The sequence below is a fragment of the Phascolarctos cinereus genome, unplaced genomic scaffold, assembly GCF_003287225.1.
Source record: "Phascolarctos cinereus isolate Bilbo 61053 unplaced genomic scaffold, phaCin_HiC Scaffold_3;HRSCAF=262, whole genome shotgun sequence".
Taxonomy (NCBI): domain Eukaryota; kingdom Metazoa; phylum Chordata; class Mammalia; order Diprotodontia; family Phascolarctidae; genus Phascolarctos; species Phascolarctos cinereus.
Window position 1 is genome coordinate 190,488,770 of NW_027555736.1, and position 72,089 is coordinate 190,560,858.

A 72,089-nucleotide genomic window follows, 5' to 3' on the forward strand; every position below is an offset into this window, starting at 1 on the left:
TGCTTGTCTGTTTTTAGTAACACTTTAAAATGTTTAGTATATAATTTCTCAATTTTGTTAACATTCCATGCTAATTAGAAAAAGTACCTATAAATGGAATAACATTCTGTTCAATTGTATTCCTACAAGGCCTAAATACTACAGTGCTCATCCTTTACACAAGCCAGGCACTGTGTTAAGCACTTCACAACTATGTATTTCTCCCAACAACCCTGGGAGATACATGCAAATACTTATTATCCCCTTGTACATACCAAGACTGATTAAATTCTCCTGATTTACTACAACAAAATTTTCAGCTCAATTACTGATGTAGAATTACTATTGGCAGTACTTCAATCTCATTTTTAAAAAAATAAAGGTCCATTGTTTTTAGTTAGTTCATGTTCCACTTGCTCAATTCTAATTTTTAAGGAATTATTTTCTTCAGTTAGCTTCTGTGCTTCCTTTTCCATTTGGCCAATTTTGCTTTTAAGGAGTGGTTTTCTTCGGCAGATTTTTGTATCTCTTTTTCCATTTGGGCAATTCCACATTTTAAGAAGTTATTATTTTTTTTAAGGAGTTATTTACTTCAGTGGATTTTTGTACCTCCTTTTCCATTTGGTCAATTCTACTTTTTAAGAAGATGTTTTCTTTTTTCAAGCTGGTGATTCTTTTTTCATGATTCTCTTGCATAATACTCACCTCTTTTCCTAATTTTTCTTCTATCTCTCTTATTTGATTTTTAAAATATTTTTTGAGCTCTTCAAGGGGGAGTTTTTGGGCCTGAGACCAATTCATATTTCTCTTTGAGGCTTTGCATGTAGGCATTCTGACACCGTTCTCCTCTTCTGAATTTGTGTTTCGAGCTTCTCTGTCTCCATAGTAGCTCTCTATGGTCACTGTTTTTTTTTTTTTCTCATTTTCCTGCTCATTTCATGACATTTAAAGTTGAGCTTTGCTCCTGCGGTACAGGGACCACTGTCCCAAAGTTGTATGAGCCAGGGGCAGGGGGCAGGTCACCAGCTGTCTGCCCCGGGCCTCTAGAACTGATGGTTTGTAGCTGAGCTGGGGTCAATCTAACCTAATCTAGTCTGCTGCCTCAGGGCTCCAGGCCTCACAGCAGGCCAGCTGTGCCCCTGGCCTGCTGAGCCTGGTTGGGGCCTTGGTTGCTGATCTGTGCTGGAGACAGGGGCCTCTCACTGGCTTACCCAGACATCGCCTGCACTGGGCTGTGCTGCCTTTTTACTCAAATGAGACAGACCTTTTTTGCTGTTAACCTTCTGTGTTATCTTGGGCTGGAAAATTCTTTCACCCTGTCCTTTTGTGAGTTCTGTCACTCCAGAATTCATTTTGAGGTGTGATGTAAGGCTGTTTTGAGGGGAGGAGAGCTCAGGCAACTACCTGTTTTTCCTCCACCTTGGCTCTGTCTTCCCTTCCTTCTTCTGATCATTTTCTTTTACATGCTTCAGGAAGCCATATCTGCTCTTACGGCACTTAATACGCTTAATTTGTTGTTGTGGAGTCATTTTTCAGTTGTATCCGACTCTTCATCACCCCATTTGAGGGTCTCTAGTTTATTTTACAGATAGGGAAACTGCGGGGGGATTTGAATGCATGAAGATGAATCTTCCTGATTCTAAGCCCAGTGCTTTATCCACTGTGCCACCTAGCTGCCTCTAATATGCTCAATAGGTACGTTAATTCTCTTGGCTGGAATCTTGCCTTTAACCTGTCCTTTTATAACAATGCCTATAGTATGTTGAGTAACGTGATAGACCTGTCCAGTCTTGCTATGGTAACATCTGCCGGACATTCCTTGCTGAACTGTGCCCATACCCTCCATATCTATATTTGCATATACGTAGCCAAGGGGCCAAGAGGCAGATAAATGACTCAGTGGATAAAGGGCTGGGCCGGGAGTCAGGAAGACGTGAGTTCAAATCTGGCCTCGACACTTACTAGTTATGTGACCTTGGGCAAATCACTCAACCTCTGTTTGCCTTAATCCAGTGGAGAAGCAAACAGCAAACCGCTCCAGTATCTTATGGCCACGGGGTCAAGAAGATTTAGACACGACTGAACAAGAACAAAGGAAAACACCGTATTTTTGAAAGGGCCTAGAAAACATGTATTGTGTCCCTTTCCTCTTTCCTTTTGTGTTCCGTTGTTTTGGCAGCTCACTGGAAGAGGGTGGAGCTGGCAGAAAGGCTGCCCCTCTTCTTAATGCAGCTTGGCAGAATGGAGGCACGCTGGTTATCGCCGTGGAATGTTGGAGTGAGGACTAGAAGAGATTACAGCAGCAGGGAAATTCCTGAGGAGGGCCCAAAGCACAAATCTGTGGGTCAGTTTGTGTGCTACGTTAGAGCACAGAGACTGGCGGGCTTGGGGTGCTGAGTGACTGTGAAAGGGCTTAAGATCCCCACTGTTAATTCTTAAGGCTGGTAAGCTTCTTGGTTTCTTGTCCTATGAAGATGGCTGTAATTGTTCTTCTGGGATTTTGTGAGAGCTAGAGGGGACTGGAGAAAATATCAGGTCCTCCATCTTGTGGGTTATATGACTTGGACTGTTCCTCCTCAGTTACTGTTGGGGGTACTTAGCAGGGGTTTGTTTGTTTTTTTGGGGGGGTTTTGCAAGGCAATTGGGGTTAAGTGACTTGCCCAGGGTCACACACCTAGTAAGTGTCAAGTGTCTGGTCTGAGGCCAGATTTGAACTTAGGTTCTTCTGACTCCAGGGCCGGTGCTCTATCCACTGGACCACCCAGCTGCCCCCTTAGTAGGGGTTATAACTGCCCTGAGGGACTGGTCCAAGGCTTTCAAGAGGGAGGTTTGTAGCTTTCACAACAGAAGGAGACAGTGAGGAAGTGTAAAAGAACCAAGGTAGGTGTGGCTGTGTTGGCAATAAACCCTACAAGTTGCCATCTTGGGAGAGGATGTGATAGAGACCTACCTTCCCAACCTAAGATTGGTTGGTTATATACCCCTTGGGTCAGGAGATGGTCATTTACTTCTGGGGGCCTTGACCCTCATTTTGGAGACTACTGTTATGGAGGATAAGTGTTTAAAATATAAGTCAATTTTCTTTAGGTAAGAAGCAGGAAATCTTTAATCTAAATATAGCTGATTTCTAAAGTAGGCCAAGAAGAGGCGGTGTAGCGCAGAGAGTGCTGGGTCTGACCTGGGTGCGGTCACATCCTGCCTCTGGTACATATTATCCACATGATCTCAAGCAATCATTTATTCTCTCTGAGTCTCAGGGGTCACAACTACAAAATGGATTATTCAGATTAGATGACCTCTGAGGTCCACAGAGTGGTTAGGTGGCACAGCTTGGGGTCAGGAATGCTTGAGTTCAAATTTGACCTCATATACTTACAAATCGCTTAACCTCTGACTCAGTTTCCTCGTTTTATGAAATGGGGGTGAATAATAGCAACTACCTTCCAGGGCGTGGTAAGGATAAAATGAGAAAATGTTTATAAAGTGCTTTGCAAACCTTAAAGTGTTATATAAATGCTAGTTGTTGTTATTAATTTTTTTACTTTTTTAAGGCAATCGGGGTTAAGTGACTCCCCCAGGGACACAGCTAGGAAGTGTTTGAGGCTACATTTGAACTCAGGTCTTCCTGACTCCAGGGCTAGTTCTCTATGCATTGTGCTGCCCCTAATTTATTTACTTTTACCCCCTATGGTTGCAGTAAGGCTCACATGCAATAATGTACCTAAAATGATTTACAAATCTTAAAGCCATTTTTACATAAGCATCAGTCATTATTATTGGCACAATATAAGCTCCTTGAATGTTGGGACCCTTTCTTCTTGTATTCCCAGGAAATAGCGCAATATCTTGCACACAGTAGGTGCTTAATTGATGTTCTTCCACCTGAAAAATAAAAATACCCCAAATTAAAAGGTCATATTCCCCAGGAGTTTTCTACACTCAAATGTCTCGGGTGTATTATATGGGTATAGATTGAGAACTGGAAGAGACATTAGAGGATGTCTACTCTAATCAACTCACTTTACAGAGTGGAGGCGGAGGCCCAGAGAGGTTTAGTGGTTTGCCTAAGGTCACACAGGTAGTAAGGAGCAGAGTCAGAATTTGAACTCTGGTCTTCTGACTCCAAATCCTGCTCCCTTTCTGTCACACCACGCTACCAATCATGATCTCATCACTGTTAAAATTCACCAAGACAAACTAAAGTGCAGTCTTATTTTCATGGTCTAAGAGAAACTTGTCAATTTCAGCATAAATTTCAGCTTTGTATAACACAGGACTTTTACAATAATGCTTCTCTCTCCTCTGGCTTCATGTACATCATCTGGACTCCTACTTGATTGGCATAAGGGCAAAGGGGTGTGCCTTTGTTAAGCTGGTGACAGGATACCTGCTATTTGGCTCTGAGTTCCTTGATCTTGTTCAGTCCTATCTGATTCTTCATGACCCCATTTGGGGTTCTCTTAGCAAAGATACTGGAGTGATTTCCCATTTCCTTCTCCAGCTCATTTTACAGATGAGGAAACTGAGGCAAACAGAGTTAAATGACTTGCCTGGGCTCACACATCTAGTCAGTGTCTGAGGTCAGATTTGAACTCAAAAAGATAAATCATCCTAACTCTAGGCCTGGTACTCCATCCCCTGTGCCACCTAGCTGACCGCCTTGAATCTAAAGTTGTATTAATTTCATCCAGCTCCATTAAAGTTTAATCTTGGCAGAACGAATAGCTAAGTAGTACCCTTGAGGCAAATACAGCACACAAGGAGACACTCCAAATACGATTAAGACCTCACTCATTCTAATTGGGCAGAAGTCCAGTCTGAATACAGGACATTGAAAGCGATGTATGTGGCTTTCTTACAAGGCTTTCATTTAAAGCTATAGGAAGTAGGTCAAAATATTCTTTAGGACCCCGTACTGCTAAATGATGCTTATATGAAACTAGATTATTTCCAAATACTTAAAAACAGTTTCTCTTCATAGGTGCATCTATGGGGTGTTTAAAAACAATAGTACTTAAAAATAGGAAGCTTTAGGGGTAGTGGGATTTTTGCCTCAGTGGATTTCTTACATCTGGGAAGCTGATGGACCATTTGTTAAGAACTGTGATGAGGCAGCTAGGTGGTGCAGTGGATACAGCACGGGCCCTGCAGTCAGGAGGACCTGAGTTCAAATGTGACCTCAGACTTTTTATTTTTTAGGCAATTGAGGTCAAGTGGCTTGCCCAGGGTCCAGCTAGTAAGTGTCAAGTGTTTGGTCTGAGGCCGGATTTGAGCTCAGGTCCTCCTGATTTCAGGGCTGGTGCTCTATCCACTGTACCACCTAGCTGCCCCCACCCTCAGATATATGACACTTATTAGCTGTGTGACCCTGGGCAAGTCACTTAACCCCAATTGCCTCACCCCCAAAATAAATAAATAAACAAATAAATGACTGAATAAATAAATAAATAAATAAATAAATAAATGATTGTGATAAAAGGGATTTCTCTTTAGTTAGGAGTTAGACTAGAATCACTAGTCAGGGGTGTGGAACCTGTGGCCTTGTGACTCTGTAGGTCCTCGAGTGCAGCCTTTCGACTGAGTCCAAGTTTTATAGAACAAATCCTTTTATTAAGGAGATTTGTTCTATGAAGTTTGGATTCAGTCAAAGTCACATGTGGTCTCAAGGCCACAGGTTCCCCACCCTTGCGTTAGATCATCTGTGAGGACAGGTCAAAGTATTTACTACACAAGGTACTATGCCAGATGCTAGTGATACCAAAAATGAAATAATCATTGCCTTTTATGGAGGCATGTGTAATACAGAGTAACAGAGTAATTTAAGGAAGAGGAAAACACTAATAGATTGAGGTGGGGAGGGGATTAGGGAAGACTTAAGGAAGGGGGTGACCACCGCACTGAACCTTAAGAGTCTGAAAAGCAACATGGCGGGCACTGGGGGCTGTGTGTGCAACTACCTGGAGGTAGGAAATGGAAGGCTGTAGCCTAAAGCACCTCAAGGAGAATGATATGAAATAAGTCCATAAGGATATGGCCAGAATGGGAGAGGTCTTAAATGCCAGGCTGAGTTTAGATTTTACCCTAGAGGAGCTAGAGACCCATGTGCTTATTGAGCAGGGGAGTAGTGACATGGTCAGATCTGTGCAAAATAAAGATCATTTTGGTAGTTGTATGAACTTATTTGGAGGCAGAGGCACTGGGAGCAGGGAGGACCACCAAGTGGCTATTGTAGTAGTCCAGGTGAGGAATGAGGACCTGATTAATGCAAGAGATGTCATGGAGGCAGAATTGACAAGAATTGGACACAGGGATGAGGGAGAGGGAAGAATTAAGGTCAAGCAAGGGTGACTGGGAGAATGGGCAGATTGGGTGAGGAAGAGAACGTTCCCTATTCGACATAATAAGTTGACTTAGAGGTGTCAACAGGGCAGTAGACAGTTGGAAAAGAGAGTGAAGTTTCAGAGAAGAGTTAGGGCTGGGCATATAGATTTGTGAGTCATTTACATTGGCTGTTGTTCAGTTTTTAGTTGTATTGGACTCTTTGGCAAAGGTACTGGAATGGTTTGTCGTTTCCTTCTCCAGCTCATTTTACAGATGAGGAAACTGAGGCAAGCAGGTTTAGGTGAATTGCCCAGGGTCACACAGCTGGTACGTGTCTGAGGCTGGATTTGAACTCTGGAAGATGCATCTTTCTGACTTCAGGCCTCGTTGCCCCGTCATTCACATAGAGATAACAATTGAACCTGTGGGAGCAGATAAGCTCAACAAGGGTGGGGAGAGAAGAGGACCCAGGGCGGAGACTCTGTGAATACAGTTATCCCTTCCACATTGTGGGGGTTAGGGGCATGGTGCCCTTGTGATCTGGAAAATCTGCATAAAATTTTTTGGCCCCTCCCCCCGTCATTACCAGAGAGTAAGTGAATTATAATGGTATTAAAAGATAAAATTTGTTGATATTATGTAATACTATATGTATATTTTATGCATTTCTGAGTTTCTAAACTTTTTCTCTATTGAATGCTAGCCTTTATGGGTCATCTGTGGCTCCCACAAAACTCCCAAAATATTCCCATTTAATTTCTTATGCACCCGTGATATATTGAAACCTCAATGGGGAAAGTTGTGACGTGAAAGGGATAACTGTACAACAAATTTATTATAAGGTAGGAGATAAATGATGATCCAGCAAAGTAGACTGAGAAGGTCTGATGAGAGAGGTGGGAAGAAAACAGGAGAGATCTAGAAGCCAAGGGTATCCAGGAAGAGAGGAGAGAAGTCAACAGTGTCAAAAGATTGTATTGGGATACGTGGTTCGTACTTAAAGAATCAATGATAACTTTTGAAGGAACAGCTTCAGCAGAGTGGTGATCTTGGAACCCAGATTCCAAGGATTCAAGTGACTTTTTAGAGGTTTACCAACAAAAGGAAAGAGGAAATCGAGAACAATAGCTCGAAGGGATGTCAGAATCAAGTAAAAAAAAATATTTTAAGGAAGGGAGAGATCCCAGCAAGTTTGTATTCCATTTTTGTTGCAATATAATAGGAAGGAATCAGTAGGCAAAGAAACAGAAGATGGGAAGTGTTTGATGCGGCAAGCTCCCAGAGAGATTGGGTGGGTACTGAAGACACAAGGAAAGGGCTTAGCTCTGGCAAGGAGACCTCTTCCTCAGAGACTGGAGCAAAGAAGGAGAGGACAGATGAAGACATGGAGGGATTATGAAATTGATGAGGAAGATAAGATAACACAACGGAGGGTTTATTATGTTCTCAGTAAAGTAGGAGGCGAGGTCATCTGCTGAGACATGTGATTGTCATTGGTGGGTTGAGAATGACAAGGGAGGTGGGGAGCATAATAATCAAACAGGGAAGAATAAAAGGATTGTTACATAGTAGTGAGTAAAGTGGAGATCACATGAATTTGTAGAAGACCTAGTCAGCATGGTTTTAATAATCTTCTACACTAACATTCAGCAACTGCGCAGCCAGAGCAGAAAAGGTGAAAGGTGAGAGTGACCCAAGGCTGAAGGCTGGCAGGGCAAGAATGTTAAGTAGAGGATGAAAGTGCGTAGTTTCATCGGTTAATTATAGAGTCAAGTCTAGGAAAAGAGGAAAGCCAGGTCAGATCAGGTGTGACAGATTGGGACAATAGGGAGAGAAGGAGGAACAGGAGGTTACTGGACAGATGCAGAAATAGTATCAAGAGGAGTGAGATAGAGGGAAAGATGAAATAAACAGACATTGTAATCGGTCATGAATCATAGTTTAAGGTCACAAAGATGGAAGTCATGGCGAGTTCTGTGTAACCATCTCTATGGGAGGTACAGTGGAGCTATGTCACAGGAGTAGAGGGAGACTGGGGTGTTTGAGGGACACCAACACTAATATTGAAGCCTCCATGGCAGGGGCTGGGACAGAGAAGACTGTAAAGAAGGTATTGAACTTCTTGAGAAAGGAGGCTGAGAGATCTGGACACTGGCAGATGCCAGCCCCAAGGATCTGCACAGGATGCAGCTGGGTGATGGCGGCAGGCCATTCTGGGAGTAGCATAGGGCAGTGGAAAGAATCCAGACTCTGGAATCAAAGGAACTGGGTTCAAATCCCAGTGCTATCTTTATGACCTTAGGCAAATCACAAACTTCTTAGGCCTCATTTGTCATTGCAAAATGAGAGAGTTACATGACCTTGAGCTTTCTTTCAACTCTAGATTTAAGATCCTAAAGTGTTAATGAGGAACAAGAAGGCAGACTCCTTATGCCCGTGGTGTGCAAAGAGGCAAGGAAAGAGAAGACATAAGAGAGCTTCAGAAAGGCTGACTGAAGCTAACATCTTGCTCAAAAATCTGGATTTTTCCCTTGAGCGAAAGAAGATGGAAAGATAAGAGGAAGATAGCTAGGAGAAAGGGGAACAGATTAATGATAACTCAGGGATTGAGGGAACAGTGGAAGAGGAAGGCAAGAAGATAGGGATGATAATGGGTGAGGGAATAGTTCAGGGAGAAAACTTGGAAAAGGGGGATCATTCACCCTTTTTGATGACTCTCAATCACAGAGATCTGGGCAGCAACAGATAGGAATTTGCTAGCCTTAGGGCAGAAGGACCAGCTAATTATAAACATAATAGTCAAGATGGTAACAGAATCAGGAGAACTGTGTTGTAAAGGACGCTTCTAGTCCTAGGTAAGATGTGGCTGTCACCCTCCATCACAGTTATCAGTGAAGGGGTGGTGACATTAGCAATTGGGCAGAGACATGGGCAACTGGGGCCATCTGTCACTATCCAAGGCTTCCTTGGGGCTTGGCCAGTGAAATATAGTTGGGAAGGTCTCTGCCAGCTGTGAGATGCTGTGATTCCCTGGGCAAGAGGTAGTACCTCAAACTGACCTCATGCCCCAATAATCTGATAGTTGTACAAGGTCCCTTTCCAGCTCTAATACTTAAGAATATTATTTACTGAAGTGATTCAGCCTTGATGTTATGGGACAATGCCTTTTTTCCCTAAAAAGGAATTAATTTAGCTGGAAAAGGACAATATAACAAGGAAGAAATCTGGTTAGCAAATGGACAAACTCTAGCGTGGGCAACCTTGTTGAAATGTCAAAATTATAAACGTAGAGACTAGACAACCTCATTATTTTGCCCAACTCCTCTATAGATAGGGGAGAGGTATAAAAGAATGGAAAAACTCAGGCCTCCCACTTCTATGTTTTAGTCTCTTGATATCATTGCAGCAGGCAATTAAAAGGTATAATAAACGGCTGTGTAATTCCAGTTATAGGACAGTGGAAAGAAAACTCTTGGAAACCACACAGGCCTATTAAACTCTAACTGAACTTTAGAAAAAAGCAGTAACACAAGAATAAAGCCCCAAATTGGAATCTGGTGTTAGTCTGAAAGTGCTTAAGCTGTAGAGACCCAGAATCAAAGGTACTGTCTTGGTTAATAATGTGTTAAGTACACACATGGTAAGAAGTCTTCACACAGAGATAGTATCAAAGGAAAGATGCTTATCTTAGGTATCCATGGAAATAACAAGTCACGTTACTCAAGATGAAAAACAGGCTCATGGCCTTAAAAAAGAAAACCAACATGATTCCGTTTATTAGAACTGAATCTGGTCCAAAAACAACTGTATAAAGGGTCACTTTACTGTGGTTTAGCCTATTTAAAGGACTCATCATTTCTTTTTATCATATTTAAAAAGGCAGAGAAGGAAAGCAACATTTACTAAAAAACAAAATAAGCATGTTTTCCTCCTCAGAAAGCCATACAATATAAACGTTATGCCTTTAGAAAAATGCATATATGGCTCACAATTATTTTAAAGTAATCAAGCTATTTGGTATGAATATTCAACATAATCCCTTAGTTAAAAGACCCTTGATATACAGTAGGGCAACATTGGTAAACAAAGCTTCAAATCATATTTCTATCTCACTCCAAGTGCAGGGAAAGGGACAGAGCTGTCCCTCAGACTTAGGGAGTCTCAATATTTAAATGTGTCCAAAATAGGCTCTTTTGGCACTTGCTTCATACATGTGCTTGAAATGGTTAGAGCCCACCTGCCAAGAAGGGAACATCCCACTTTACCCTCACTCTCTTATGCCCCTGGGTTTCTGGATGCATAGAGGAATAAACAATTCCTATGCTATAAAATCCATAATCAGGGATCTTTTGGAATTGGAGCTGAAGTGGGCCAGCCTTCTACCTCATACTTCCTAAATGCCTACAAAGGCACTGAAGTATATAGAGGTTACTAAAGATACGTTATTCTGTTAACAGATTAAAAAAAAAAAAAGAAAAAGAAAAAAGAATGTGCCTTAAGGTTGCCAATAAATGATCAAGTCTAAAGTGAATGAGAATGTGTAATGAATAAAGACAAGCGAATTTGAGTTTTATAAGAGATTGTAGGTTCTGTTTAATAAAGGAAAAACTGTTTTGCCATGTGTTTTATTTTAATAAATGTTTAGGAAATTACAGTTTAAAAACTTCAAATACAGTAAATATATACCATACTTTGATCTCCAATTACATGGACAAACCCGTTTCAAATAAATCCTTCGATAACTGATTATTGTGCAAAAATACTCAGTTTCTGAAAGGGTCTATGGAAAAGTATAAACACAGTTCCGTCAAACTGTGATATGGCTTATTTTAATGATATACTTTTAAACGAAGCCTAAGCTCCCCAAAGCCACTATACCTCTCTTGCCTGCAAAGGTCCTCACATGAACATTCTAATTTTGTGTTGGAATAAATTCAAAACATACTAAAACTATTCTAACTTAACACTATCACAGAAACTGAGAAATTCTCTTGAGTAATTACCAATCTTGTCAAAATTAGACAACTCAAATTTATTGGTCTTAAATTGTACATCTGCAACAGTATGTGGAAAACCTGGCTTGATAAAGCCATCTAATTCAGACTGGCTAGGTTGAGGGCCTGCATGTACCTGAGATGCAGGACCTCAAACAAAGAGATCCCCATAACTCTTTCTCTAGCTCCCATGTCAAGTTCTTGAAAAGAACAGCAAATATTTACAGAATGGAGTCTGTAAGAGATTAGAAGCAGTGGCCGACTGGAGTCACGAGGCAGACTTGCAATAGGAATGAGGTGTATTTTGTCTAGATACAGTGGGCTGAATATATAATTTGAAAACCACAGACTTCACTCCTTTCTTCAACTGCTCGAACAAATTAATCAAAAAAACAAGGCCCTGGGGCAGCTAGGTGGCACAGTGGATAGAGCTCCAGCCTTGGAGTCATGAGGACCTGAGTTCAAACCCAGCCTCAGACACATAACACTCACTAGCTGTGTGATCCTGGGCAAGTCACTTAATGCTACTGCCCCATTAAAAAAAAAAAAGATAAAAAAACCAGGCCCCACAATGAAGCCCACAGCTACCCATATTGCATCTGAGGAGATGCCTCTGTCCAGTTATGACTGACGCTCATTTGGCTCTCCTGGTGGTCAAGTGCAATTAAATAAATGGCATTCATCCCTTGGTCTGATTGTCCTGCATGTCAGAAATATGCTTGAGTTCAACATTTTAATTGTCTACAACACATCAAGGGTTCCAAACTTGTTAGGAAGGACTTGCTCCACAGCAATTTTTTGATAGATACCCACGATTTTTATCAGACTAGAGAGCTCCGCTCCTGTCATGGAAAATGCCTTCCATTTATGTAACTCAGCGGTAGTTTAGAGTTTTAGAAAGCTGCCTGGGGGCAGTGAAAGTTCAAGTGATTTGCCTATAGTCATGTCACTAGAACATGTCAGAATGAGGACTTTTCTAGGTAATTTAGAAGAACCAATAAATATATTGGGGTGATTGGGAATTTGGAAAATTATATATATATACACACACACATATATTCATAACTGAATTTAATAGTGAACCAGTTCTGTCTTCCAAATAAACACACATTGGTTATTTGTTTTCTAAAAATAACTCTTCACAATCCGTCAATCCAAGCACACCTGCACTACTGAGGAAGTCCACTACTCACAGGTAATGTGCACTGGAAATACTGGGCCAGAATTCCACCTAACCTGGAAACCCATTTCTAATACTGGCGTTAAGGCTGTGAAAGACACAATGGGGAGGAAATATCTTCTCTCAATCTCCGGTGTCTCAGAAAGTGCATAGACTGTGTCCAAGTCTATCCTGCGAAAAAAATCCACGAAAGACTTTTAGACTTGAGGGGCTTGAAGGGGCCAGGCAAGAGCCCTGCAGGAAAGGAGATGTTGAGAAGCAAAAAAGTGATACTAGAAAACTGTCCTTCTGAAGATGGCAGCCTTCAGAAGGTCCAAAGATCCAAAGAAAAGTGAGAAGAATGGAAAAGACAATTCAGCGATGGGGCAAAGAAACAATACAATACACAGTTCTTCAAAAACATGTAGTTTTACACGAAAATGATGACTATAGCATGACAGTCACAGGAACACTTACAGAAATTACAGCATGGGCAGCTAGGCGGCGCAGTGGATAGAGCACTGGCTCTAGATTCAGGAGAACCTGAGTTCAAATATGACCTCAGACACATAACACTTACTAGCTGTGTGACCTGGGCAAGTCACTTAACCCCATCGCCTAGCAAAAAAAAAAAAAAAAGAAAAAAGGAAATTACAGCAGCCCTGTCCTTCAAAGCCCTCAGAAACATGCCCCACTATACTTTAGACACACCTCCATCTTACATACTAATAAAAAGCATCATGAAACAAAAAATACCTTACTCAAAACATTAGGCCTGTTCTGAACTATAGAAATTATGTTCAAAGACAGTCCCAAACCCCAGGATATGCAATAAATTAGATCAAAATAAGACAATCTTCTCAACACTGTGTGGATCCAACTTAGCCACTGCACTGCAAGGCCAATCTGAACTGCACGTTATCTAGCTTAGGAGGGCATATCCAGACGTTGCCCCATTCAAATAAATTCCCCAATATTCTACCTGATGTGGGTTGTCGTTGCATACCTCACTTAAACTCGTTAATTTACCTTCTCAAAGCAAGCTTTTCTATGTGACAGAAAGTCACCATCCTATGATATGAATTAATAAAATGCACAGTCCTTGTATGCAAAAAAGGGTTACAGAAGAATTTTAAGTGTGCTCTGATTTAGGCAGTTATCAAGATTCAGATTTACAAAACAAAGTAGGTGATTTCCAATTTCACAAAAAATTCACAATAGGATTCTTTCATACAGCAAGACTCCTCAATGTATTTTGTAAGTCCTTATCCCCACCTCTTTCAAGAGCAAATCCACTATGAAAAGCCAGATACTCCTAAGGAGGTTAAAAGGAAGACTAAGATAAAGCAGTACGAGCAACATAGGTGGGACAGAGGATGGCACCACATTTTATCAAAAAAAGTCACTCGATGCAGGTGGAAACGCCATGCAGCATGGTACATATAGCTCCCACTGTACAACTGTTTGTTCAAATACTCTCTGGTTACCACTATCTGCCTTCCATATGCAGGAATACCCCCAATTTGTACAGTTTAATATAAATATATTAATATATAGTTAATTTCTATTGACAGGCCTCACATTCTGAAACCATCTGTCCCTAAACCATACTTTGGAATTTGGAGTTTGTTTAAAGTAATATTCTAGTTAAGATAAGAGTTTTCTAATCTTTGTTCCTAGAGGGAATCTCTATGGCTAGGATTTGAGATCTAACTTCACTAGGAGCTGATTACCTTAGAACCTGGTACTCTGAAAGTATAGTACTTCTCCCAAACGCAACTGGATTGCTAATATAGATTCTCATAAGGCCAGGTGCTTAGCCCAGTACCTGGAACATAGCCAGGTGCTGGATAAATGCTTATTTCCTTTCCTATTTACTTCCAGTAGCTAGAAGTTTGGTCATCTGTGATTGCCTCCCTGACCCAATTCTCAACATGTGTCACAGACAAGCAACACTCCTTGTGAATTCTGAACAAACAACAACCCTCACCTTCAATTTCTGATTAAACCCAAGCCATAATCAGACTTGCCTTCAGTTTCGTACTCTTCAATGTTTCCCTTTTTCCTGACTCAAAGCTATCACCTGAGTGCTTCCAAAAACATGCAACTTGGCTGTGATCTTCACAAAGTTACTTTTCCCACAGTGCTCATTTTGGCATTTTTGCTGTGGCAATACCAAAACACAACTTCGAGGCATCTGTCTACCACGGCGAATCCCTGATTTTTTAACATATTGGCCTATATTACAAAGACAGACCCAAATTCTGGGAGAATGTGGTTATTAATCTGTGTAGGTAGGGAGAGTGAGTGCGCAAAGCTGAGCCTCACAGAGTTTTATTTTGAAAGGGCCATTAGACAGGTTATATACTTACCCCATGTTAAAGCAGGTAGGAGCCAAACAAATGGGATATATAGAATTAAAAGGAGCAGCAAATTACTGGTTCAGTTTTTACCTTCAGCCAAATTTAACTCACTTATTAACAAAACAGTTTAGTTAGTATAGGTTCTGGAAACTTTCAGCACCATCCTCCTGTCCCTTATTTCAAATTAAATGATCACAGTTTGAAATGATAATTTCCCTAATGCAGAATAACACTGGAAATATTTCCTAAATGACTTTAATGACAACAACCAACAAATCATGTTAAAGTGTGTTTGGAAGAAGACAAATATTAAAACGTAGTATGCCTTCAGATTCAAAGCCCTGTTTCTAACATCTGGAAAAAATAAAGTTATACGGCAGAAACAGACCAATGACATCCTGAATTATTTATAAAGGAAAACATTTATGAAACACTTGGGAATATGCATTTGCTTCTATTTTTTGATATTTTCCAGAACTTCCTAAAACCTTGAGAATTTTTTTAAATGACCCCAGTTTATTCCACTGAGCCAACATAGTTTTAAAAATTTAGTGCTTTAACCTTTTTTTTTTGATGCTCAAAGTAATTTGGCTTTTAAATGTTTCCTTTTTAAAAAAAAGGCAAGTATGAATTCTGGGTTCTTCCTTGAAAGCTGATGTGTTACATTACGTGATACGATTAACAAAGGGAATCTTTAAGCTTTGTCTACGAGGTATCTGCAGAGTCGCATCCCATTCTGTAAACAATATTTTGGTAACATCCCTGTCTGAAAATCATAGCAAAACGATCATTTAATGTTGACCTCTCCCAGGCTACATGTTGTCGAGGCTCTTCTGAGGGCCTACAACAGAGTCCTCGTGGACCGTGTTCCTTCTTGACGCCAGGGACCCCGTCGCTCACTCGTATGGTCACTTATTGCCGCTCGCTGGTGTCTGCACAATAAATAAGGCTGTCGTTCCCCAAGCTCGGGATTAGGCACTGGCACCACGGCAAGCTCCGCAGGTTTTGCTGGCTTCTCGCCGGTAACTCTGAAGCTGGACGGAGCATTTGTAGACCCCAAAAGTGTTTATTAGCAGGTGCCTGGCCTCCGACTGCACTGCTTCCCATTCAGGTGAACTGCCAGGGGCTACAACAGCAAGAAGGGGAAACTCGGTTGGTGTCGCTCGCTAATGATGACTTGTCACACGTTAACGAATGAACACACAGGGGAGACAAAAGTCAAAGGCAGTACAACTTTGCTTTCTGGGAGGAAGAGTGCTTTGTAACAGGAAAATACTATACACAGCAGTAGGAGTGAAAATAGTGATAACATACATTTATTATATATTAATTAAATACATTAATACAAACATGCAGCATTTAACATTGAATACTACATATTTAGCGACAGCACACTATTTTTAGTGCGTGTGTGTATCATATGTATATGTACATATGTACAGAGCAGTACACACATAGCTATACACACACACACACACACACACACATACATACACACTGCTTTATACACATATATACACACCTTCCTATTGTTATTACTCCTACTCAGGGTCACGTCCATAAAGAGCTCTGATTTATCTGTTATTTATTTTCCACCCTCGTCATTGCGGCAGACTGCTTATGATTTAGAATCGTGTATGTGCAGCTAGGTGTCACAGCAGATAACAGGGGCTGTACTCGAAGTGAGAGAGACCCAAGTTTGAATGCTGCCTCAGACACTTACTAGCTGTGTAACTCTGGGCAGGTCACTCAATCTGTCTGCCTCAGTTTCCTCATTTGCAAAGTAGGGATAATGGTAGCACCTACCTTCCAGGGTTGTTGTGAGGGTCAGATGAGATGACATTTGGAAAGAGCTTTTCAAACCCTGAAGTGCTACATAAATGCTAACTGTCGTTGTTATCTCTCAAGTAAGACCAACCAAAACAACAGAAACAACCAGGCACAACTTCAACAACATAAACGGGAGAACAAAAGCAAACTTATGGCAATTAACTATTATAATGACTAGGCTTGTCCCCATCCCCCACCTCCATGGTGGAGAAAAAGCATCAGCTTTTATTGTAGAGATGGGGGGGGGAAATTACAGGGATGGAATGTCACACACACTCAGATAATGCCAATGTATTGTTTGGCTTTGCTAAACCTTTTCTTCCCTTCTTCTTTTCAAAATTGTTCTTGTAAGGGAAGGAGATGGGAATGTATTTGGAAATTAATTTTAAATAAAAACAAAAGGCAAAACAATTGAAAAAATAATGTCAGTTTACTGGGGCATCTAGATGGCAGAAGGGATAGAGCACTGGCCCTATAATCAAGAGGACTTGAGTTTAAATCCAGCCTCAGACACTTACTAGCTATGAGACCCTGGGCAAGTTACTTAACCCCAACTGCCTCCAAAAAAGGAAGGAAGAAAGGAAGGAAAGAAGAAAAGAAGGAAGGAAAGAAGTCAGTTTACGAAATTAGAATATTTAACCACTTTGACCCCTTCTATTAATATTCTTATTCTCTTATTCTACTAATACTCTTATTCTCCCCTTCTATTCCTTGGACTATGTTGAAAGGACTGGAGAACAGGAAGGAGCCTGACGGAGAACAGGAAGGAGCCTGAATCCAACCTTCCTAATTCCACGTCCAATATTTTCATCTACCAACCCACCCTACCGAATCCACATCCCTGAGACTGTTTAATGCTCTACCAATCAAACTAGCTGATCAGTTATATCACTGTAGATTATCTACATTTAAAAAAATATAGAATGCATCTGGTTTTTAAATCAATTTAGAAAGGAGAATGTATTTAAATAGTCAGAGATTTAGCATCACCTTATCATTACAACTTCACCTCATACTAAATTAGATTTCAGATCTCATCGGTAAGAGTATTCTTCCTGCCAGTGTATAATGTACTGAAATGGCAAAATTACACCAAAAGAAAAAATCTCAATTTGAGGATCTAAGTGGTTCCCCCCAATTAAACTTTTTAAAAAATATTTTGAATCTAATGCCAAGTAAGGTAAGCATTTCTGCATGCAAGGCAGGTCAGAAAAAGGATGGTATATGCTGTTGTGAACCTATACCACGTAAAGCAAGCTTCTCTCCCTCAAATATACAACAAATTCAATATGTTTTAACAATACTTTGAAAGCTATCCTGATTGTTTCTAAATGACATTCCTTCTGTTCTTCTTCTGTGCATTTAAATACATATTTCCCTGATGCTTTCTTTTTTTTTATCCCCCCCTTCCCCATTTTGGTAATCCCTATCACTACGCCATTCTGAGATTAAAAGAAAAACAAACCCTTCAATCAAATACGAATAAACAAAAAAAAAGGAAGAAATAAAGAAAAGGAAAGAAGGAAGAAAGGAAAGAAGGAAAGAGGGAAGAGCAAAAGAAAAAAAGAATGAATGAGAGAAAGAGAAACAATAGTTATAACTGAAAATGTCCCAGTCTTGATTTCATTACCTCACTGTCAGGAGAAGGGCAGCATGTTTCCTCACTGGTCTCCCCCTTCTTTTCTAATCTATATCTAGTCTCAATCTATAGCCATTATTTGAAAACCTAAAACCGAGAACATCAGCTTTGATGATACAGAAAATCAGGGCAAACATATCCAAAATGTGTTTTCATCTTCAGATTTAAAACAGTAACATTTCTTGGTACATTGGCCTGCACCAAAAGCGTTCTATTACAAACTAAACACTGATTCACCCTGAAGCCTCACTCCCCAACTCCACTTCCTCAAATGTGTCCGTCATTGTTTGAGCGTTGCCCCCTCCATTAGTCCGTGAGCTCCTTAAAAGTCGGGTCTGTCTTTTGCCTTTTTCTCCCCAGTGCTTAGCACAGGACACAGTACATAGTAGGCACTTAATAAATGCTGGTTGACAGACTCATCTGCTTTCCAATTATAGTGACATAAAGGATCACAAAAACCTCTCCTGTCATATCATGGGAGCAACTTACCTAGCTGTAAGTGGACGATGGCAGCTGTTTTTCCTGAAGTGAGAGACCAAAGATTTATATCTTCTACTGAGTGAACGTCTTCTATTTTCAGCAAAGCTTCTTTGATATAATCTACATTTAAATGACTTGGCACTCCTACAAGTTCAGAATGTTTTATAAGACGTTAGCTTATGAGGAAAAAAAAATGGCCCTAGCAACACTAGATCACACACACACAGACACACACACCACACACACACACTCACTCTAAAAAGTTACAAGAATGCTTAAATTTATTTTTCTAGCAGTAAAGCAAGGATGTAATAAATACAATGAAACTACAAAATCTGTCTTCAGATAAAAAGTTCCCAGCCCATAGAAAACTACTAAAAGACCAAGAAAGATTACTGGGAAGAAAATACAAAGACACTAAGTAAGGATTAAAATTGACAGTGACTGACTCTGATAAAACATGGGCAGCATTTGAAACTCCCCCGAAATAACAGAGGGAATAACTGACTACAGTTTGCTAGAAAATTAGTAGAGACAGGCTTGGTTTGAAAGAAATCTAAGAAGCAGCAATAGGACAAATCACAAAGAAGGCTCCAAGGCAAGCTAATGTTTTAAAAACTGTCCTAGGTTTTATACTGTAAGCTTACATTTAAGCACACAATTTACCATTAAACCTAACGCACCATAATTCAAACATAAAGTGCCTGTGTGCCTGACATTCTGCTAAGTGCTAGAAGCACACAAAGTTGAGATAAGACGCAGTTTGTGCTCTTGTGTTTGTCTTATGGGCTAGTAGGGAGAGATATGACATAAATAACTATCATACAAAACAATACATTAAGTGTGTGAGAAAGATGTAAATGAAGTGTTATGTGAGGATCAAGTAGAAAAAGGTCATTGCCAATTGGGGCTTGGGGCAGAGAAGAAATTAATGAAGGTGACATTTGAGTGAAAACCCTTGATGTGTGGGGACAGGGAGTAGCCCTAATTCATTGTGGCTATATGGAGCAGTATGAGATGAAGTTACATTAGTATCATTAGATCATGGAAGATTTTTGAATGTCACCAACACTCACTGCCTCTACTTCCTGTCCTCTTCGCTAAACCCTCTGTAACATGGCTTCAGACTCCATCACTCGGCTAAAACTGCTTTCTCCAAAATTACCAATGATCTCACCTACCAAAACCAAAGGCCTTTTCTCAATCCTCATCCTCTTGGACTTCTCCGCAGACGTGGCAGTACCGAATGTCCTCTTTTGAATATTCTCTCCCTACTCTGGGTTTTCATGACACTGTTCTCTTGGTTTTCCTTCTACCTGTCTGACTGTTCCTCCTGAAGTCTCCTTTGCAGGATCATTATCCACGTCATGCTCATTAACTGGGGATACCTGAAGGCTCTGTTCTGGGCCCTCTCACTTTCTTTCTCTGTCGCCTCGATCTTAGTGACCACATCAGCCCCCATGATGACCATCTCTATGTACGTGTCTTCCTTATCTATACTTCTAGCCCTAGAGTCTCCTTAGCTCTGGCCTCACATTACCAACTGCCCAAAGGAATGTCCTATTGGCATCTCATACTCAACATGTCCAAAACCTTTTTCCCCAAACCCCTCCTTCCCTTCTGAATTTCTCTACTGCTATCAAATGCTCCAAAATCCTTCCAGTCACTCAGGTTTGCAAGCCTGGTGTCATCTTTAACTCTTTACTAAACCCACAGATCCAATCACAGCTGCCGAATCTTGCCTATTTCTGTCTGCACAATGTTTCTTGGATCCTCCGTCTTTCCTCTTCTCACAGAGTAACTGCCCTACTTTAAGTACTCATCACTTCTTGCCCGTTCTACTGCAACAGCTTCCTAAACCAGTAGGTTGCCCTCCCAACTCCAATCTACCCTCCACACAGCTATCAAAATGATTTTTCTAAAGCGTAGGCCTGATCATGTCAACCTTCTTACCTAATAAGACCCAGCAGCAAACTATCACTTCTCAGCTTATTGAAAATAAACCCCTTTGTTGGGTATGTGAAGCTCTTCCATGCATTCTACGGCACAACCAATACTAGCTATCTGGCTGTTCTTCACATGACACTCAATCTCTCGTTGTTATGCCTTCGCGACTGGCTGTCCCAATGCCTTAGATGTTCTCCCTTCCTCCTCTCTTCTTGGAATCCCTGATTTTCTTAAAAACGAGAATCATGTACCCTTTCAGGAGGCCTTTGCTCATTCTTCTAGCTGCTAGAGCCTCCCAGAATGAATGAACAGCTTAAATACTTACTGACATTGAAAGCACCGTGCTAAGTGCTAGGAACACAAAGAGCAAGGTCAGTCCCTGTCCTCAAGAAGCTCACATTCTAAAGGGGGAGACAACCTGTACGGAAGGTTTCAGCTGCAAGTCAGACGGAAAAGCTCCATGATTCCTGGGGTATAGCGACAAAGGAGACAGAAACGCCTCTTCTTGAAGGTCACTATTCCAGGGCTCTTTGGTGCAGGGTTCTCGGGCTGTCTCTCATCATCAGGGTCTGAAGAGACATGGTGGTCAAGGTGGTGGAGGTTGTCAGACATGCCTAGCACATGCTGCCTCCTGTCCCCCCTCGAGGTCCCTCTTGTAAGGTCACCTTGTACCTACTTTCCATGTGTTCTGGATATGCCCCAAAATGTGTCTGCTGTCTCTATAATTAGAATGTAAACTCCTTGAAGGCAAGGATGTTTCACCAAAGCCTAGTACAGGTCTTGGCCCATACTGTGTACTTTCTAAGGGCTTGTTGTTTGATGCCACCCAGAGAAGTCTGACTTTCAATAGGCAATGGGGAATCTGTAGAATCTGGTGGCGTGCTAAAAGTACTGGACATGGAAGTCAGGAAGACCTGAGTTCAAATCCTGCCTCGGACACTTACTTAGCTGTGTGACCCTGGGAAAGTCACTTAACATTTCTTAGCTGCAGTCTCCTGAACTATAAAATGGGGATAATAGCATCTACCACCCAGGCTTCTTGTGAGGATGAAATAAGATATCAGAGCACTTCACAAATCTTACAGTGTTATATAAATGCTAGTTATCATTTACCATCATCTTCCATTTTCTTTGGGTTAGTACATCAGAGCTGATCTGCCACAACCAAGCTCTGGTCTGCATGTATTTCCTTCTTCTGTGGCAATTTCAGATTTTTGTCTTCTGCTTAAACTTTAAGAAATGTAGCTCTATAATCTTTCTCCCCCTTACTTGCCAGAGGAGGTTCCTAAATTATCTCTAAATAAAATGCCTTTCATTATTTCTTTTCAACCTTGAAGCGTTATGAGTGGGTTGGATATATCTTGGCACCTGCCATAGATGCTTAAAACTTGGGGAAGCAAATTAAATTTGCTAAGAGGTTCTTTGTCTATATTCCTCTGGCTTATGTTATATGTACAATTATTTCATTCAGAAATGATGTGAAGATCCTTCAGCAAAGTTTCCAGATTCAAAGATGCAATATTTACCCTGTACTTAAAACATGGATGTCGTCATATCTTTCATAATATTAATTAATCTACTGGAATTATTCAAAATGGCTAACTTGTTACCTTTTTAGGCCTCTTACAACGAAGTTACCATGACCAACAAAATAATAATCTAAGATTTCACTGGTATTTGTACTGCTTCCCTCACCCAGATGGCAACCCAGAAGGGTATGCTTATCTGATCTAGAGTTTGAAGTTATCCCTTGATTTACAGATGAGGAAACTTGAGAACTACAGAAGTTAACAGACTTGCCTGAGATCACACAGGTACCAGGAGTTTGTCAGATGATTTGTCTTTAAGACCTGTGGTCTCTGTTGTATCAGGGGCAGCTAGGTGACTCAGCGGAGAGAGTGCTGGGCCTGAAGTCAGAAAGACTCATCTTCTCCAGTCCTAATCTAGTCTCAGACACTTACTAGCTGCGTGACTCTGGGAAAAACATTTAGCCCTGTTTGCCTCAAGTTTCCTCTTCTGTAAAATAAGATGGAAAAGAAAATGGGAAACCACTCCAGTATCTCTGCCAAGAAAACCCCAAACGGGGGTCATAGAGAGTTGGGGATGATTGAAAAACAACTGAACATTGTTGTATCATATTGCCTGCCCTCTCTGGCTTTACAGCAGGTTTTGGAGAGCTGCAACAGCTGGTAAGTTCATCACCTACAGCCAAGCCTGGTGAAAAGCTGCTCCAAATTTAGCTATGATGGTACTCAGGTGACAGTCTGTTACTGGGCCTTTAACTGAAAGCTCTTCAGTTAGAAGGACCTGTTGGAGCTCTTGCCTGCTGTCACATGCTTTGAAAATTCAGGGAACACATCCATGCCAGGATGAGGCTTTAGAATGGGGCTTTAGTGGAGGACTTCATAAACAGGGTAGTATTAGAACACAGGCTCTCCGATATCGGCTTCTCTCGCACAGTGAGGGACAAAAGACAGAAAAGATCAATGAAAATGCTTACTAAAATACCGTTTTTGGGAACAACGTGAGGATTTTGCCAAGACTTTCCAACTATGGATACCATGTTACTATGGTTACTGTGGGTAACTTAAGATTTGGCCGTATTGGTATTGGTACAGTACCTTTCTCCCCAGATGTCCAAAAGGTCCTGAATCATCTCTTTTGAAATTATAATGCCCTAAGCATCCTCAAAGAAAGGATGTCAGGGTCCCTGTGCTTGTGAAGTGCCCCAGTAAGAATCAGATGACAACACATACAAATGGGAGTTTAACACTGACCTTACCTTCCAATATAATAACTACTGTGTCCCAAATGATTCGAAATGTTGTAAAAGCCACAAGTAATGAGAATATGTAAGTACAGATGGGATCAGCAATCTTGTATTCTGGCTGAAAGGGAACATCAAGGTTTATTAAAAAATGTAGAGATGCCTTTTTTAAGAAAAAAATACTTTTTTACTTTTCTCTGTAAATGAACATAATGCTAGGAGAAAATATAAAAATACAGAAAATGGAAAGGAATTCAAGGTCACTCAGTGCCAATACCTTAAGTAATGCAGCACTCAAACTACTCCAGGAAAAAAAAAATCAGATGTTCACATGGTGATAACAAAATTTACTCAAGACAGATCTCCAAATAAGGAGATCATCTGTTCTTCCCTTGGTAACGTGTTTCAGAATCTCACAATAATGATAAAATTAAAAGCTTCTCTGATGAAATTTAAGTTCGTTATCGTCGGCTTCCTATAATAGTATCAGAAAGCACATAAGCCACATACTGGGCAGTTAGGTGGCGCAGTGGATAGAACATCAGCCCTGGAGTCAGGAGGAGCTGAGTTCAAATGCAGCCTCAGATACTTAGTAGCTATGCGACCCTGGGCGAGGCACTTAACCCTGACTGCCACACACACATCCCCATTTATTTCACCTTTACCAACTTAAATATTGACAGACAGAGAGAAAGAGAGAGCACGTGAGCAGCCCTGAATTAAAGTGCTGTCTTTAATAGATACCATATGATCTTGAGCAACTCACTTTATCACTCCATGCTTGCAGCACTTCTCTAAGATTATAAATTAAAGAACAGTTGTCAGCACAGCTAGGTGGTACAGTGGATAGAGTTCCAACTTTGGAGTCAGGAGGACCTGACTCACTAGCTGTGTGACTCTGGGCAAGTCACTTAACCCCAACTGCCTCACCAAAGAAGCACAATAAAATAAAATAAATATAATAATAGTGGTCATTCTGTATCAGTAGAAGTAATTTTTCACTGGGAGCTCTCAATTCCAATGAAATCATTGCTCTAAACCCCCCTATGTTCCCTCCCCCAAATCAACTCAAATTCTGTAATATTTTCTTCATTGTCTTCTGAAGATCAGAGGAATTGACAGTAACCAAATCCAAGCCTTTGTCTTATGGGCAAAAACATGGAGGTATAAGAGGAAGTATCTATGGTGACTGGAAAATTGGCAAGTAGCTCAGGATGTCTGGGATGTAGAGTGTGTGAAGTGGAATATGGGTATAATCCACTTGCCAGTGTTAATTGGTTCCTAGAAAATGATGTTAGGCAAAACACTATTACAGGGTTAATTCCATTAAAAACAATATTTTAAGGGACAACTGGACAAACAACAGAACAAAAGGGTTTAGTGACTTTACATTGAGGGTTTGGTAATAATACACTGACAGCATTATTAGGGAATTGCACTGCTTGAGAAAACCTTATGTAGAATATGTCAACACTAAGAAAAAAAGGATCAAAAAGTAGCTGGAACGAATCGTAAAAATCTTAAATGCTGGGCTAAGGAATTTGTGTTTCAGATGGTAGCAATAGGGGAAACCACTGAAGGGCAAGGAGTGATACGATTAAACGTGAGCATCAGGTCTTATGTGTTCCATATCTCACTTGATAGACGTGACTGGTTTTGGTACCACAGTCACCCACACTGCTTTTCCTTCTCAAGTGAATTATCTTGTTCATATACATACTTGTTCTAAGCTCAAAAGTCCTTTAACAATTAAAATCTAATCTTCCAATCTCATCTGGCAGCACTGAAAGATGTGTACTCCTGTGGGGTGGGAAATGTTTATTCAGATTTGCGGAACTCCTAATGCTATACTCATACTCAATGGCAAAAGAGCATATATTTTAACACTGATGTGAAAACTCAAGCAATTTCTCAACGTAAAAATAATCCCCCAGGTTACCTTGAATCGAATGATGTAGGCAGCTACCAGCACCCCGACACTTTGCACCAAGTCTCCCAGGGCATGAACAAATGCCGCCCTCACTGCAAGGCTATCGCTTCCTTGGTTATGGCCATGCCCATGCCCATGCCCAGGACCTGTGGTAGGAGAGTTTGGCGGAGGGGAGTGGGAATGGGAGTGATGGTGACCAGACTGATTCAACAGAAATCCCATTCTGTTTTTTTAAAAAAAAGAAAATGTCATTATTTTTCCAAAGAGAAAAAAAAGGCAAACTTTTGTTACTAGTTACTAGTTAAGGGGACACAAAAAACAACGTTTAACATTAATGCCTATGGTACCTTTAGACAATGGACCCTCCCCCCCACCCCAAAGGTGAGTTTACATATTTCAATTAAGAATTCTTTTTCTTATAGCAGCCTTCTACACATCACCCACAAAGGAGAGCCTGAAACGGCCTCCTCGCGCCCCTGGGAAGTGGTGGTAGGAAGAGTAGGGTTCACATTCCCCACCAATAAAAGCCTGGGTGTGGGATCCAGCATTGCTATTTTCAATTTCTGCTTCCTCAGAGCCACTTCAGATGGAAACAGTGGCTCCGAGGACAGCCTAGGTTGAAAGAAGAGCCAGGAATCCTGTTGAACCCTCTCTTACTTCTGCCTCCTAGCTCTTCAGGAATTGAGGGTGGTTGTAGTCTGGAGCCAGGGTCAAAGCCAGCTCCCTCGTATTGCATTTAGGGATGGGAGAGAGAGGGGAGGAGGACATCTACTGTCACTCCTGCCCCTGTGTTATGGCCACCACCTTAAAAGGATGGTGATGAGACATTCCGCAACACATATGGATGGGCATGAGGCCACCACAGTACATCCAACAGGTGAGATATATACAGGAGTAAGAGGTAAAATAGGAAAACAGGTAGAGAGGTAGAGAACAAACGAAAACGGCGAGGTAGAAGGGGAAGGGTTAGCAAGAAGACAGATGTAGGAGAAATGTAAGGAGAAGAAAGAGTGGAAGGACACAGGGTGACAGCAAACAATTTGGCAAATTCACTACTCATCTAAGAACCTACCAATTATTAGGCACACTGGGATTTACAAATTTCCATAGGTTATTTCCAGCCAGAAAAAATACGTAGGTGTTCCATGTTAGGTTGAAAAAATACACAGTGATAGCAGCTGGTTAAAAACAGCTTTCAGAAGTTGGGATCTATCAAAATTAAGGTTTTGCACACATTGCCACTTTTGCTCTGATTCTGCTGTTTACTGTACTTACAGTGGGAAAACTTAGTTTCGCTATCATCTCCAGGGCCAGTTTCCTGATTATCTTGTTTTAGTCAAACATGTTTATGCCTGAATCAACACTAGAGAGGAACTGAGATTCTGTACTGGTTTTATGATCATTTTTTAAGAAAGATCAGCAGTCAATATGCAGTGAGCAATTTTGGAAAAATAAAAATTCAGATACTGTGCATTTCTAAATTTGAAGATACATGGTATTTAAAATACGGGACAGAGAGAAACAGTAAACAGAGCTTACATTATGTTAACTGCAACTCCAATGGCTGCGGTTATGAGCATTATATCTCCATTAATTTCATAGTTCATATGGATGGTTCTTTGCACGGCTTCATACAAAAGGAATCCCATAAGTATGTAAACCAACAGAACACTAATAACAGCTGACAAGACCTCTGTAAAGAAAAACAAAAGTTACACCAGAACATTTGCAGCTCAGTAAAACTGATAAGAATATCATACAATTCGTATTTACAGTCTCCTGCTTCAAAGAGATACTGCAACATGTTATGGTAGGGAGGGCATGAGTTCGGGAGTAAAAGGGCTGCTAGAATCTTGGCTTTTTTCTTCTTAAAAAAATAAATTTTTGTTGATATATTTTGTTTTTACATGACTTCATTTTCCAAAGTATCCTTCTCCCTACCCCCTCCCAGAAAGCCATCCCTTACAACAATGAATAAAACACCAGAACAGTTTAGCAAAAACACACACACACACACACACACACACACACACACAAAGTGCCATGTTCCATAATCCTAATCCCCACCTCTGCAACGAAACGGGCGAGAGGTACCCTTCACGTCTCTTCCTTGAGGCAAGCTTCATCATTCTAACCACCTTTGCCTCTGCTTACCTCTTTGGGTCTCAGATTCCTCATCTTTAAATGAAGGGGTTGGTCTATATTTAAGAAATGCCAAAAATGTGCCTAAATCAAATTAAAATGTAACTGGGAAATATTTAACAAAATAAATAAAAATATAATAAAACATAGACAGTAATTCATTTTAAAACTAAGTCAAGTGAATGACTTGGCTGAAGGACTTACCCTTAAAAATGCTATCCATCACCAAAGAAAGAACTGATGGTGTCTGAATATAGATTGAAGCATACTTTTTTTGCTTTCTTTATTTTTCTTTATGTTTTTATTTTGTTCTGTTTTCTTTTACAACATGACTAATATGGAAATATGTTTTGCATGATTATACATGTATAACCTATATCAAATTGCTTGCCTTCTCAATGGCGGGGAGGAACAGAGAAAATCTGGAACTTAATGTTTTAAAAGCAAATGTTAAAAATTGCTTTTTTACATGTAACTGGGGAAAAATAAAATAGTAAATAAAAATAAGTAATTTTTAAAAACCTAAGTCAATATGCAGCCCACAGGGATCCTTAGGCAGGGGTTAGTGTCCCCCATCTCTCCTTGAGTTTGACAACAGTGACCTAGACCACTTCTAAGGTTCTACTCTATGAAACTCTTCTCATTCCTAAAATGCCCTTCCCCAGCTTGACTTCTCTGGTCACTACTGTGTTTCTCATTGTAGTTAAACTTCAGCCTTTAGGAATAGTGGCTGGGAATGTCATTTGCTCAAAATTTCCATGAAGCTTTGGATGGAAGTCTATTCTTTAGTTATTGGGGGTTCAAGAAATGCTACTTTGGGGCAGCTAGGTGGTACAGTGGATAGAGCACCGGCTCTGAAGTCAGGAGGACCTGAGTTCAAATCCAGCCTTAGACACCTGACACTTACTAGCTGTGTGACCCTGGGCAAATCACTTAACCTGACTGCCTCACCAAAAAAAAAAGAAAGAAAGAAAGAAAGAAAGAAATGCTGCTTTGCCATCAAAGATACTCCCAGGGCACCATGATCAATCTTTTCTATTAAAACTATGTGCCAGGTACTGCACTAAGCATTAGACATAGAAAGTCAAAACCAAAATAAAACCACAACAAATCAGTTCCTGCCTACAAGGGGCTTACACTCAAGCAGCTAGTGTGGTGGTACAGCAGAAAGAACATTCAACCCGGAGTCAGGAATACACTGACTGGCTATGTGGCCCTCCATAAGTCACTTATGCTCTCTGCCTCGGCTTCCTCATCTGTAAAATTAGAAATAACAACACCACCCACCTCCCAGATTTGCTGCTAGGATCAAATGAGACAATCTTTGTAAAGAGTTATAAAAATGCAAGCTATTATCGCTATTATTGACATAGATCTGTAGTATAATTATATAAAGCGGTACAAAATGAATACACAGAATGACAAAGTCACGTCAGGGCTATCAGAGACTCAAACCTTTTTGGGGTTGTGGTATAGTCAAGATTGCAATGAACTGGAAAGTCCCAGAAATCCTAGTTTCCACTACGCTATCTTAATCAGTCTATACGGATCCTTCCTGCTCTAAAGTAGGAGGAAGTGCAACCATCACGGCGTCATGGAGGCAGCGGCGCCCTTCTAGAAACCATCTGGTTTCCAGAAAGCCCTGGCTGGGGCTGGGATGGATCACTGGTCTGACCCAGCCCAGTGTTTAGTCCAGAGGTCGTTTTCAATGTGTTCATTCTTTACTGGGATGGGTGCGTTTCCCCAAAACATATACACTCTCTAGTTACCATTTCTTTCTTATTGTTCTCAAGCTGACGGGCCTGACAAATGTTATTACTGCCTTTCCATACGAATAATCTCACCCTTGCACAGCTGATGATCCATAAAGGTTTTTCCAACTCCAAAATTCTATGATTCTAGTGGGGGCAGCCAGGAGGCACAGTGAATGGAGCACTGGGCCTGGCTGGAGTCAGGAAGACCTGCGTTCAAATCCAGCTTCACTTATACTTACTGGTCATGTGACCCTGGTCAACAGTCAACCTCTGATTGCTTCAGTTTCCCCATTTGTAAAATGGGGCTCATCACAGCACCCACTTTTCAGGGGTGTTGCAAGGATCAAATGAGGTCCTAATTATAAAGTATTAACGACAGTGCCTGGCACAGAGAGACAGACAGAGACAGAGAGAGAGAGAGAGAGAGAAGAGAGAGAGAGAGAGAGAGAGAGAGAGAGAGAGAGAGAGAGAGAGAGAGAGAGAGAGAGAGAGAGAGAGAGAGAGAGAGATTATCTTTTTTTGGTGAGGCAATCAGGGTTAAGTGACTCGCACAGGGCCACATAGCTAGTAAGTATCAAGTGTCTGAGGTCATATTTGAACTCAGGTCCTCCTGACACCAAGGCCAAAGCTCTATCCACTGCTCCATCCAGCTGCCCCAGTGATTATCATTATTCTAACATACCCATTTTACAGATAAGAAAACATAAGAGATGTTTTCATCCCATATGAAATGAAAAAATAGATGAGAAAGCAGAACTTTATACAATTTATCAAGTGTCAAAAATGGAATTTCATACCAGGTTTGCTACCAGGACAAAAGGTCAATGCTCTTTTCTGAAATGTGCTTAATGAAAATATTTGCTATGACAATTAACAAAAGTTAAGTGTATGGAGCTTCATTAACATAAATATTATTTCATACTTGTGGTAATCAAATTATGGAAATTTAAAGTCAGTTATACAAAATGCCTCATAATGGTTATTGTATTATGAATTTTTAGAAAACTAATTCAAATCCCCAAAAGGGGTTTCAATTGGACTGAACAACAACAATATCAAAATAAAGGAAAAGAAAATCAAATCAAGATAATAAAGTCGGGGCAGTTAGGTGTCGCAGTGGATAGAGCACCAACCTTGGAGTCAGGAGGACTCGAGTTCAAATCTGGCCTCAGACACTTACTGCTGTGTGACCCTGGGCAAGTCACTTAACCCCACTGACTAGCCAGAAACAAACAAACAAATAAATAATAAAATGAAAAAGCCCTCTAAACACACTCATAAATTGGGAAATCTTGGCTTCTGCTCCTAAATCAGCCTTGGCAAAGTCTTCAATAGTAGATGGACTCCATGTCAAGGGGAGAACTCTATCATTTTATCCTAGGAGAGCCCACTCACTACAAGTCCATTGCCTCAGGCTAAAAGCAGTCCTCCCTACCTTGGCTCTAAACATCATGATTAAGTAGCACAAGGGCTATTGCTGGTGAAAACTCACATTCATATAGAGCTTTTAGATTTACCAAGTGATTTCCTCACAATAACCCTTTGAAATAGGTACTGAAAGTATCATCCCCATTTTACAGATGAGGTAAAGTGACTTGATCACATAGTTCCATAGCAAATGCTGGAGGGTGGGTCTGGCAAACCCAGGTCTTGAGTCCTGGGCTCTTTCAACCACACCAGGCATGCTGCATTTCAGAGGTAAAGATTTAGGATGACTCTGATTGCTAAGGATTCCTAGTTTTACTACATGTAATTCAGGAGATGCTGCTATAGCAGCCATGTTCCTTTTTCATGAATTATTAAGGAAATCACATATACCCCACAGTCTCACTTTCTGGAATGAGAATGCAGAGATACTGTTGCTCTGGAGTTTTTATTCTAAAATAAATCATCTGCTGAAACCCCCAAACGTTGTACTGACGGATTCCAAAGAAATACTTTAAAAGATAACATGAATAATATATTCATATTCAAGATTAGATGCTTGCTACATAAATGAAGATTTTTTTAAAGGTGTAAAAAGAAATTCAGCTTTGCCAAAAGTGATGACTCTTTCTTTATATTTTAATACTAAGCTTAACATGAAAGTACCATAAACATAGTAAGGTGGCTGAGTTTATCTACGCAATGTAGATAAATCCCAATGAAAACGTATGGATTTTTTTTAAAGTTTAAGAAGAAAAATGTTTTCAATCAACAGTCAAATTATGACCTGCTCAGTACTTTCATTCCAGCTCTGGGTCGGCCCCAGGTCACATAATCCACAATTAGGATTACTAAGATAAAAGGAACACATAAAGCCAGACTGAAGAGTAACATTTTTCATTTTCTAGGAGACCCAAGTGAGTTTCATAATGTAAAACTCAGGAGAGAGCTGCTGAGTTTAATATTACCCCCATTAGTTCTTAAATAAGCCTGAAAGGTCATGTTTCAATCTGAAGGGAAATTTTACTACGTAATTAAAAAGTCTTGAAAGAGATGTTTTTAATGGAAATGTTGGCAAGCTTCTTATCATAGTAATCCTAAAAAGCTTTGATACTGCGCTCTATACATTATTTGGTAGTCATTAAATTACTTATCCATGGCAAAACTACAGAGCTGGGGGAGGGATTCAAGTGAATGAATCTAGGGTGTTTTCACACACAGATTAACTGGAATATAAACAGATCTTTATAATCAAAAGATGCAGCTAAGGTGCATTCTTCAGCACACAAACCAAACATTTAACAAACTCCCTACCCAGCACCCCTTCAAAACAACAATAAAACACTCAGCAAGAGATGTGGATCTGAAGAATTGTGGACACCCACAAAATTCAGGGCTGAAATGCCTTTTATGCACATTCAAAAAGATACACACACACACACATACCCCAGTTGCCATTTGACAAAGTCTGGTTCTCATAGACACACAAATAAGGACATATGGAATTAGGTGGTTTTGGTTTATGAGAATATGATTGGAAAACTAATGACAGTGACCCAAGGCTTCCTGACTTGGGGGGGGGGGTGGACGGGGTGGCTATACAATGACGTCACAATGCAAAGCCTCAACTCCACCTTCACAAACGCTCCTCCTGCTAGTAAGGCATGATTACACCTCGATTATACAGTACTTTTCTGTTAGCTGAAAGTACTTTCAGATGCTATTCAACTCACACAGTAACAGGTTCTAGACAACCCTGGGTACTAATACTATACACAATTATTGTACGTATAACATTACACATAACTGTGTAATAAAGTCAGAAGGGCTTGGTGAGGAGGGGTAGCAGATGTGTGGGTCCTCTCTCTTTGGTGCATTTAGGTGGTACACTGGGTAGAGTGTTGAGCCCAGAGTCAGGAAGAGCTGAGTTCAAACCTATCATTAAACACTAACTAGCGGTGTGACCCTGGGTAAGTCACTTAACCTCTGCCTGCCTCACCTGTAAAACGGGATCATAAAAGCACCCATCTCATGGGTCGCCGTGAGGATCGACCAGAATATCTGTACAGCGCTTAGCACAGTACCTGGCACCTAGTAGGTGCTTAATAAATGTTTATTCCCTCCCTCTCTCCTTCTGGGAAGAGAGCAGAGATCAGAACAAGAGACACCATGCTGAAATGGAAAGCCTGAGAACGCGGGCCCGCCAAACAGCCACTGACAATGTACTGTATACGTGGGGGCACGATTACTTCACCTGGCCTGCTGACTCTCAACCAGAAGTAGGAGAGAGTGACCTACCTGGGAGAGGCTCTGATTTTATCACTCCCCAGATCAAAAGGCTTCCTGGCTTCCCCACCTGCCTACCAAATAAAGTAATGGCCACATGATGAGAAACCGACATTTCTTGCCAAACTGAATTATGTAACTAATTACAATTGTTAACTGCTCTAACAATCCACAGCCACAACGCACACGAGTATTGGCAAATTGGTGGGTAGTTGGGTACTACTGACCCAGGCGTCTGTATGTGCTAGCTAATCAGGGTGTTTCTGCTAAAAAATCTCTGGGGCCATGTCTCACCTCAGGTTCAGGCGGGCAACGATTAGTCTATGCGCTGCACGCCGGAAGTCTGGGCCTTGGCAGGTGCTTTGAGGCATGCCACCACTGGCCCCAATCCACTGAGGCCTTCCTCTGCGGGTCCATACCCCTCAAGTACATTCACTCTTTCTGAAATGTATTACATTTCACAAGTCTTCTCTTTTCTACAGGACTGTAAGCTCCCTGAGGACAGGGATTCTGTCTTATTCAGCTTTGTCCCCCCCACAACAAGCACCAGGTGGATATTTGCCAAATGGAACTCTGTGAACAGACTCATTTGGGAACTGTTTTCCCATGCAAGCACTCCATTACAAATGGCTTTTTAATTGTGTGGTACGAAGAATTTTACCTGCACCATTGTCGGACTTCTTGGCTCCTACTCCCATGTGGCTCAGCAACACAGGATGAAGTCCCACGGGCACTAGAAATTCCTGGTGTCTAATCTCGACTGATGCCTGATCATCACACTCCACAGCCAATTCTCTAAATTCCTTTTTACCTCAAGTTCCTAATAGTTGTCTCTCAGATTTAAGACTTGAGGGAGGAAATCAAGGGCACCTCTACTGACTTCATCTCCCGTATTCCTGCTTTACGCTGGCTGAGGAAGAAGCGATGCTCCTTGACAAGGCCAACCCATCTTCCCGTGCCCTTGATTCTATTTCCTCTGGAATTTGCCCCATCCCTCCTCTCATGAGCTCCCCCTCCTCCATCTTGCTTTCACTTTCAATCTCTGACCATCTTATAGGCTCCTTTCCGGCTTCCTACAAACATGAATAATTCTCCCTCATCCTTAAGAAACATTCATGTGACCTCATGACACCCTTATCCTAAATGCTTCTCGCCCAGAGAGAAAGGTCCATACTCACTTCCTCCACTCAGTGCTTAGCTCCCTGAATTTAGCTTCTGATTCCCTCACTTGACTGAAATGGTTCATTCTTCGGGTAACTGCTAACCCTGATGACCTCTTCTTAGTCCCCATTATTCTACTGGAACACCCCACGGCTCCTGGCCACTGTTCCCTCCATCTCCACGCTCACCCATCTCCTCTGCTGAATCCATTTGTCAGCCCTTTGGCCTGAGGGTCCTAAGGTTAAGGCTATCTAAGGCTAAGCTGTTGTCTTTCTTCTCTTTCCTTTAGACTTGAACTCAGAAAGACCCGAGTTCAAATTTACCTCAGATGCTTACTAGTTGTGTGATCCGGGACAGATCACTTAACTTTTCTGTGCTTCAGTTTTCTCATCTGTAAAATGAAGATAAAACCACCTACCTCTTAGGGTTGTTGTGAGGATGGAAACAGTGTTTGTAAAAGCACTCTCCAAACCTTAAAGCATTACATAAACGTTAGCTATTATTCCCTTAGACTGTGAGCTAAGTGAAAAAAACATTCCCTCCATTTTTTTTCCCCTTTACATCCTTAGTGCTTGGCACAGTTCCAAGTACACAACAAGTCCTTAAAAAATGCTTGTTGGGGAAGCTAAGTGGCGCAGTGGATAGAGCACCCACCCTGAAATCAGGAGGACCTGAGTTCAAATCCGGCCTCAGACCAAACACTTGATACTTACTAGCTGCCTGACTCTGGGGAAATCACTTAACCCCAATTGCCTAAAAATAAAAATTTAAAAAAATGCTTGTTGACCAATATATAAAATAAGAGATAAACAGTGCCAGACTTCAAACTATACTGCAAAGCAGTAACTGTCAAAAACAACCTAGTACTGGCTAAGGAACAGAGTGGTGGATCAGTGGAATAGATTAGGTACACAATATATAGAAATAAATGACAACAGTAATCTAGTATTTGATAAACTCCCAAATCCAAGTTTTTAGGGCAAGAGCTCACACTGTTCAACAAAAACTTCTGGGAAAAACGGAAAGCAGTTTGGAAGAAATTAGGTATAGACCAACATCTTACATCATATACCAAGATAAGGTCAAAATGGATAAATGATTTAGATATAAAGGGTGATACCATAAGCAAATTAGGGGAGCATGGAATATTTCACCTGTCAGCTCTATGATAAGGTAAGAGTTTATGACCAAATAAAGGACAGAGAGGATCACAAGCAGTAAAATGGATTTTTGATTACATGAAATTTAAAAAGTTCTTGCACAAACAAAACTAATGCGGCCAAAATGAGATTTTTATGACAAGTTTCTCTGATAAAGGCCTTATTTCTCAAATATATAGGGAACTGAGCCAAATTTATAAAACTATGAACCATTCCTTAACTGACAGTCAAAGGATATGAAAGGCAGTTTTCAGAAGAAATCAAAGCTATCAATAGTCACATGAGAAAATGCTCTAAGTAACTGATTTAAATTAAAATTAAATTAAATTAAAATTAAAACAACTTTGAGTTACCATCTTATATCTATCCGACTGGTTAACATGACAGAAAATGTCATGTTCAGAAAATGCTAGAGGAGATATGGAAAAATAGGTATGCTAATGCATTGCTGGTGGAATTGTGAACTAGTCCACCCCTTCTAGAGAACAACTTGGAACTATGCCCAAAGGGCTATAAAACTGCACATCCTTTTAACCCAGCAATACCATTACTAGGTCTATATCCCAAAGAGATTAAATAAAAGGGAAAGGACCTATGTATACAAAGATATTTACAGTAGCTCTTTTTGTGGTGGCAAAGAACTGGAAATTGAGAGGATGCTCATCAACTGGGGGAATGCATGAACGAGTTGTGGTATGTGACTGTGATGGAAAACTATTAGGGCATGAGAAACGACGCGCAAGATGTTTTCAGAAAAACCTGGGAAGACTTCTATGAACTGATGCAAAGTGAAGTGAGTAGAACCAGGAGAACACTATATACTGCAATAATGATCAACTATGAAAGACTTAGCTACTCTTGTCAATACAGTGATCCAAGACAATTCCAAAAGACTCATGATGATAAATGCTATCCATCTCCAGAGAGAGAATTCATGAATTCTGAGTGCGGAATGAAGCATATTTTTCAAATTTATTTTATTTTTCGTGGTATGTGTATGTGTTTCTTTTGCAAATGTTTAGATATAGAAATGTTTTGCACGATTTCACATGTATGCCCCACATATATATCATACTGCTTGGCTTCTCAAGGGGTGAGGTAGCAGAGAGAAGAGAATTTGAAACTCAAAAAATTTTAAAATAAATGTTAAAAATTTTTACATGTAATTGGGAAACATTTAATGAAATAAAAATATATTAAAAAAATAAAATAGGAGATAGTACCTGCTGCCCCTGACTGCTGAGAAAACTCTTTTAAGGGACATAAAATGCCCACATTTGGGGGCAGCTAGGGGGCACAGTGAATAGAGAATCAGCCCTGGAGTCAGGAGGACCTGAGTTCAAATCTGGCCTCAGACACTTGACACTTACTAGCTGTGTGAGCCTGGGCAAGTCACTTAACCCCAATTGCCTTAAATTTTAAAAATGCCCATATTCTGAAAATCTATACCTTTGTAATCACTGCATTTTCATCGAAGAGTAGTTACTCTTCAATTTCTTTCATTTATTTCCACTATAACTGTACCAAATATCATTAGAAAAAGCACTTTAAAAAACCCCCACAAAACACCAAAAACAACTTACTTCTCAGTCACAGGCCAAGCTTAACACACAAAATTATTTAGGAATTTACAGAAGGGTTGAATACAGGGTATCCCAAAGGTTTAAGTGCAGTTTTAAGCTATCAATGCTCATCCTCATCCCCTATACTTGAAATATATACACACACACACACACATATATATACACACACATACATACACACACACACACACACACACACACACACATACACATACATATATACACACACACATATATATATTTCCTCATATGAGGAAATGCGAAAACCAGAGGAAGGACACAGTGGAGAGGATCTGAGTAAAGAGAGATAGAAGCAAATATAAGAAAATTATAAATAAAGAATCAAGATTTGAACGAAGAGACATGAGAAGACACTCCCAACCTATCTTCCTTGTGGAGGGGGGAGATCCACAGGTGTTACAAATTGCACATAATTTTAGATTTTTTCAATGTATGGAACAGTTGTGCTGGTTTTTTTTCCTTCTCTAAAAAAATACTATTTATCATATGGGATGGCTCTCTGGGAAGCTATCCAGGCAAGAATCCAACTGAGGTCCTCTGACTCCAAATTCAGCTTTCTTCCCACCACAACACACCATGATGCTTGTCATTGGGGCACACCGCCCAGACCAAATGAACAAAAAGAGGAAATAGGTGAGTGTGAGGAACAGATCACAAGAGTCGCAGGATTTAGTAACGATGAGGGACTAACTTCAATTACTATGTGCCAGGCATTGTGCTAAGTGCTAGATATACAAATTGGGCCCCTGATAAAGTGCTCTCTGCCAAAGGCAGATCAGCTAATAATTGTCTGATTTGCCTTCAACATGACTTCCTCATTCAAAAGAAAGGAGAAGCAATGAAAATAAATTTTTATTTCCAATTTGATTTTTAGCAACAAACAGGAACTGGTAGCTGGAGTGGATATGAGGAGAACCTTGGAGAAAAGTGACTCTTCTCTCTTAGAGCCTATAAGTGCTAAGAAGAGGAAAGCCAGGCATAGTCTGACACACCCTAGTTGTTCAGTGAAAGGATAGGTAGCATCACATAAACTGAAATTCTATAGAGGAAGTAGGCCCCAAAGAGTTGGAAACTCCTCAAAATTTTGAAGTAAAAAAGAGAACAATTTGGCCCTGGAGTCAGGAGGACCTGAGCTCAAAGCTGGTCTCAGACACTTGACACTTACTAGCTGCGTGACCCTGGGCAAGTCACTTAACCCCATTGCCTAGCAGAGAAAAAGAAAAAAAAGAGAAACAATTCCAGGAAAAGGGGGGAGGGTATCTAAAGCAGTAGTATCCATATGTTTTGGATCATGTAACTATAACGAAAAGCCTTTACACAGCACCCCCAAAACATATAATTATTTATAAATTATATATGTGTACAATTGTAGTAATTATGTATACTATAAAACTTTTACAAAATGGAAATTTTAAAAAAGGACTAGGTGAGATATTTTTTAAAAGATGATCTTGGTAGCTGTTGGGAGAAAGGATTAGAGAGGTTAGAGATCTGAGGCAGGGAGACCAGCGAGGAGGCTGTTGCAACAGGGCAGGAGGGAATTCAACTGGTGATGGCTAAGTGAGCTGAGAGAAGGGGCAGATGCTAGAGAGATGGTGTGCAGGCTGAACCGAGAAGACTTGGCCACTCACTGGACATGTGGGGTGACGCAGGAGAGAAGGTGAAGAGGACAATGAGATCATGAGAACCCAGGGGACTGGCAGGGTGGTGGTGCCCTTGACCCCAAAACAGGGAAACGTGGTAGAGGGGTAGATGGGTTGAAGACTGACAGAACAGTAAGATTTGTTAGGCATACTACTACCCATCCGTGCCAGCTCAGCCTGTTTGACTCACTTCTGCTTTACCCAAAATGAAAAGGTGAGAGGGTGGGTTCTTCCTCACTGGTCACTGCTCGACAGCCCTTCCTCCCAGGGGCATCTACTGCAGCCCGTAAGTCAAGAGTCGTGGAGGGAACTTTCCTGTTGGCCCCTGAATGGTTTCTGCTGAGTTCGCCTGGGCAGTGGCTAGGTTATAAGTGTCCTAGGGAAGAAGTGGAGAGGCTAAACCTTTGCACCATGCAGAGAAGGGGTGGAGAGGGGTAGTATCTGAAGATAAAGGCAGTTGAGGCTATGTCAGAGACAAATCCTGTGATTCTAACATCTTCTCATTCTCCGACAGATCTCACACCACTTGAGGTCAGACCATATCCCCCTTGGGATAAAGGTCACAGCTCCCACCATGGAGACCACTGGACTAATTAGACTAATGTAGACATCCAAGGAACTCACCAAACAATTTAGATATTAGAAAGGAAAGACATGCATTGAAGATGAAAGCAAGGATAGTTAATGGAGGCTGAACGCAAAATCTTGGCATATCCCTCCATGGAATGCTATCAAAAGTGTAAAAGCTCAGAATGAGGTGAGGCTAGCAAAGAAAGATACAGTCATGGCTAACTTCAGGGGTGAGGCCTGAGCCCCCGTCTTCTTGGCTCCAGGACCAGCTCTGAACCCATTATGACACGTTCCTTATAGGCATTTATGTATTATATAGTGTCTTAAGCATCGTCCCCAGGGAACAACCTAAGCTCCCTCCACTCACCAGACGACTCTAGATGTCATCTCCTGCTTCTCCCGATGGGCTATTCCTCATCTCCAAAGTCTTTTATACCATCTCATCTGACCCTCACACCAGTTCTTCGAGAGGTAGGTGCTATTAGCCCCACCTTACAGATGAAGAGACTAAGGGTCGGGAAGGCTGAACTGTCTTCTTGATTTTAGAACAATATCTACTTATCGCACCAGATTCCAATGTAAAGGAGTCCTAGTTTGATCTTAAGTAGCATTATGCTGTCCCTTCATCTACCTGTCCCCATTTCAAAAAACTCTGAATACTTTAATTTAAAGGGCTTAGCTTTTAGGACCTTTTTTTAAACATAATTTTGCATGACCTAAATGTTAGCTATCACAAAGCAGGCAACCAGTAATAGCACATTCTTCTCACCTCTCAAGGAAGGAATCCCTAGGGAAAGCTCACTGAACCCTGGTACTTCGTTAAAAGAAAAAAAAACTAAAATCTCTACTTTTGTTCCTAGTTTAATTTACCCATACTGCCAATCTATGTGGCTCTTTTACTTCAATCAATTTCCTTTCTTTTATATCATTTTCTCAAAAAAGACAACAAATCTACGGAAGTTACACCCTGAAACTTAGCCCTCAACATGTATTTGGAATGTTCTGTTTAAATAGCAATTTTTTTTTACTGTTCCTCAATCAATTTCCTTTCTTTTACATCATCTTCTCAAAAGAGATGACAAATCTAGGGAGGTTACACCCTGAAACTTACCCCTCATCATATATTTGGAACATTCTGTTTAACTGGCATTTTTTTTTTACTGTTCCTCTTTTGCCTTTATTTTCAGACTCTTCTTCGTTTGCTTCTATCTACTCTGCCCTCCAATCTTCTATGCATTTACCTTCTTAACTTTGCCCTTTCAAAGAAAAGGAAGCACCTGACACTACAGAGAAACTTGCAAACACACAATAGCAGGACTGGTCAGGTTTGTGATCTTTTACCTCCACATATAATACTGGCACTAAAAGCTATCTGGAAAGAGAAATCTACCATGCAGGAACAAACCAAGAATTTCTCTGGTACTTACAAATAGGATGTTCTAGGCTGGTGATTTATCACTGCCTCTGAATGAGAAGTTGGCATCTATAATCTTTTCAAATTTACTTAGAAGCCTAGAGAAACCATTTGAGATTGAGATCTTTCCTTATGGAGTCCACAGTGGGCTGTGGCTTGTAAGGCTTTCAAAGGAGCCAAGAATTTATTGGAGGAATCCCAGCCTATGAGGAACACCAGTTGAGGGAACGCCTGATGTGAAAATTCTCTCCCACTACTGCCGGACGATGAGCAACTCACGTAAGTCTTGGAGCGTTTCCCAGGTCACCGAAAGGTTAGGTGATTTGCCCGTGGACACAAAGCTAGTGTCTCTCAGGCAGGGCTTAAACCCAGGGCTTTCTCAAGGCCACATGAGATGATATGAACATACAGTCCCCATGTAGCAGTACCATAATTGTAGGGCTGAAAGGTGCTCTCTGCTGACCTAAGCCTTCCTTTTTCAAATGAGGTAACATTTAAAAAGTGATTTGCCAAGGCCATATAGCTAGCTTCGGGGAGAGCTGATATAGACTCAAGCCTGATGACTTCTAGTACAACTCCACATAGTTAGAAGGAGAGGATAAATCTAATAGTATTTGATGGAAGGGCAAGCTTGTTTTAGATGATCCAATTTCTTTCCCTCTTTCTTTTTCTGCCCCTGAAGAAAACGTCAAGTTATAACAAGCCAACAGAAAGAATATTTAGAAGTACCAGAGGACACATTCTCTAGATCTTCCTTCCCTGGCCTTCTGGATGTTAGCTTTGGGATGTTATGCACACTAGGGAAAGGATCCCTACCTCACCTCCTTCCCAGACCAATCTGAAGATAATCTGCTCTCATACAGAAGTGCCAAACTTTCCCCACTAATCCTCCCAAAAGAGCACAGGAAGTTCAAATACCATCCATCAGCCTTTCCTACCATGGAGGGCTCCAAGACTGCAGGGAAGATTGTGAAACTTTCATGTTACATCCTCTAATCCTCCTGGCCTACCTCCTCAGCAGGTGAGAGTTGCCCCCTGAGTCCCAAAGCCCTCTTGGACTTCACTTGCTCATTTTTTTAATCTTAAATTACATAAAAATCTAAATGACTACATTGCCTAGACCAATCCAGCTGATAAGAAGTATGACAGTATATGATTATACATCGCTATTGCATGCAATTTATCACCTTAACTTTCTCATGTTTTCTTTTTTCTAATACATTAAAAAAAATTAAAAAAAAACTTTTTTAGATGCACCCTGATTAAATAGGCATATATTGCAAGTTGGTGAAAGTTGGGGTTCCTGTCAGTAATGCCTATCTCCAACTTCCATTATGCAGTGGCTTAATAAGCCACATAAAAGGCTGAAATCTTCAGATCTCAACTGCAAAAGTGTGCTGAGTGAGCAAGGAAGGGGATAAGGAAGCCACTCTTCTACCTAACCTTAAATAGCTATCAGTCAGCCAGGTAAAATTTCAAGTCACAATCTGGTATACTACATGAGAAAAGCGACATGGTCAGAAGAGATTAGCACAAAGAAAAGAGGGGCTGTCATATTAGCTCCACGAAGCAGTATTTCTATCAAACTGAACTAAAATATGGTAACTACAGCTTTTAAGGCAGCTACTGAAGGTATTAATTTAATTTAATTTGCAACTCCTCCCTCCCTAGTTCTACACCCACACCATTTGTTCATGTAGTTTCTCCTGTGTAATTAGCATCTATTGATTTAATTTTATGTATTTTATAAACAATTATAAACTGTAACATACTAATTAAATAATAAAAGGAATAAGAAAGGATCACAAGTATGCTTCACTTTTACCATAAGCAAACTCCATCTTTTAAAGAGAATTAAATATAAAATACAAGTACCATTTTCATTTTCAGAAGAAGTTAGTAGTCAAAAGTGCTATACTTGCAGTATGTGTTTATAGAAGATACTTTTATACTGACATTATACATTTAAAGTTTACAAAGTCCTTCCTGTACAAAAATGGTTAGAGTTCTAAGGTTTTAATGACTCACCAGAAACCCACTGGTATCACACTATAGTTTAAGAAAGAAAAGTGTCTACCCAGAATGGTAGGGAACAGAGAGTTTTGATGCACTGAGGTTTTAACTGAAAATCTGTCTGAACCCATCCCAAAATTTTAAAATGCATGAGTATACCTTCCCCACTTAGTAAGCAGGGCATGCTGAACATAACCAAAACTTCCTCTGATAATCAAAGATTCCATCATGTTCATCAGGATCACTACAAAAAATAACAATCTCTGTAGATGGAGAAGACAGAAAAGGTTTAGTTGGATTTACAGACTTTATGACATACCCAGGAAGCTGCTTTTGTAAGGTATCAGGATACCTCTCATAAGAACATTTCTTTAAACTTTCATTGAAGAATCTGGATTATTTGGACTGCAGTTACTCAAATTATGCTGCAGACTCTGATAAACCGAGAGCAACCTTCATTCACCCACCTAAACGATGAAATCCAAAGGTGAACCTTTTGGTTGGCGACTTTGCCGAAAGCCACAGAGCTAACAAGGTAAGTATGATAGCGCTGAGGTCAGTTAGCATGTGAAGTGCGTCCGTCATGATTGCTAGGCTATTTGCGATATATCCGCCTTAAGACAAAGTAAGAAAAAAAAAAGATTGAAATCAGTCAATAACCAATAACAAAGACAAGCGAGCTAGAAAGATTAACCTGTTGTGAGTTCTAATAAGATTCTAATTAAAGCTCTGAATGTGGAGGATAGGCTCCTTTAAGGCAAAGACTGGCTTTTATTTTGTCTTCGTAGCCCCACTCCTAACATGGCGCCTTATCATACAGGAGGTATTTATAAATGCTTGTTCACCTGTATGGCCCTACTTCGAATAAATGTTCATTTTAGGTGGGATTCTGTCCATTCCTCTTTCTCATCTACAAAATGTAAATTCCTTAAACCACAAAGTGCAAGTGAACTGTTCTGCCTATATACATACGTCAACATCTTCTAATTGATAATGTTATGCCATACAGCAATACCTCTTAACATAGGGAAAAATGAATTTTACAAACTATTTATTGCTATATTATATTATCCTGACAACTGGTACATAGTATGTTTTGAAATTTACTCTTTAAAAAAAAAAAAGGACTAACTAGGAAGACTAATTCCATGTACACCACCCAGTGACTCACTTTACAAAATTTTGAGGCCCCTTCATTTCGGTTAAAGCTGGATTTTGGTCTTCAATATTTTAACTGATGCCTTGTTTTCATCACATTCATTTGAGAATGTATCCCTTTCTCCAAACTAGCAAGTCTTCCCTTGGAACAAAGATTAAAACAGTTCAGCAAACAACAGGGTCTAACAGTATAATATTTGATACCATATGCCTATTGTCTCTCACCTCTGTAACGAAGGCGCTGGGAATGAAGGGAGGGAAACTTGTACATATGCTTGACTGACTGATACTAGAGTGGTCTGCCATTTTCCTTTTTCAGCTCATTTTACAGATGAGGAAACTGAGGCAAACAGTCACATGACTTGCCCAGGGTCACACAGCTAGTGTCTTGAGGCCAGATTTAAACTCTAGTCTTCCTGACTTCAGCTCTAGGAGCTCTTATTCACTGCACCCTACCATAGGGTCTGACTCAAGGTGGGGAGAGGGAGGGGCCTCCTATGCAGTTGTTTTTATTTGCATTTGTCTTATTAGTGATTTGGAGCAGTCTTCTTATGAATGTTAAGTCTGTAACTCTGAGAACTGTTTCTTCTTATCCATTGGGGAACTGCTCTTGGCCTTATTTTTGTAGTAATTTTTTATTTGGCCCTATCATATAATGAAACAAAAATGAAGAATGCAGGACACTTTGATATCAGACCCTTACCAGAGATAACTAATGCAAAGATGCCCCCACCAACTGTGTCCCTTCTTCAGCACTGTATTTTGAATCACTGCCCATGCTGTAGATAATGTTCACCTGCTCCTCTAAATCCCCAACTTAGATGAACAGAGTAACTAAGCCTTTGTAAAGAGCTTCCCAAGTCTCAGTGCTAAGTGCACACACACATATAAACTGTGTTGCATCACTAACGTGAAAATGTTTAATGGGAATATACATGTATAGCCTATATCAGATTTTGAGCCATCTTGGGGAAGGCGCTGGGGTGGAAGGGAGAAATAAATTTAAAACTCAAAAGCTTATGGAAGCGATTGATAAATCAAAATAAATTTAAAAAAAGAGATATTAAAAGAAAAAAACAAACTGTTGCAAACTTTCAATTATCCATGATGATGAAGAAACTCAGAGAATACAAAAGATGGTGTAAAAAAATCCTATTTTATCTCATAATTTCAATATACACAGAAAACTGGTGAGAGAAGTATTCAAAGAGATACACCCTTCTGAGTTCAATCCCAAAGGCTCAGTTTAACTCCATGGCCAGGGCCTTGGGTGGTTATTTTTTGGGGGGTAGACTAACAGCTTTTTACATTCAAAACTGGAGTTTCAAAAACAGCTTGCCTTGTAAAGTCCTATTTCTACCCAAAGTATTTCTGAAAATTTTCTGTATTAGGAATTGCTGATAAAGGTCTGATAAAAAGTATAGGGAATGAACAAAAAATAGACCAAGAGCCATTTCCCAAAGGTCAAAGGATCTGAACAAATAATTCTCAAAAGAATTGAGAACTATCAACAACCATGAGAAAGACTGCTCTAAATCAATAATAAAGATAAATGCAAATTCAAATAAATCTGAGGTTTTAGCAAACTGGCAAATATTTTAACACATGGGAATAGTCAATGCTAGAGAGGTTGGAAAGAAAGGCATACTGATACATTGTTGGTAGAGCTATAAATCGATCTAACAATCCTGGAAAAGTAATTTGGGATTATGTTTTTAAAAAAACAATCAAAAGCACAACTGACTAAAATGTCTTTGACCCAGAGTTCCCACTGCTAAGCATAAATGTATTCCAAGGAGATTAAAGACATAATTTTCGTCCCGTGTTACAAGGTCCCATATGTTATAAGATAATCATGGCAGCACTTCTGTGGTAGTAAAGAACTAGAAATACAGTAGGTGTCCTTTGACTGATAAATGACTACGGGAATATAATGAGACAATACTGCACAATAAGAAACACAGATGGGATGAATTCAGAGAAATTATCCACCATGATGGAGAAAAAACTTAGAAAATACAAGACATACTATAAAATTCATTTCAATTTCTTCATCATGTGAACGTAGAAATTCGGTTGGAGAAGGATTCAAATGCCTTCTGAGTTCAGTCCCAACTACGGGAAGACATATGATTTGATACATAATTAAGATGGATAAGGAGAATTTAGAGAAAGATAGTTAGACTTATCAGAACTGGTGCAGGAGGAAGCTACCAGAACCAGGAACTATACACACAATGACTACAAAGTAAAAGAAAAGAACAATAAAAATGCAAACGAACACTGGAAGACCAAGCTAGGTCTCAGCGAAGCATGGAGAAAATGCACCTCCTTCAATTCACTGTAGGTGGGAGACTATGGGTGTGATATGTTGTGTAGGCTAATCCTTAGATAAAGACAATCAGGGAGCTATCAATATGTATGTGGGAACTTTCAATAGTAAATCATTACTCAACTCTCACGTTCAGAAACAGAGTAGGAGTATTAGACAGCCTCACTCATTGAAATTCATGTTTTTTCTCAGATCAGGAAGATGCTAAAACTGCCTCAGAAAGCCTTTCTCATATGTCAAAATAAAATATTTGAGAAAATTCTATGACCTCTTTTGGTAAAGTAGTGCCTTGTAAAAAAAAATTTAATTTAAAAATTAAAAAGTTGTAAAAGGGAGTCACTAGCCATTCCTCGAACTATGTGTAAAACTCGACTGCAACCTTCCAACTACCTGACCTAGAGTCAATTGTTCAGAAGTGGAGTCATGAGAATCAACTCTGCTGGAAACAAAATTTCAGCATTAGGCATTTATCATACACATCATGGTTCATGACATGTGAAAATGAAATCTCTTTCATTTGTGAAAATAAAGCATCTTTTCTCCACTTACACCACCTAGCAAAAACTATCTTTGAGGGACAGCACGAGGCACAATACCTGGTACAAAGGCATTTAATAAATGTTTACTGACTGGACAGGTAGCAGCTACACAGAATGCACAAAACACTGGGATGTCTACAGCTATCCTTTCCATAGTCTTCCTAAAAGAGGATAAGCTGTATGAAGTTTTTAAAACACAAAGTGCATCAAAATAGTGATTTTCCAAGAAATCCTTGGAGTCCCTTAATGTTTAAATTATTTCCCAGGAGGTGGGTAGGTAGTATAGTGGACCAGGAGCCAAGAAAACTTGAGTCCACAAATCCAGCCTCAGACACTAGATGTGTGACCCTAGGCAAGCCACCTCAGTTTCTTCATCAGTAAAATGGAGATGATAATAGTATGTACCTTCCCCAAGGTTCTTGTGAGGATAAACGGAGATAATAGCTGTAAAAACAGCTATGTAAATAATACACAGCTAGCTTTTATTGATATTAACTAATAATCATTAGCTATTAATTATATTAATAACTAATAACAATTATTAGCTATTGATATCCTAAGAGGATCAATCTGTTGGATGAATTAATCAGTTCATGCAATTTAGTATTACTTTAAGGAGTTCTGGTGTTCTCCTGAACTTAAAGGGTAGGAATTTGAAGATACTACCATAAATCAGGGTGTGGCAGAAATATGATTTCTAATCCTGGCTCTACTTCCTAGCTGTGGGACTGGATTAGATGATTTCTACGGTTCCTTCCAGCTCTGGTCTAGAATTCTGCCATGATTAAGTCAAACTGTGCAATTAAAAAGGAAAAGTCAAATGACTTCCTGCAACACTAATCCTTCTGCAGAGACTTTTTGTTTTCATCTGACAGGGGTCTTCCAATTCAGTCACAGAGATGAAGGCACAATCATTTATGATTCTAAGTCTTGGTCAGGATGTAGAAATTAACTTTTAACTTCATCTTTAAACAGAAAAAAATAAGTGAATAATACAATTCAGTTAAAAAAACTCAATCTCTTTCATCTGATTCTAGATGTGTTCTAAGAAAAATGTCCTCTTGAAATATATGTTCCTCATTCTTTAGGCACTTAAGTTGGTTTGCACATCAGAACACACTGACAGTATCTTTGATAAGTAGCAAACTATCTCTCTTGAAAACAATTATTAAACCTCAAGTCAGGAGTATCTTAACATTCTATGTTGCCTTTCCTGGCTAGGCACAAGGAGAAAAAGCCGATAACACAACTCACCCACGAGTTCACCAATCATGAAGAGGAGATAGAGAACACCAGCGATGGTGAGCCTGGTTTTCACTTTTCTCAGTTTCAATAACTCTCTCTGTTTCCGACAATTGTCACAAGGGTCTACTTTGAAACCCAGCTGGCTGTTGGGCAAAGGTGCGTCCTGATCAAGTAAGGAATCATCATCGGCCTGGAAAGCCAGGTGGGTCCCATTAATAGTTTCTGGGGTCTCCAGGCCATCGTCAGCGACTACAACTCGAAGTTTATTAAACCTGGGGAAATCCTCATCCCCTACTTCATCCGAGAAGTCAAAGGCGCTGGTATCATTTAGAAACGGAGGCGTATCATCTTTTTTCCACCACGATTTCAGACGGTTCCATACATTGGCTCGGGCCATGCTGAAGTGACGGCTGGGATCGGGAAATCCGTCGGCTCCAGACCACACACTGCCTTGGAGACTGCCAGTCACCAACTTATCTTCACTGGAAATGGAATTCTAGGTAGAGCATATCCGTCTGTTTTTTCTCATCCTAGGAAAAAGGGAGTAAAATAAAAACTAAATGTCTGCTACCTTCAGTTTAAATGCCCCGGCTAAGTTAACCTGAGCCTACGCCTGCCCCGCTCTCTGCTCCAAAGCGCTTGGGGTTCGGGAACCCCTACAAAGTTAGGGCGCCCGCAGGGGGCGGGGGAAAAACTGGTAGAGACCGGACGGGGCAGAGTCCGGACAGCAGGCGTAGGACACGGGCTGCCAGACGGGACAAAAGCCGAGGCAGCAGGAGCGGAGCCCGAGGGAGGTCTTTCCCCATCGGCGCACTAGGAAGCCAGAGCCATCCGATACTCACCGGCACCTCGGGCGCCCGCTCGCTCTCCGAGAGGGAGCCCAGAGCGCCCGGGCTGGAGAGCCTCCCTCACCCCAGCTCAAGGGGCCGAGCCCGGGGGCTACCCCACAGCTAGAGCCCCCGTCACCCTGGAGGATCCTCACTCCCCGGGGAGTCCCGCGTCCCATCACTAGCGAAGTCGGTGCCAGATACCTGGGGCTCTGACGCGGCGAGCTCTCCTGCCCGACGCCTGCTGGGGAGCCCCCGCGCAGGGGAGAAGTCATCTCCCCGGCCCGCCTCGGCCCGCTCCGCCGCCGCCGCGCTCCGCCCCTCTGCAGCAAGGTCAGCCTGCCGTTCCCCGGCTCCTTTATCCACCCCGGGACGCAGAAGCGCGGAGGGGACGGGAGAACAGAGCAGAGGAAGGGGCGGTGCGAGGAATGCACGTCGCTTAGCGTCGCGCCGCTCGGGGAGCCGGCTCCCCCGGAGTCGGGCAGCTTTTGCGCTAGCGCAGCCTCCCGGAGCGAGGGCGCCTCCCGTGCCCCTACGCTCCCGGGCGTCCCACCCCCTCAGCCTCCGCGACGGGCAGCGCGCGTGCGCTGGAGTCACCGAACGAGAGCCGCACGAGAAAGGGAGGGGTCTGCACGAGAACAGGCGGGGGACGGATGGGTGGAGGCGGAGGGAGAGCGAGTGAGCGAGCGAGAGGAGAGCCCTCTTCCTGCAGTCCCCCTAGCACACGCGCGCTCACGGCGGGGCCGAGCGCGCACCCCCGAGCGCCTTCCCGCCCCACCCACGCGCCCCAGGGGTCTCTAGCTCGCCCGGCTCCGGAGTCCAAAGCTGTGCGTCTCAGTGCCTTGCAGGTCTATCACTACGGCCGCGGAGCGATGCCTCCCCCAGGCTCCTGCGCCCACTGTAGGCGAGGCCGCTGCCGCCAACCCGTCAGACCTGCCGGGACGCCTGCTCCGGGGGAGAGGGAGGAGGGTCGGTGTCTGCTGGGTCCTCGCGGCCAGTTTCGTGGCAGCCAAAGCAAGCGGCTCTTGTGCATCGTCTCCTCGTGCTACGTCCAGACCCGCCCCTGAGCTGCGAGGCGCCGCAGGAGGGAGGGCGCATCTGGGCAATCAGGGTTCGGATTCCTGTGCAACGCCATACCCAGTCTGCCCGATAAGCAGACGTTTTCAACCACATTTCTCTAACTGGAGGCCTGTAACAGAACAGGCCTGGCGAGTTGGCAAAATTTGTGAGAGTGGCCGTGACTTTGGGGAGTCAGCAGTTCTTGTTTCTCGGTTTGGTTTTGTCATCCTTTGCACAGTGCACAGGAATACTCTTTAAGAAATGATTTTAAAAAATCAAAGGAGGCAGCTGCGGACTTCGACAGCAGCCTTTCTGTTCACCAAATGTATGACCCTGGGCAACTCGATCAACCTCCCCACACCCTGTTTCCTCCGAGTGCAAAATGATAGCACACTAATAACTTGCACCAACCACCTAGTGAAGAAAACATTTTGTAAACCTAGAAGTGCTACAGAAATTCCAGTAATTGCCTGTAAAATATTTACATCTTGGAGTTTAGACCAGACACTCAAAACATACCAGAAGTAGGTTTGGGCTTACATCCATTTTATTTTCCCAGGAGATAAGATTGTGTAATTTTCCAAAGACTCTGAGGTCACACAAGGAGGTTCAACAGATCTTTTCATTTTTCCTCTGGCTTCTTGCAGACAAAATCTCTAAATACCCAAATGTAGGAAGCAGGGACCCCATATTTCAGGTAAAGGCACATTCCCCATCTCTTTATGTGCCCACAATGTAGATACCTGGGTATTGCCCCATCTCCAACCCCCTAAAATGCTTGAGATACCAAGGGCTTACAGGAACCCATGAACGGATACAGAAACATGTAAAATATTCAAATAGCTTATTAGACTCCCTCAGAAAGATAAACACATTTTGGGAGCTAATGGACAATCACTCCCATTCACATAGGCCTATTCCTATGTGAGCAACTTATAGAAACAGGGAAGGATTGGCAAGGTCCAGATCTCTTTCCTACCCCACCGTGCGAACCGCTCTACCATGACTCAATTTTCACTCTCCAAATGCTGAGAATAATTTCCCTCTAAGTGCCGGAACTCTCGAACTTGGGAGCTCTTGAACTTGAAATTACCAGCTGATTAACCCTTCAAAAGCTGTGAAAGTTAAAGCTCAGGATCTCTCCTCTTTGGCAAGCACGAGTTGGTCACTGCCATGTGCTTCTCTAGGAACTTTATCAATGCTTTGGTTGCTGCCAATATCTTAAGCATGTAAAGCAGAGTCTCAGAACCTAGTGCCTGATCTATATTCATAAAGGCAGAGCCTGTAACTTCAGGTCAAGGAACCTCAGGCAGACACCTTCCTTCCTCTTAGAATGTAGATCTGTTCTACTCTATTAGGATCTGGAAGTCTAAGGGCCAAAAAGGAAAGTGAGAACAGGTTTGCTTTATAGATCAGGGTGAGGGGGTGTCTTTTGTAGTAAGAGGTCATTCCCTACCCCCATTCACAGTTACCAGACATCTTGGAGGTAGTACAAATCAATGGGAAACAATCGGAGGAGTATCCCCTGTCCTTTGAGCAAGGTTCAGGGGTTCATGTCTTCTACCTCCACTGGAGATGCCTTTCAGATGTTGATTGGGAAAACTAATCAAATTGCACCAGGACTCGCCTGTTCACTCTCACTCCCTTACGACAGAATAAAGGTAAGTGAGCTCCTAAGAAAATCAGTGCTCCTGTTAAGGAGTTGGGAACCTTTTCTGATTGTAGATGTAGCATCACACACACACTTGACTTTCCAGAAAACCACCTCAGATTAGAGGAACTTTGTGAGTCAACATCCTCTCAAAACCATAGCTCATCAGCCCAGAATGACGTATTTCCTTTACTAGACCAACCAGAGGGCACATTAGCTAAAGCAAAAGGTGTTTAATCAACCGGCACAGCAAAATAAATCACAAGAAAGAATCTCCATTTACAAATGTGTAGAGAGTCCCACAGGTTATATCATACCATCTATAAGCTATAGCACAGTGGCTGGCACATAGCACTTAATAAATGTTTATTTACTTGGCAAAGAAAAGGTTTAGAGTTTATCCCATTCTGGCACCCTGAAGAAGCCCTCAAAGTGAGATTAAATCTGCATTTTTGGTTTTTCTAAAGGTTGCTCAGGGCTTCTCAGCCTAAACTCTCATCTGAATTATGATCTGAAATTCATTTTAATTTCTATCTTATCCGTGTTTCCCCTTCATATCATCCTGAGGCCTTCACTTAGCAAAACTGCAAAAAGAGTTGGGAGTATGAGATTTTTTTCACTCCCCCAAAATGTTCCTGGTTGACAATTCAGGAGCAAGACTAAAAAGGGGTCAGTTGAAGCTGGTCAGCTGTGCCTTATTTTTCACTAGCAGCTCAAATTCCTTTACTCCCTACACAGTCCAAGCATTTAATCTCTAATTTTGCAGGGCAAACTCCTATTAATTTACAGTGTGGATGAATGGGGTGTTTAACTGAACGTTTTGAGTAACTGAACTTTACTGTATCTGACACACATGGTTTAACCGGTATTCAAACTGATTTAAATAATGACATTAAAGAAGAGATATAAACATCTACTTTGCTGCTGGACCCTACGTTAGACCATGGGACTTTTCCATTTGACTTACAGATTAAACCAGCAATATGTGTTGTCTCCTCCAATGAAGTGTGAGCTCCTTGACAGCAGGGACTATCTGATTTTTCTATTTCTATTGTCAGCTCTCAGCACTGTGCTTTGCACAAAGTAAGTGCTTAATAAATTCTTCTTTATTCATTCAAAACTAATTAAACTAATTTGTCTAGAAAACTGTGTGTGTGTGTGTGTGTGTGTGTGTGTGTGTGTGTGAAAGAGAGAGAGACAGACAGACAGACAGACAGACGACAGACAGAGACAGAGAAGGATGATGGTGGTGGTGGTGTTACAGAATGGATTTGTGATTGGACTCCAGGTGTGACAAATCCCTCCAGCAATGCATATCAGCAACTATGTAGTCTTAGAGAGTTGCTGAAATTGAAATGCTAAACAATATCACAATTAATGTATGTTGGAAGCAGGAATGAACACAGGTCTTTCTGAAGTTAGTTTGCTCTCTCTCTGATCATTTAGAATCAAAACTTCTTAAACTGTGGGTCATGATCCCATATGGCAGACCTGCACAACTTGTAAACTTCTTCAGGCTGAAGATAAGTTAGACTGGAGACAGACTGAGGAAAGTTGGTTGCCACGGGCTCAGGTGACAAACAAGAGTGCATAGTGGCCACCAGAAATCCTTTGGCTGGAGGCAAGTGGGCCGTAGGTTGTGCAGGGCTGCCATATGGGATGGAGTTGGGGGTCACAAAAAATTTGGCAACAGTAAAAAGTTTCTGAATGCACAACAACCAAAAATGAATTCAAAATCCAATGCATAACAAATCCAAGGTGTTTCTGGCAGCACTTGCCTGTGTTGCATCGTAGGACTTCACTGCAGCCTTGGTTCTGAGCATACAACATGCGCATTTTGTACTGCACATGCCATTACACCACACAACGCCAACAAATACTGCCAGAAACACCTCGGCTCAGATGTGAGACTCCTGTATGGTATAAATGGCAGTGTTTTTACTGTACACACAAAGTTTTCTGCTCTTACAGAAACATAACAGTTTAATTATGGAAAATAAAGACTTTTAACATTTTCCTACCATCATTCCTCATTATGTAAGTATCAAATTAGTATATCTTTGGATTGTATTGTGTTATAATGTTTGATTTTAAAAATTGCTGTTATTTCCTTCTTTTATAGAAACATAAGTGTTTAATTGCAGCAGGTAAAGACAAAAACCCTTTAATAATATTTCTCCACCGTCACCACTGTATGTGTATGTAAATGTGAACATCAGTTTTTAAAATTAAGCTCAAACAAAATGTAATTTCATAAACTAAAGCTAGTATTTATTTGAGAAATTATTAGCAATATTTATTTACATTTTAAGACAAAAGTATTTTTTGGTTATCGATAAGTGGCTACATTTAGATGGAAGAGGTAAAAATACTGATGACAACGCGTCAGAGTCTTCACTGCCAGGTTGTAGTACACGTGAATTGGCAAGAGAAAGAAAATATGTCAAATCATGTGGCTCTCAAGAGGGCAAAGTTTAAACATTATTGAAATTGAAAGATGAAATTGTTATATTTTTGACTGAGCAGAAATCTGATTTTGTTAATTTTTTTCATAATGACTTATGGCTTTCAAAACTTTGCTGTTGGATATTTTCAAAAAAACTCAATGATTTAAATGTGTCTCTTCAAGGAAAAAATTGTAACATGTTTATGTTAAAAGACGAAATTGAAAGTTTTACTAAAAAAGTTAACCTATGGAAGAAGAGGGTGGAAAATGGTTCTTTAGAAATGTTTACAGCTACAGATGATGTTATAATTGAAAATAACCTTCCCAAAGATTTAATTGTAAGAGTTATAATTGATCAATTGAGTTGAAGTACCTGAAGATACAGTTTCAGAAATACTTCCCTTCAAATTTAGATTCTAAAAAAACAAGTTGGATTCATAAACCATACTCAATTGAAATTAAAAAAATTCAGTCTTCTGCCATTAAAAGTTCAAGAAGAAATTGTCAAGTTATCAAGCAAAGATTTAAAACTTGAGTTTCCTAAAAAATTGTTAAATTGCTTGGGATTAGGACAGAATTTCCAACAATTTCTGAAATGGCCTTAAACATACTTATGCATTTTGTACTACGTATTCATGTGAAGCAGCATTCTCAGCATTGACAATTATAAAATCAAAATATAGTCAACTCTGAAAAACATGGAAGGTGCTCTATGTCCTGCAGTATCACATATTTCACCAACATTTAATTCTTTATGTGGAAATAAACAAAAACATCTATCTCATTAACATGCATTTTTGTCTTTAATAAATGGTAAAATTATATGTATACCAAAGAATCGTTTTTAAAATAAGTTTCTTTTTGATTTATTATCAGTAAATGTTTGATTTGTATACTTATTTTATATACCTATATACCCAGGGTTGCATAAAAATTTCTCTAGCAAAAAGGGGTCCCGAATGGAGAAAGTTTAAGAAGCACTGAATTTAAAAGGCAACTTGAGGTGTTGCAATGTCTTAGGAATATTTTAGTTTTCTAGCCCAGACAGTGGGCTAGTAAAAGACTTCCTAGTCTTTGTGACTAGTGAAAGAATTACTTTCCTAAACTAGTAAAAGAATTACTAGGTATGAGTACTGAGCCACTATGAGTGATCTTTGCAAGATTATGGGAAATAGTAGAAATACCAATAGATTAGAGAAGGTCAGATGTTCTGGTTTTCAAAAAGTGAATAGAATATAATCTTTATAACATAGACTACTGATCTTGACTTGGATAAATGGGAAAATTCTAGAGAGTCCTCAGGGTATATTGATAAAGAACCAGCTTTCTAGTTACACTTACTGGCCATGTGAATATGAGCAAGTCATTCAGTTTCTTATCACTCCCTGGAAACCCTCCAAAAGGCTATACAAGGGCTAGAGCAGGTGCTGATCTACATTGATTGTGGAAGATTCCTTACTGTAAATTCCCTATATTAATGCAACCAGAGATCCAGTCCTAAGAAAGTAAAAAAGAAAAAAGATACTGGAATGCATTATTATTTTTAAAAGTTTTAAAAAATTTTTTCCACAAACAAAAATCTATTTTCACTCTGTTTCATCTCTCCCACCCCCAAAAAGAAAAACAAAACCCTTAAAACCATTGCATAGTCAAGCAAAATGGATTCCCCTATGGTGCATGTCCAGTTCTTCACTGTTTTGAATCCATTACTTTTTGGTCAGGAGCTGAGTAGCATGCTCCATCATAGGTCCTCTGGAATCATTACAGTGATCAAAGTCTAAATCTTTTAAAATTGTTTGTATTTACAATGCTGTAGTATAAATTTTCCTCCTGGTTCTGCTTACTTCACTCTGCATCAGTTTATGTGTCTTCCCATTTTTTTTCCTGAAACAGTCTCTTTTTCCATTTCTTACTGACTAATAGCATTCAATTATGTTCATATACCCTGTTCAGCCATTCACCAATTAATGGGCACCTCCTCAATTTTCATTTCTTTGCCACTACAGAAAGAGCTGCTATAAATATTTTTTCTACATATGAAGCCTCTTTCTCTTTCTTTGTTTTCTTTAGAGCATAGGCCTAGTAGTATTTCAGGGTCAAAAAGTCTGCACAACTTAATAACTTTTGGGCTAGGGCATAGTTTCATGTTTCTAGAAGGTCTGAACCAATTCACCAATGGTGCATTAACATGCTGATTTTCCTGCAACCCCTCAAATGTTTGCCATTTTCATTTTTGGTCAACTTTGCCTAGAATGCATTATTAAAGTGATGGTTAGTAAACATCTAAGAAAAAGAAGCAGTGACCTAGAAGGTCTACAAACAGGTCGTGCCAGTTTAGCCTTATATCTTTTTTAGAAATTCAATCAATAAACATTCAATTAATAAGATTCAGTAGATCAGGAGAAATGCTTTAGATCTAATTTACCTAGATTTTACCAAACATTGGCTCTCATGTCTCTCATGTTATTCTTGTGGAAAACATGGAAAATTGTGGGCTAGACAATAGGGCAGTTTAAAGCTCTTCAATAGCTGGATCAAAAAAGTAGTCATTAAAGTCAGTTTGAAAGGATGACTTCAATGGAGCATGCCAGAAATCTCTGCTTGGTGTTGTGATGTTTAACGTATTTATCAGTGACTTGGTCAAAGGGATGGATGGCAGGCTTGTTGTATTTATACAAGCTTGGAGGGATAGTTAGCATACTTAACTTCAGTCGGGATGAAAAAAAATATCAGGACAGGCTAGAATATTGGGTTGAATCAAACAAGATGAAATTTAGTAAGGATAAATATAGTCTTGAGCAAGAGTTAAAAAAATCAGAGGCATAAGTACAAGGTGGGAGCGATATGGTTATGTAACAGCTCAAGAAAAATCTGGGGATTTTGGAAGACTGCAAGATCAACATGAATGAACAGTGGGATAGGACTGCCAAGAAAGTTAAAGCAGTATTAGGCTACATCGGGAGGCATAGTTTTGAGGACTAGTGAGGAGATGGAAAAAAATTGTACATACTGGCATATGGTGGGTGTGTGAAGACTGCAGCATATTAACTAACCAAGAATCATGCAGGAGAAGAAAGGATGAGCTAGTAACACAGAGACAGCAAGTATTAATTGATAGAAAGCCTTGAAGATCCATTGCTGGTCATCATGCCATTAAGAGGAAGGCTCCCAACATACTGGCTGGATGTCCCCTCATGGAGAATTTACAGGACATAGGATGGGTAGGCATGCATCAGTTTCCATTGGATCACTGGAAGGATCAGTAGCTGATGAGAGCACAAATCTGATGAAGTATTGATAAGCTGAGTAAGACTCATCTTCCTGACTTCAAATCTGGCCTCAGATATGACTGAAACACCTCAGCAATAAAAATTATTTGCTAGCTGTGTGTTCCTGGGCAAGTTACTTAACTCTGCCTCAGTTTCCTCATTTGTAAAATGAGCCAGAGAAGGAAGTGACAAACCACTCCAGTGTCTTTGCTAAGAAAACCCCAAAATGGGGTCATGAAGAGTTGGACACGACAAAATTGATAAGCTGGGGGATGTGTGGAGGAAGGCAGTGAAGATAGTGAAGGGCCTCAAGTTCATACTCTAGAAAGAATAGGTGAAGAAATTTGGGATGTTGGGGGCAGGTAGGTGGTGCAGTGGATAGAGCACCGGCCCTGAAGTCAGGAGGACCTGAGTTCAAATGTGGCCTCAGACCAAACACTTGACACTTACTAGCTGTGTGACCCTGGTCTAATCACTTAACCCCAATTGCCTAAAAAAAAATTGGGGGTGTTTATAGAGGAGAACAAAAGACAACTTAGGGGGAACATGACAACTGCCAGCAATTATTTGAAAAGCTATCACGAAGAGGGAATAAACTTGTTCTGCTTGTCCCTAAAAGGCAGAACTAGGAGTAAGGGGTCTACATTGAAATAAGACAAATGTAACAATTCAGTGCTACTTGGAAGTAGAATGTGTTGCTTTTGTTACTTTTGTTGGATATCTTCAAGCTGAGGCTGCGAGAATTATGTGATGGGCACCTAGAGAGGATTCTTGTTCAGTTTGGACCAGAGGTATCAGAAGTCCCATCTCATTCTGAGAGTCTATGATTATCATGATGAACGTAATTGACCACATGATGGAGGCAGTCCCTAATTTGAAATAATTTTTATTGTTGAGGTGTTTCAGTCATATCTGACTCCATTTGTAATTTTCTTGGCAAAGATATTGGAGAGGTTTGCCCTTTCTTTCTCTAGCTCATTTTACAGATGAGGAAACTGAGGCAGGATCACACAGATAGTAAGTGTCTGAAAGCTGGTTTTCAACTCATTGAAATGAGTCTTCCTGATACCAAGCCAGTACTCTATCCATCAAGTCACTTAGGTGCCCAATTCAAAATAATAACATTTATATAGAGGCTAGGTCTCTATAAGACTCATCATTTCATATAGGGACTATTACAATAACCTTCTGTTTGGTCTTCTTGCCTAAGGCCTCTCCCCACTACACTTTGTGCTTCACTTAGCTATCAAAGTGATCTTCCTAAAGCAAAGATCTGACCATGTCATTACCCCCCTGTTTGATAAACCCTGTGTTCAGGATCAGATATAAAATCCACTGTTCAATAACACCTTTCATAACCTAAAGCCCTTCCTACCATTCTAGGCTTCTTAAAACTTAACTTCCTAGGACAGCTAGGTGGCAGCTAGGTCAAGTAGAGAGCTCCAGCCTTGGAATCAGGAGGACCTGAGTTTAAATCCGGCTTCAGACACTTGACATTTACTAGCTGTGTGACCCTGGGCAAGTCACTTAAACCCAACTGCCTCACCAAAAAAAAAAAAAAAAGGGAAAAAACAAACCAAAAAAACCCCTTGACTTTCTACTACGTATGCTCTGATCTAGTGACACTGGCCTCCTTACTGTTCTTTGAACTTCATGGACTCTCTCTTAGGCATTTTCACTGGCTGAATGGTCCCCCCATTTCTGGAATGGTTTTCCTCCTTATCGTGGCTTCCTTCAAGTCTTCCCTCTTAAATTATCCACAACTTATCCTGTATATAACTTGCTTTTACATAGTTGTTTCCTTCCTTAGATTATGATTTCCTGTAGGACAGTGAACTGTTTTTGCCTTTCTTTTTCTCCCTAGCATTTAACACAGTGCCTGGCACATGGAAAATGCTTAATGAATGATTGTTGACTGAACAACTGGTTTTTCTACGAGGATAACGTAACTAAGGCTGGTCTAGTGGATGATTTTGAGAAGTTCAGTGCCCTACATTTTCTTGGGCCAGAAGATCGATCCACTCCCTGGTGAGTAAAGTCACAACTTCTGAAGAAACATCAGCTTCCTCATCTGCAAAACAAGTGGTTTGAATTAAAAAATCTCTCAGGTCCTTTCAAGTTCTATATCTCTCATCCTATGATTCTCTACAGTTTGACTCAATTAGGAAGCATAGTAACATGCAAATCATATACATGACATATCAGAAGGTCTCCATATATAATTGCTGCAACAAATGCCCTGTGATACTTAACTTTCATATGTGCAAAACATTCCAAGACAAGTTATCTGGAATACTTGGAATCTTCCTTTAGTTTCTCTATTGTACTAGGGGGAAAAAAACAACAAGACATACCCCCCAATGCTTCTACCACCTCCCAAGAGTATGCCCAAAGAGTACCTGTTCAAGTACCCCCACCTAGAGCATACCCATACCGGGATACATCCTCATCCTTGGGCCAAATATTAACTACTCTGTGAAACTAGTTGTAATTTAAAAAAAAACAAGAAGTAGAAAGGTTTATGTTATAAATTTAGATGGAATATGGAAGTAGGATGCTTTTCTTTTGACAGACACAGTTCTTTTAGGCAATTTCGCTAAAAGAGAGGGGGGTGGTTTTAGATACCTTATCTCCATCTTCCTCTTCACAAAAAGGGTACACCTTCCCCATTCTAATGAATCCTTCTCCACTGGAATTTACTTTCAAAAGATTCTATGGAAGAGTGATGCTCTTGGCCTTCTCAAGACAGATAAGCTGGATTACTAAATCTGGTTCTAATTCTAAGGTGATAAGACAATGTTTCATTCATTCATTTTTTAGTCATGTTTGACTCTTCATGGTCCCATTTGGGATTTTCTTGGCAGAGACTGGAATGGTTTGCCATTTCCTTCTCCAGCTCATTTTACAGATGAGAAAACTGAGCAAACAAGGTTAAGTGACTTGCCCAGGGTCACACAGCTAGTAAGTATCTGAGGACAAATTTGAACTCAGGTGCTCCTGACTCTAGGCCTGGTGCTCTACTCACTGTGCCACCTAGTTCCCCCAAGACAAAGTTATCCAAGTCTAATTATTTCTTTTGAACAGTTTTTGATACCAGTTAAACAGTTTAAAATAAGATTAAGTCAGCAAAAGAAACAGAGTGGTGGATCAGTGGAATAGGTTAAATATGCAAGACACAGTAGTCAATGACTATAGTAATCTATTATTTGATAAACCCAAAGACCCCAGCTTCTGGGATAAGAACCCACTCTTTGAAAAAAACTGCTGGGAAAACTGGAAAAGAGTATGGCAGAAACTAGGCATAGACCCAAATCTCACACCATATGCCAAAATAAAGTCAAAATGAGTTCATGATTTAAATATAAAGGCTGATACTATAAGCAAACTGGGAAAACAAGGAATAGTTTACTTATCAGATCTATGGAGAACAGAAGAATGCATGACCAAACAGGAGATAGAGAACATTACAAAAAGCAAAATGGATAATTTTGATTACATTAAATTGAAGTTTTTGTACAAACAAAGCCAATGTAAGATTAGAAGGAAGACAGAAAATTGGGAAAGAATTTTTACAACCAGTCTCTCTGATAAGGGCCTCATTTCTAAAATATAGAGAGAATTAAGACAAATTTATAAGAACACAAACATTCCCGAATTGATAAATGGTCAAAGGATATGAACAGACAGTTCTCGGATGAAGAGATTGGAGCCATCTATAGTCATATGAAAAAATGCTGTAAATCGTTATTGATTAGAGAAATGCAAATCAAAACAACTCTTGAGGTATCACATCACACCTATCAGATTGGCCAACATGACAAAACAGGAAAATGATAAATGTTGGAGAAGATGTGGGAAAATTGGAACACTAATGCATTGTTGGTGACTCCGAGTTGTGAAATGATTCAGCCATTTTGGAGAACAATTTGGAACTATGCCCAAAGGGCTACAAAAATGTGCATACCCTTTGACCCAGCAATAGCACTTCTAGGGCTACATCCCAAAGAGATCATAGAAATGGGGGAAAGGACCCACATGTACAAAAATATTCATAGCAGCTCTTTTTGTGGTGGCAAAGAATTGGAAATTGAGAGGATGCCCATCAATTGGGGAATGGCTGAGCAAGTTGTGGTATATGAATGTAATGGAATACTATTGTTCTATAAGAAATGATGAACAGGCTGACTTCAGAAAAACCTGGGAAGACTTATATGGTCTGATGCTGAGTGAAGTGAGCAGAACCCAGAGGACTTTGTATACAATAGCAGCCCATTATGCAATGACTAAGAATGTTGAACCCTTCTCAGCATTACGAGGATCTAAGACATCTCCAGAGGCCTCATGATGGAAAATGCTATCAATATCCAAAGAAATAACTATGGAAGTTGAATCGCTATCATTTTTTTTCTCTTTCTGTTGAGTTTTGTTTCCTCTTTCTGATGGTTCCTCCTATTGGTTTTAATTTTTACTTACAACATCACTAATGTGAAAATATATTTAATAGGAATGTAAATGTATAGCCTATACCAGATTGTGCGCCGTCTTGGGGAGAGTGGTGGGAAGGAAGGGGGAGAAAAATTTTCAACTCAAAAGCATATGGAAGTGATTGTTGATAAATCAAAATAAATTAATAAAATTTTTTAAAATTAGCATTTAAGTTCCTGAGGGGAGTTATCCAGTTGTTTCTTGAACTTTTCTATTAAATCTAATTAAGTATATCAAAAAAGATAGAAAGTAAGGATGAATTTACAAAAAAAAAATGTTAGGGCTAACCACATCAATGTTTATCTATGATTAGAGGAACAATCCTATATTTTTTTATATGGATTAAGATGTTAAAATAAGTATTAAATGATTTCCAAGTTCTGAATCAGTTGAATTTGTCATTGAAATATTCAAATGTATCCCTTAAATTTCTACTAAAAAAAAAAGATTAAGTCAGCAAGCATTTGTGTGCCAGGCACTATCCTAAGCCTCAGGGATACAAAGAAAGGCAAAAAACAGTCTCTGTCCTCAAGGAGCTCACAATCTAATGGAAGGGATAACATAGAGAAAATGTACAAACAAGATATATACAGGATAAATTGGAGATGATCTCAGAAGGAGCCCTAGCATTAGGAAGGATCAGGAAAGGCTTCTTACAGAAAGGGAAGTTTTTAGCTTTTAAAAATAGACTTGTGTTGTTATCTTTGGGCACCCAGGTGGTACAGTGGATAGAATGCTAAACTTAGAGTTGGGAAGACCTAAGTTCAAGTCCTTCCTAAGACACTCCTGAGCTACATGACCCTGGGCAAGTCACTTAACCTTTTTTTAAGCTGTTTTCTCATCTGTAAATTAGGGATAATAATAACTCCCATCTCCCAGGGTTGGGGTGAGGCTCAGATTGGCTAATACACATGAAATTGCTTTGCAAATCTTAAAAGTACCATATAAAACCTGGTTATTGTTATTTTATTTTTACATTGCCTACTTTCCCCCTATATTCTTCCCTCCTTTTTCTTAGAGAATCATTCCTTATAACAAAGAATTGAATATTTTAGTGCACTTTCAGCACTTTTTTAAACACTATTATTCTTCTTGTAGAGTATGTCAACAAATCTTGGAACACCATAATCCTACAGAAATTAAAATGACATGTATTCCAAAAGACAATGGAAAGATGCCTGGTAGGTGTAAGTGGACTGTGTATGTTACTAATAATAACTTGCTCAGAAAAGTGTCATAAGAGGTATGTATCATTAAGGACATGTATGACGAGAAAAGGAAGTGAGAATCAGATGAGAGATGGAAAGCTCAAACAGTGTGTTGGTACCATGGTGATATGAGAAGAACCAGAGGAATTCATATGGCAGATAAGGATAAGTATGGAACAGGATGGGAAATATAAGATGGGTTATATTCTATGAGGCGCACCTACTAGAATGAGATCACAGATTCATCAAAGGATGAGGCAGCTAGGTGGTGAAGCAGTGGGTAGAAGGCAGACCTTTAAGTTAGGAAGTTAGGAAGACCTGAATTTGAAACCTGCCTCTGACACTCCCAAGCTGTATGACCCTGGGTGAGTCACTTAACCTCTCTGTGCTTCAGTTTCCTCATCTGTAAAATGGGGATAATATTATCCCCTATCTCACAAGTGTTGTTGTGAGGATCAAATGAGTTAACATGTAAAGGGCTTTGTAAACATTAAAGCATTACATAAATGCTAGCTATGAATATAAAAATGTTAATGATTTTTAGATGTTCAACTGAACATCGACAAACATAAAATCAAGAAGGAAATCTCAAATAAATGTGTAGATCTCAACTAAGTGTTTCTTCCTGCAAGAGGCTTAAGGCGCCAGGCGATTAAACATCTGTTGTTCCAGTAAGCGTGACATCTCTGGTTTGGAATCTCAGTAGTCATCAAGAAGTTGTAGAAGAAACAAATTCATCCTTCCATTTTAGTGGGAGATTGAATTTTAAAATTACTTTTTTAAGAAACTAAAGGAAAAGGAAGAAAGCGATAGGAAGCAAAAGCAATGAAACTCAGAAAAGTCACTACAAATTCATGTTAAATTATATTATGTTCACAACTACTAAGATATCATTTTATTCTTCCTTGATTAACTTGTCATTCCAATTCCCTCAGAGTTCCAAACCTTCTCCTCCCTTCTTCTAAACGACATACTGGAACAGAAATATCTGCTATAATGTCCTTGAATGTTGACAAGTGGTTAATAGGTTGACAAGCCTATTTTACTTTTGGATAGCTCTAATTTTTAGGAAGGGTGGGGAGCATATTAAAATCTCCTTTTAAATTCATCTGAAAATATTAAGAAATAGTATTCTCTAGCCTAAAACCCTTCCCCGACCTTTCTTTTTAGGAAAAGTACTTTAAAGGCCAAGAGCAATGGAATAGGGATGGTAACCAAACTTAAAACCAAACAAAAATACTTCTTAGTGATTGGGGCCTCTAAGTGATTGGACCCTCCTCAGGGCTGTTGCCCCTTTCCTTCTTCTCCGTTCACAAAGGATTCATAAAGGCTATCTAGATAAAGGAAGCAGCCAGATGGCTGGGTTGATGGCATACCTGGCTGGAGTCAGGAAGATCTGAGTTCAAATCTAACCTCAGACATCTACTAGCTTGTGTGTCCCTGAGCAAGTCACTTAATCTCTGTTTACCTTGAGTCACTGGAGAAGGAAATGGCAAAACCACTGCAGTATTTTTGGCAAGAAAACCCCACGACAGCATTGGTGTGCTATGGTCCCCGGGGTCATGGCCATGACTCAACAACCACAAATATTAGATGAAACCCTTTCAGTCCTTGAGAGAAGAAGGGAAAAATCAAGTAGTGACTAATCTAGGATGTTGGCTCCATCTCAAACTTTATTTTAATCTATTGTGACCTTTTCCTTGTTCAAGATTCCTCTAAATAAATTGTCTTGGGGTAGAGAGATGTCCAAGGGCCTGAGGGAGAATGGGGGAGGGCAGAGAGACTATGTCAGTTCTGATGTTCCTTTAAGCTAGAACTGTTTAAATTTGAATGTTAAATTGTTTTCTCATTTTCAATTTTTTTGATGTTTTGTTTTTACATCATATACATTTGCAGATTATACCCACTTCTGGAGAAGTGTCTTGTAACAAGGTAGAGTTAGGTAAAACTAATTATATAGTAACCTCATCTGAAAGTCCATACTTTATTTCACATTAAAAAAAATTTTTTTTGATGAACAGAAATGTATATTCTCTCTCCTCTTGGTCTCTACCACATTGGAAAAAGAAAAGGAAAGAAAAGAGAAAAGAAAAGGAGAAAACAAATTTCTTGTAACAAATATGCAGTCAAGCTAAACCATACCCCTCAATATCTGTATACTGTAACCCTTGATTCAAAGGGCCAAATGTATGGGATTCTGTCCTTACTGGTGGAGACTGATTATGCAATATCCATGCTTGTGTGAGGGCCAAGCAGAGTTAGAGCTAGAGAGAAAAGAAATCCAGGCTTATCTGGCTTCTGGCTTCAAGAGAGAAGACCTGACATTTCAACCTCTCTCTTCATGTTGCTAAAAGGCAAGAAAGATTCTAGGAAGAAGGTAGCAGTCTCTCAACTCCCTATCCCAGCTTGTTACACTAGGGATTTTGGAAAATTACCCTTTGAGATCTGAGATTCTCTGGGTTGGTATAAATTATCTCATTCCTAGTATATCCCCAGTTAGTCCAGTCAATCTCTGATTAGAGTTAAATTTAGATCAGAAAATTCTAAAATATCCCCATTTCTGTGCTTTTATCGTTTTACTTTTGTTTTAAGTCTTTTCCCCTTAAAAACGCTACAATTTTTTTGAAAATGTAAAAGTAAATTAGTTCCCTCAGAGTGTCCTTGGGAATTCAGTGGTGATCAGTGCACCCTTAGCGGCCATATTTGGTGGTGTCCCTGTTCTGGGTCCCTGGTTAATCTGGCAGACAGAGGTGGAGAATCTTGGAATCAGCCTTGGTGGCTGTAGCCAAATCCTACATGAGTGTTATTTTGTTGTTGTTGAATTAAATGACTGAACTCTCTTTTGTTAACATCTTTTCTTCTTTCCTCTATCTCCAGTCATTTTGAAGGCAATTATGACAAGTTAACTAATATACTTAAAAGCCCATCAGTATAACCAGAGCCATACTAGAAATTTCTAGTCATAACTAAGTGGTAACATTTAAGGAATGTGTAAACATTTTTTTGTTGTTGCTTGTGTTTTAAAAATAAGAAATATTGAAAATTTAGAGTAGAAGAATTTCAGAACTGAAAAAGTTAGAGAACATTTAGTCCAACACTTCTCATTTTACAGATGAGGAAACTGAGGTCCCCTGAAAGTGAAGTAACTTGCCCAAGGTTATACAGCAGAGCCAGGAGTAGATAGAATTAAGCCCTTCTGACTTCAAATACAGTGCTCTTTCTACTACATAGTGCTACAGCACTAGAAAACATGCTGAATTTAGAGTCAGAAGAGCTGAATTCAATTTTTGGCACTGCTACTATCTATAACAGTGAGAGACAGCATGGTAGTGGATAGGACACTGGACTTGGAGTCAGGAAGACACAGGTTCAAATCCTACCTTAGATATTTTCTATCTGTGTGACCCTGGGCAAGTCACTTAATTTCTCTGTGCCTCAGTTTTGTCTCTATAAAGTCAAGGGATTGGACTAGATGACCTCCAATTTCCTTTTTTGTTCAAAATCTATGATCTTTGGTCTCTGTTAAAACTATTTTTTTTGGGGGGGAATCACAGCTAATTGATTTCTCTAAATACTGAAGTGCATCTTTAAAATTAATAGATGCCAATTAAGAAGGACATATAGTTAACCTTCTGGCCAGTACAAAGGCACTGACACAAATTACACAAATTACAGAATGTCAGAATTTTAAAGGAATTTAGAAGCCATATGGTTGCACCTCTACCTGAAATGGAATTTCCTCTATGGCATATCTAAAAACGGGTCATCTAACTTTCACTTGTATTCATCCATTAATGGAGAACCAACTATCTCCCCGAAGGGCCATCTCCAGTAGTCCTGATCTGTATCTGGCCACTGGACCCAGCTGGCTCCAGAGGAGAGAGTGAGGCTGGTGACCTTGCAGAGCCCTGCTTCACTTCAATCCAATTCACTTGCAAGTCATGGCATCACCTTCCTGATGCCGGGGTCCTCTTCCAGAACAAAGGACAAACAACTGTCTCCCAACGCAGCCCATTTCACCTTCAGACAACTCTAATTGTTAGTAAGGTTTTCCCCATATCAAATTTAAATCTGCCTCTCGCAACTTAGACCCATCTCGCCTAGTTCTGCCCCTTGGTCCAAGCAGAAAACATTTAATTCCTCTTCCAGCTTGTACTCTGAGCTTTTTTCTACCATGTCCCAAAAGCCTCGTGAGCCTGGATGCTCACGTCAGCCCTGGAATTTACATAGTTAGGAGTACCTCTGCACCTGCAGCCCCTCCCTCGGATTAGATGGTTCCTCCCAGAACCTCCATTTAAGGGGGGGTGTCCAGGCCAACTGTGTCTTCATTTCTCTCCAGGTTGTATTCTGGTCTTTCTCTATTATACCCCTGTATTGGGACCTCTCTCCCTCCTTTTCAGTTTCTTTTGACGTGCTGTCTTCCCCCATTATAATGTAAGCTCCTTAATGGCAGAGGCCATCTTTTTTTCCTGCTTGTATTTGTATACCTAGCACTTGGCACAGTGCCTGGAACTTTGTAAGCACTCCATAAATGCTTGTTGACCAAGTATCATCCCTTCGAATACTTGAAGAAAGCCTCATGTCATCTTTGGTCTGATCTGAGGAACAGAACATTGTTTTGGAACTCATTATTTTATAAAGACTGGCAGGATTTCTCTTTCAAATTTATCCAAAAGCTTCAGATTATAACAGTTTTTAAATGCGTAGTTTGCTTCCACGTTGGTCATCCATCTCTCTACTACCACACTCCCCAATTCCCATCAGGCATCTTGGGTCTTCTTACCGTTGTTGCCATGCTGTTCTCTACTAATGAAAGTTGATGCTAGTGACTGCAGGCTCAGCTTTTCTTGACAGTAGTCCTGTGGAATGATCATACTAATGCCTTCATTGACAGTGTTTTAGCTTTTTTACCCTCAAGAGGCGAGAATTCTTCCAGGCTATTTGAAAATCTCTGTTATTTACAAACACACATATCTTTAGGAGTCCCATAACTCTAGCTTACACACATACAAGAATTTTTTTAGATGGCATTGGGATATTTGTTCTACTTAACCAAGTTTTTGTTTTCTATTCTTGGATAACTTGGGGTGAATTTATTTAGTTTATTTTCTCCACCCCTCCAGGGCCGAGGTAATGTGACTGTCACTCAGCACCTCTCTAGAGTCTTTGGGGTTTGGAAAAGCCTTTACTCTCTTTTCATTTGCCTTTCTGACTTTAACCTTCAGAGTCAACTGGACCAAGTTATGAAAATTTCCCTGGCCGATTTGTCAATGACAAGAGGTAAAGGGGGAGGGGGGTGGTGGGATGGGAAGGGTGGGCAGGGAACTGGTAGCTTAATCAAAGCAGGGGAGGAAATCCTGCCCTCTGGGAAATATTCATGTCCCTGATACTTTATGTTCCACAAACTCCTAGGTATTTCATAGGTAAATTCAAGACTTGGAAGCTGATTTGGAAACGTGAATTGAGGAGAAAAAGGAGTCAAAGATGACTGACCCTGAGTCTTCTAAGCTAATTGATGGCCAAAACAGAAACAGTTACTATTTACATTCACAAGTTGTGCTTGTCCTTTGTTCTTAAAAAGGACCATGACATCAAGGAGATGATGATGTGACTTGCCATTGACTTTATTTGGAGTGAGGGAGGTTACCAGCCTCACTTTCTCCTCCAGAGCTATCTGGGTTCAGTGGTCAGATAATTATCAGGACCATTGGAGATGGTTCAGGATGCAATGGGAGCCCCTGGCCCTTTTAAGCTAAGGTCTTTTCAGGCTCCTCTCTTCTCCTTTCTTCGCCTTTCTTTTCCTCTCCCCTTACCTGAGGGTGTTGTGCCCAAAGGAAGGTAAATTTTGATGGCTGAAGAAAGCTGTCTACTTAACCCTGGGTTTATTGGCTAGATTTCTCTCTCTCTCTCTCTCTCTCTCTCTCTCTCTCTCTCTCTCTCTCTCTCTCTCTCTCTCTCTCTCACTCTCTCTCTCTCTCTCACTCTCTCTCTCTCTCTCACTCTCTCAAAAACCAATCCTTAAACCCTATTCATTTTGGAGCTCATGGATTGGACAACAATAGGTCCCTGCCTAAGGACCACTTACTGGTTATTTTTTGGGCCCTTGGGGCTCAGAGTGAATGTAAATAATAACTGTTTCTCTTTTGACCAGCAACCTTCAGGTCTTCCCTTCCCAATTTGATTTTTTTTTTATTTAAGGGGCCATCCCTTGACTCACTTCTTAAAGAGGCCTATTCACTGAATGGGTTTTGCCTCACTCCAAGTGAGAACCTGAAAAGACCTTAGCTTAAAAGGGCCAGGGTCTCCTATTGCATCCTGTGCTATCTCCAGTCCTCCTGATGAATATCTGGCCACTGGACCCAGATGGCTCTGGAGGAGAAAGTGAGGCTGGTGACCTTGCACAGCCCTCCCTCACTCCAATCAGAGTCAATTGCAAGTCACATTATCAACTCCCTGATGTCATGGTCCTCTTTGAGAATGAAGGACAAACACAACAACAACAAGCTAATTGATAGGAAGGTGGTGTTGTCAGGAATAGGAACAGCTCCAGAAGTCAGTAGGAAGAGTGGTCAGGAAGATGATGAATTCATTTTTGGACAATCTAAATTCAAGATGCTGGCAACACATTCAGGTAGAGGTATCCAGTAAGCTATTGGAGATATGAGACTGGCACAAGGGGATATAGATCTGGGGGTCTTTAGCATAGCATTGAAGCTATGAGAGAGCAAATGAGATTACCAAGAATGATGGTATAGAAAAAAAGAGAAAAGATCAAGAACAAAGCCTTGAGGATTTCCAACAAAAAAGGGCTGGGAGGGCAGCTAGGCGGCACAGTGGATACAGCACCGGCCCTTAAGTCAGGAGGACCTGACTTCAAATCTGGCCTCAGACCAAACACTTGACATTTACTAGCTGTGTGACCCTGGGCAAGTCACTTAACCCCAATTGCCTTAAAAAAAGGGGGGGGTTGGGAGAAGGAAAAAGTAATTGGAGATAAAAGTAGCCAAAGAGTGCGCACATACACGTTCTCTCTCTTTCTCTCTCTCTTTCTCTCTCTCTCTCTCTCTCTCTCTCTCTCACGTACACACAGAAAAACACATACAGACATCACATACTTGCACAAACACACCTACTGCAAATCTATATCAAACACACTTTCACATAGATACACACACCCATGCCTATACATAGACTCACGTACCCTCTACATCGCTCTCCAAGAACTAAAACAGCAACAATAAAAAAACACCCAGGCAGAGCCCTCTTCAGTGACCAGCGTACTATTCTGCTCTGTTCTGTTCAATGAGTGGGTAGTTACATGAGTGGGTAGCTAGTGGTGTGTGTATGGGGGGAGGGATGGGTATGGAATGCAGGTAAGCAAAATAATAACTTTGAGATGCTTCTATGCACTTCAATGGAAACCAGGGAATAAAGAGGTTTTAGGAAAGAAAAAGTAGTTGACAGCGTCAGAAGCCACCGAGAAGTCAAAGAAGGTAAGGAAAGAGCAAAAGCCCTATAGTTTTTCCTATCCAAAAATCTTGCTAACAGTTAGACCTATTCAAAAGTCCAATGGGCTTCCCCCTGAGGTAATAGGTTCCTCATTGGATAATCGTTTGCTGGAGATGATAGGGAGGAGATTCTTATTCAGGTGCAGGGTGGATTGTACAGCTTCTGAAGTCCCTTCCCACTCTGAGATCTTGTGACTGGACAATGAGGTCACCAGTGACCTTTAGAGATGAATTTTAGGAGTATAGTAAGGATGGAAGCCAGATTGCAAAGGTGAGGTATGAGAAAATGGAATCCCTAGAGACTCCTTTTTAAAGAAGCTTGGTAGTGAAGTGAAGGGAGAAATAGATAGTAGTGGAAAGACTAGCAAGATCTGTGGGAAGATTTTTTTAGGATAGGAAAGTATGTTTGTAGGCAGAGACAACTGGCTAGAAGAGAGGAATCCAAATTTGAAGATTCAAGAGAAAAGGATAATAATGAAGCTAGCTGGTAGAGGTTGGAGAGGATCAAATTGAGGACACAAGTGTAGCGACAGGGTTAGAATGAGCATAGACAGGGTGAAGGCTCAGTCCCAAAGCACTTACTGTATCAAGTATACAAGTATATTGTAATCAAGTATAGACATTAGTATTAGACACTGTGTTTGGGGAGTTGATACAAATTAAATTGAATTGAAAAATATTTATTGAGCACTCACTGTGTGCAAAACAATGTTAAGTACTGGGGATACAAACAGAAAGGTAAGATAGCTGCTCATTTTCCTTCTGGGAAGGAGTTAACATTCTAATAGAAGAAGACAACACAGGATATTTCAACTCATGTATCCTATTTGGAACTGATCATTGTTATATGGTGTTGAGGTCTGGGTCTAAACCTAATTTCTGCCAGACTGCTTTCCAGTTTTCACAGCAGTTTTTGTTGAATAGTGAGTCCTGTAGCTAGAGTCACTGGGCTTCTTGAATACTTGAATACTATGAGGTTAGTTTGACATATTTTATGAACTTTCTTGTTTCATCAATTAACCTCTCTTTTAAAATAAGTACCAAATCATTTTGATGATTCCTGCTTTGATGTGTAGTGGGTGAGTTTATTCCATTCACATTTAGTGATTGTAATTATGCCTATAATTTTCTTTTGTACTTTTTCTGTCTCTTTGCTCCTTACCCCCTCTTTGCAAAGAAGGAGGCACTGAGAAAGGACTGCATTTAGCATAGTGCTCTATGCTTAATGCAGTCACAGGTTCTTACCCTTTATTTTTCTTTAAACTGCTATTTACATCCTGCCCTCTAAGGTTAGAGTTTATCCTGCTTATGATAAACGCTTCCTTTAAACTATCCCCCTCTTATTTCATATTCCTTTCTTCATCTCTCCCCATTTCCTCCCATTTCTCCATTGAGTTGAATGCTTTTTCCCCCTATACCAGACTTTGTGTGTGTATTTGTCCTAGTGAAAAACAGCTTCAAATGATATGCATTCTTCCTCCCTTCTCCTTGTTTGTATAGTCTTCTACTTATATATCCAACTTTTGTGAGATAAGTTCATCATCCTTTCTCCCCCTTTCTTCCCTCGTTGATTCCCTTTCCCTTCCTTTTCTTCTTTTAAGCTTATCAAATCATTATAAAACCATCCCCAGACCCTCTGTCTCATTTAAGTCCTTTTATGATCCCCTGATGACATTAGGATTCTGTAAATGCTTCATCTTTGTATATTCCTTTCCAATTGAACTCATATTTGCCATTTAATATTTCTTTTGACTACTCTGCTTGTATTTAAAAGATTCTAT

At 40.4% G+C, this 72,089-nt stretch overlaps 2 protein-coding genes across 3 annotated transcripts; both read right to left on the reverse strand.

The window, feature by feature from the left end:
• Nucleotides 1–10,909: 10,909 nt before the first annotated feature.
• Nucleotides 10,910–48,347, reverse strand: SLC30A4 (solute carrier family 30 member 4). Of its 2 annotated transcripts, XM_021009306.2 has the most exons (7): nucleotides 47,865–48,347; nucleotides 43,049–43,195; nucleotides 26,949–27,102; nucleotides 25,419–25,632; nucleotides 23,495–23,600; nucleotides 18,775–18,909; nucleotides 10,910–15,942 (listed from the first exon to the last, which is right to left on the reverse strand). In XM_021009306.2, exons 1-7 carry the CDS (start codon nucleotides 48,250–48,252, stop codon nucleotides 15,788–15,790), a joined length of 1,299 nt encoding a protein of 432 aa, XP_020864965.1. In that variant the 5' UTR covers nucleotides 48,253–48,347; the 3' UTR covers nucleotides 10,910–15,787. The 2 variants fall into 2 exon arrangements, with proteins under 2 accessions (XP_020864965.1, XP_020864967.1); XM_021009308.2 differs by lacking the exon at nucleotides 43,049–43,195.
• LOC144456403 (uncharacterized) lies at nucleotides 48,298–49,855 on the reverse strand. Its single transcript, XM_078151644.1, has 3 exons — nucleotides 49,616–49,855; nucleotides 48,887–49,399; nucleotides 48,298–48,385 (listed from the first exon to the last, which is right to left on the reverse strand). The coding sequence occupies exons 1-3, from the start codon at nucleotides 49,853–49,855 to the stop codon at nucleotides 48,335–48,337; spliced, it is 804 nt and encodes a 267-aa protein (XP_078007770.1). The 3' UTR covers nucleotides 48,298–48,334.
• Between the last annotated feature and the right edge of the window lie 22,234 nt (nucleotides 49,856–72,089).

Coding starts and splice junctions, on each gene's coding strand:
- SLC30A4 (XM_021009306.2), bottom strand. CDS start 48,252: ATGGCCCGAGCCAATGTATGGAACCGTCTGAAATCGTGGTGGAAAAAA. Junction 18,910..23,494: donor AGTAGTTATTATATTGGAAG/GTAAGGTCAGTG, acceptor CTGAACTTGTAG/GAGTGCCAAGTCATTTAAAT. Junction 15,943..18,774: donor CATCGTCCACTTACAGCTAG/GTAAGTTGCTCC, acceptor TTGCTGTTGTAG/CCCCTGGCAGTTCACCTGAA.
- LOC144456403 (XM_078151644.1), bottom strand. CDS start 49,855: ATGTGGTTGAAAACGTCTGCTTATCGGGCAGACTGGGTATGGCGTTGC. Junction 49,400..49,615: donor CGGAGCAGGCGTCCCGGCAG/GTCTGACGGGTT, acceptor CGCGTGTGCTAG/GGGGACTGCAGGAAGAGGGC. Junction 48,386..48,886: donor TCGCCGCGTCAGAGCCCCAG/GTATCTGGCACC, acceptor CCTTTTTCCTAG/GATGAGAAAAAACAGACGGA.